This window comes from Manis javanica, chromosome 10, assembly GCF_040802235.1.
Source record: "Manis javanica isolate MJ-LG chromosome 10, MJ_LKY, whole genome shotgun sequence".
In the NCBI taxonomy this organism is placed as follows: Eukaryota; Metazoa; Chordata; class Mammalia; order Pholidota; family Manidae; genus Manis; species Manis javanica.
This window is the reverse complement of record NC_133165.1, coordinates 81,947,685-82,019,773: the sequence shown is the minus strand read 5'-3', so window position 1 is coordinate 82,019,773 and position 72,089 is coordinate 81,947,685. Positions and strand designations below refer to the sequence as shown.

The 72,089-nt window shown below is 36.3% G+C and overlaps 3 protein-coding genes and 2 pseudogenes across 3 annotated transcripts; all 5 read right to left on the bottom strand.

Moving 5' to 3' along the window:
- Nucleotides 1-15,353: 15,353 nt before the first annotated feature.
- On the bottom strand, nucleotides 15,354-22,700 carry LOC140843872 (olfactory receptor 6C74-like). The gene is made up of 3 exons (XM_073214290.1): nucleotides 22,594-22,700; nucleotides 19,410-19,509; nucleotides 15,354-16,301 (listed from the first exon to the last, which is right to left on the bottom strand). Exons 1-3 carry the CDS (start codon nucleotides 22,698-22,700, stop codon nucleotides 15,354-15,356), a joined length of 1,155 nt encoding a protein of 384 aa, XP_073070391.1.
- Nucleotides 22,701-28,802: 6,102 nt separating this feature from the next.
- Nucleotides 28,803-30,819, bottom strand: LOC140843871 (olfactory receptor 6C74-like; annotated as a pseudogene).
- Nucleotides 30,820-33,717: 2,898 nt separating this feature from the next.
- Nucleotides 33,718-34,671, bottom strand: LOC140843870 (olfactory receptor 6C1). Its single transcript, XM_073214289.1, has one exon. It carries the CDS (start codon nucleotides 34,669-34,671, stop codon nucleotides 33,718-33,720), a length of 954 nt encoding a protein of 317 aa, XP_073070390.1.
- Nucleotides 34,672-49,894: 15,223 nt separating this feature from the next.
- LOC140842999 (olfactory receptor 6C6-like) lies at nucleotides 49,895-50,884 on the bottom strand. The gene has a single exon (XM_073214288.1). The coding sequence runs from the start codon at nucleotides 50,849-50,851 to the stop codon at nucleotides 49,895-49,897; it is 957 nt and encodes a 318-aa protein (XP_073070389.1). The 5' UTR covers nucleotides 50,852-50,884.
- Nucleotides 50,885-64,318: 13,434 nt separating this feature from the next.
- On the bottom strand, nucleotides 64,319-65,259 carry LOC118970043 (olfactory receptor 6C2-like; annotated as a pseudogene).
- Nucleotides 65,260-72,089: the final 6,830 nt, after the last annotated feature.

Here is a 72,089-nt window from a genome sequence, read left to right as displayed (position 1 = left end):
TTCCCTTTTAGGGGCTGGTCCAGTAATTAAATTAACATAAGACAGATTACCAGGAAAAAATTAATTTATTTCCTACAGATGGAGCCACATAAAAATGTGAGATTCAAAGAGCTAAACAAAAAACCCAGCTTTTATACCTTTAGACAAAGAAACAATGGATTTGTGAAGAATTGACATACATGAATGAAATTTAGAATGAGGAAAATCATAGCTAAACACATCTAAGTTAATAAAATCACAGCACAGCAGGCAAAGAATGACAAAATTTGCATTAAATATTAATATAGTTTTCTAATACACTTTTCCTTTCAATTTTTTACTGTATTGTTTCATGATATCTCAATAGTTTTCCCTTTTTAATTAGCTTTTTTATACTGTGTAGTTCAATGCCATGTAGTACATGGACCACATTTGCCACTAACACCTATATTTTTCCAAAACATATAATCACTTCAAAAAAAAAAAAAAAAACCCATGCCCATTAAACAGTAATTCCCTATCTCCCCTTAGCTTCTAGGAAACATGAGTCTGCTTTCTGTTTTCATGGAGTTACCAATTTTGGATTCCCTATGTAAGTGGAATCACACAGCATGTGAGATTTTGTGTCTGACTTATTCACACACAAATGATGTTATTGAAGTTTGTACATGATGCATGTATCAGTAATCCAATTTTTCTCTGGATAAATAATATCCCATTGTATGTAACTGTCACAATTTTTTCATCCATTAATTCACTGATGGACGTTTGGATTGTTTCCACATTTTGGCTATTATGAATAAGGTGACTAATAACAATAGTGTACAAATATTTGAGTATCTTTTTTCAGTTATTTGGATAAAAACTGAGGAATGGCGTTACTGGGCATATGGGAATTTTATGTTCATTTTCCTTAAAATCACTGTCAAACTGTTTTCCATAGTGACTCCACAATTTTTTATATTCCTACCAAGAATGTATGAGGGTTCCAATCACTCTAAATCCACATTTTAAAAATAAGTATAGCCATCTTAGTAGGTTTGAAGTGGTTTTGATTTGCATTTCCATAATGGCTAGTGAAGCATGTGTTTGTTGGCCATTTCAAGAAATGTTGCACATTTTTAATTGGATTATTTGTTTATGTTTTTGTTATTGCTGATGTGTAATAGTTTTGGATTTTCTCTTTCAAGTCAGTAGTAATTGGTGGGATTCTACAAATTTGGGCTTTTGACTGTGCCATCTGCTTTGTTGGTACAAAATTCTTCATAGCATACATTTATATTCCTTTCTATTTCTATAAGGTCATTTAGTAGTAAATTGAGTTTCATTTCTGATCTAAGTAATGTTGAGCCTTCTGTCTTCAGTTCTTGGTCATTGCAGCTAAAGTTAAATTTGCCGATCTTTTCAAAGCTACATCGTTTGGCCTTTTAATTAAACACATACAGGCTTCTGCGGTTTATTCTTACGTGAATATTGACAAAATATGTCTCTCAAGGATTGTCCATTTCATCTAGGTTATCAAATTTGTGGTTATAGACTCATTCATGGTGTTAGTTAAGTTTTTCTTTAATCCATATTCTTTAATCCATATTCTATGTTGGAAATTTAGATTATCAATTATTAAGCTTTCTTCTTTTCCAATGGATGCATTCAATACTATGAATTTCCCTGTAGGCACTACTTTCACTGCATCCCATAAATTTTAATAAGTCATTTAATCTTCATTCATTTCAAAAATGTTCAATTTCTCTTGAGATTTCTTTGATACATGTGTTTTTTAAATATCCACATAATTTAAGGTTTTTCAGTGTTTTCTTTTCATTTATTTCTAGTTTAATACCATTGTTGTCTGAGAGCAGATATTGCATGATTTATATGCTTCAAAAATTTTTTAATGTGTTTTATGGCCCAGAATGTGTTATATCTTGGTGAGTTTGAGAAGAATGTGTTTATAACTATTGCTGGTTGACATATTCTACAGATGTCTCAATTATATCCATTGATGTTGTTATTTAATTCAAAGAACTGTCCTCATTGATTTTGTTTTGGCCAGATCTGTTTTGGACAGAGTTGTTGAACTTTCAACTATGACAGTAGGTTCATCTATTTCTCTTTGAAATTGTAATATTTTTTTCCTCAAATTGTTTGTTACTCTATTGGTAGGTATGTGAATGTTACGAATTCAAACAATGTGCTTTCTAATGGTACCTGTGCAAGGAATTTTTTGAAATAAATCCCACTTGGTCATGGTATACTATCATTTTTACGTATTATTGGATTGAATGTTTTATCTATTCTTTATAATTTCTGTATCTGTTATTCATAAGGAATGTTTTATGAAGTTTGCTTTCTTCTAATGTCTTGCCCTTTTTAGTGTCATAATACTGATGACTTAAAACTGAATTGAGAGGTATTGCCTTCTCTTCTGTTTTTTTTTGGAAGGATGTGTAAAATTGGTAGACTTTTAACCATTCTTTTTTTAAAAAACTACAGAGTTAGTAGTTTTTTAAAAAGAATGGGCAAGTTCACAATTAAAGCTATCTAGACCCTGATATTTTTCTGTGGGAAAATTTCTAACTACAAATCATTTACTTTAACAGTTACAGGATATTCAGCTTATACATTTCTTCTGCATGTTTCAGAAGTTTATATTTTACAAGCATTTTGTCTGTTTTTATATAAATCACTTATTTTTGGCACAAACTTTTTCATAATATCTCATTATTCTTCTAATATCTCCAGGATCTATAGTGAGATCACTACTCAATCAGTAATGTGTGCCTTGTCATTTTCCACTGATGATTCTAACTAGAGATATCTCAATTGTATTTATCTTCTAAAAACTGCCTTTGGTCTTTCCTGGGTTTTGCTATTTTCCATTTTCTGTCTCATAGAGATCTTCTCTGGTGATCCAGTAGATCTAACATAATATTCAGCCACTACTGCTGAAACATTTTGATATCTAAATACCATTAAATGAACTTTTATCTGTTCCTCAACTGTATTAGAAGATTAGTCTAGCTACCCAATTCCCATGAGTTGAGTACAAGTCGGTACAAGATAGTAGCATATTTTACCATGCATCATAGAGGTGATTCAGTGGTTTCTATATCACAACACAGTAGTCATAGGACATAGGAACATAACACGCTCCCAAAAAGATGAAACAAAAGTTAAGTTGTACCAATGCTACAGGAAAATGTTTAGTTTTTAGTCATTGAGGTTATCATGAATTTAGGAATAGGAATATAGACCAGCGTTAATGGGATTTCTAAGAAGGAGAATTTTTAGAGGAAAAAAACCCATGAAAATTTTTAGAAAGGGACTCAGCAGGGTAAGGAGGATAAGTTCTCCATCATGTTCAACATTGCATTTGAGAAACAGACACCAGAAAATGACAATTTGCAGCAAAGATTCACTTTTCAGTCCAAGTCAAATGAACTCTATCTCCACTGATTTATTCTTATTTCCCTTTTATGAATCTTATCAAAACTACATTATAAAATGGTTAAACTATAATAACACATTGAGGTTTTTTTCAGTTTTTAAAAATGTTGAAAACCAAGGAAGGAAAGACACCTTTGTAGAATTCTATCCATGAACACATATTTTTTTTTGCATTAGTTGTTATGTGATAGTTAAAATCATGTAACAGATCAAATTAGAATTATCGTATCCTGACAAATATCTCCTCTTTATGGACTTGAATAGTTTCTATTTGGCAAAATGCAATTTACCTGATTGTTTTCAATCTGACTCCTTACTACATGAATGCTTTAAAGAATCAGGGCATTGTAAGTTATTTGAATTACGCTGTCTATTGAAAGCGAAGAAAAATTCTAAATATCGGTGTTAATTATAACCCACGTTCCAAAAGCTTCTCCTCAGTAGTGGCTTTTAAGTCCGCATTATGTCTACCAATACTATACTTTTCACATTTCATTTTCATTCGGTTTCTGAATTTTATTTATAACCTCTGAATATTATTGCATACTTTATTTGTCACAGAAAAACCTCATTTTTTATCATTATCCTAATTTTTGCTGTATTTATCAATTTACTTACTTATCCTTTGATATTATGTCTAAGAAATGGGTTGATGCTTTCGTGCATCTATGTGACATATGGAACAAAACATAAATACAGGAAAGTGAAATAAAAGCAATAAAAAATGCTTTCCTTAACTTCATTTTCCTTAATGATATATGAAGAGATATGTATCATTTCTAATTTAAAATTTCTTGAATCATTTGTTGTACAAACCGTAAGAAGTTGATCTATATAACTGAGTGGTTTTTCCAAACCAGGATTCAGTACTTGGTGCAGTCACCATGCTAGTCCATTCCTCAGGAGGCAATAGTCTTCCGCAGTTTCTTGTGATCCTCACCATATTATTTTTACAAACATCTTCATTACTTTGAACTCTTTCAGTTCTGCGTTTTCTTTACACTCAAATATTTATTTTACCATTTACAAATTGGCTGGGTTTACACAGACAAATGATTTTAGTACATCCTAACAAAATTGTATTGGAAGTTAAAATTGTTGAAAACTGTTTAACTTATCCATTTTATTCTCCATATTATTATGTAACTCTTCCTATTCTACTACAGGTACTTTATACCAAGCATTTCTATGATGTACTTATTCAATTGCTTTATCTAAATACACAATTTAAGCATCTGTTAGGAAGATCATTAATTTTATTAATTACTGCATTTTTCTTGATCGGTGTTCATGTATTATTTTCCTCCTCTTTTACAAATCATTACTACGAGTAATCTTTCACTAATCATTATATAATTCATTACTCCTTAGTTGGAGTAATGAAAGATAAATCTACCTGAGTTTAAATTTTTATGATCTATTTTTTTTACTCTTTGGTTTTCAAAATGATTTTGTACTGAGCAATCTTTTGCTCCTATGCATAACGCTAATAGTAATCATTATATGTTATCACATATCCAGAATTACATATAAAATACTCAACAGGCATGCAATCCAGTAGAAATTTTGTTTTTATATCATATTTGTTGTTCAGCTTTTCTCAAGGAAAGGAATGTTGAAAGAATTTTAAAGTGAATATTTCAGCCTTTCTGGTGGAGGTTCCCTTAAGAAACAAGTTGTACCTCTATTTTAAGAGTTGTGTTACTTTTTCAAGACCATATTTTAAAAATACAGCACTATTAAGCTAACTGGGAATTCAGAACTCAGAGGCCAGTGATAGTGGTTCCATTAGACTTAATGAGATGATAATGTCAGAGACTGACTGAAGTAAAGAGAAGCCAGGTGATGCATCTTTAACCGGCCTGCAAGTGGGAAGTGGTGAGAATGGGGAGTCTTAGCTTGGAAGAGCTTGACCCTTACAAGGAGTTGCAGAAATCCTCTATGGTAAATAACTAGTAGATGACAGACATTTGAAAGTATATAAACAAAGCATTTCAGAAAAGCTCAATGACAAAAAGGTGGTTTAACTTGGGCAGTTTAAGCAAACTAATTCTGGATGACACATTGCTACATTTATCAGTCTTCCTACTTATAATCTGATACACAGTCTATGAAATGGGTTGATGCTTTCCTACATCTATATGATGTATGGAATGAAACAAATATCGGAAAGTGAAGTAAAAGCAATAAAAAATGCTTTCCTTAACCTCATCTTCCTTAATGATACATAAAGGGATATGTATGATTTCTAATTTAAAACTTCTTAAATCATTTGTTGTACAAACCGTAAGAAGTTGATAATATAAATCTTGTCATTTTTTCTGAAATGCTTTATTTATATACTTTCAAATACCTGTTATTTACTAGTTATTTACCACAGATAGCAGAATACAAACTAAAGAGAATATTGAAAGACCCTTAACTTTTGGTTTTATTATATTGCCTCATTATATTATATGTATTTTTTTCATTTTCTATGCTCTTAAAATTTCTGAAAGTTAGATAATGCTATGGGATAACTAGATCAATTTTCTTAAAATGGAAAATGCATGCATATAAATGATTAAGGGACAATATAATCAATTGTTTAAATAACCACTATTCCTGAAATTGTATTTATGACTCACATGTCTTTTTAAGATCTAGTTTATTAACAAGTTATACAAAAACATAAAATACTTCCCAGTCCATATAGATTTTTTTTCCCTGGATGTGTTTTATTGTTTTATTATGCTTTTCTAGATGGTATTTTCAAAATACATTTTCTTCAAATCAAGGTCAAAAGTTAAAAAGGAAATGAAATTGCCTAATTCATAAACTTTTCTGGAAAAGAAATCATGTACCATGATGTGTTTCTGTGAAAATATTCTTTATTATATTTAATATCTTAAAATTCTGGTCATGACAAAGAAGTCGAGTCCCTGAAATTCCAGATTATTACTGGGAATTCAAAAATCCTAAAGAAAAAGTTTAGTTTATTCTGCTATTTTGCTGTCACTGGTAGAAAGTTGCTGGGAGCAAGCCTATGGACTTTTAAGCAGTACTAGTTATGTAAGTCTTAAGACAACAGCAATCATTTCTGCAGTAAGGCAGAGCTGCTCTCCTAGCCAAATCAATATAGATCTTGCAGTCAGATTGCTAAGCAATGTTTCCTCCTCTGTTCTTTCCACTGGCCTTCTAACCCTGCCAAACTCCTGCTTCTCAAGAACACCCGCTGCCCCAGGGGAAAGCCCCACCCTTAAACCTCCCTCCCAACGGCCCCCACCCACAAGGTGGCGAACTTCCTGCTTCTCTTCCGGGTCCTCGGTTCCCGCCGGCGCCACCTGAAGCCCAATCACCTCTCTACACGTTCCCGCTGGTGCCAACTGAAGACCACAATCACCTCTTTACATATATTTTCATCACAACCTATATAAATTGAGCCTGAGAAAAATAAAATTGGTCAGCTTGATCAGACATCCTGTCTTGCTGTCCGTTCTTTGTGTCTCTTGCCCCTTCATTCTCTCCTCCAGGTCTTCGACCCCCGTTGATAGTCCTGCGGGTCGGGACAGAAAGTATAGCTATAAATGTATGTATGTGTATCAGTGACAAACAGAAAGAATAAATACACTGAGATAGCATTGTCCTCCTTATTTATCAGTCATTTATAAGCAGTTTCCAGATAGCTTCAGAAGTATCCCGAGTTTTCAAAGGGAGTTTTTTGAGAATGGAAACACCTAATAAGCATGGTATTTCATTGTTATTTTTTTAAATACGGTAGTAAGAAAAACCATTTTTCATCTACAATTGAAATACTGCTAAATGTTAACAATGCAGTAATAGAAAACAACCAGATTCTTTGGATGTATTTTAACACAATGATCTTTTGTTTTTAATAGACAAACACTTTCTAAGTTGAGCATCAACACTAATGGTTAACTCGGCGACAATTTTCTTTTTATTCATTCAGTACAGTACACACAAAAATTGGTAGAATTTAAAAAATATAAATGAATATTATTTTATGTAGGTTGCGATTAAGTGTAAGTAAACAATGATAATAACCTTTACATGGCATGCTACACTCAATATATTTTAATTAAATATATTTATATTCTTGACTAACTAGAATTCAAATATAAAAGAGACAGGCTGAAGAACTTGGCTCAGTTTTTCCAGATATCAACAGGAAAAGAAGTAAAGTGAAAATAATCTATACTGAAGACTATAAAGAAAATAAAATTCTTTGAAACCAAGCTTTTTGAAAATACAACTTGAAATGAGGTAAAGATAAATAACAAAGCAAAGAAACCAAAATAAATGAGGAACTATGTGTTGGAAGCTACTATTGGATACACTGGTATTGCCAGGGTCCTTTTGTTTGTTTCTTTACATGTGATGCAATAGGATATTCATTTATTTGGGAGAGAAATAACCCTGTGTATCATATTAATGAAGGCTTGTTTCACCTGTTGGTTCCATAAGGTGTAGATGAAAGGGTTCAAAAATGGTGCAACAGAGGTATTGGGCACCACAATTCCGTTGGAAAAAGATACTTTTTGTTTCACTGGAGGTTTAACATATATGAAGATGCAGCTGCCATAAGAAAGGGAGATCACAATCATGTGAGAAGAACGTGTTGAAAAAGCTTTTTTCCTCTGGTTAGCGGAAGGGAGTTTTAGAATTGTTAATGCAATGTACGTATGTGATATTATCACCATTTTTTCATTGGAAGCTACTATTGGATGTGGGGGCCCGGCCTACGGCTGTGGCTGAGCCCCACTCTAGCTGGACAATGCCCTAAAGATGGCGCCTGCTTCCTAGACACCACCCTTCCTGGCCCTACAGCTCAGCGCATAAGGAAGTCTCCATGATTGGCTTGTCCCCATTTCCGTGCTCATGCTCATAGCATGCTTTTCACATGTTTCCAATAAGACTGAACCTGGCGCGTAATCAGTCAGCTGATTGGCTGGGATATGCTATATAAGCTGCTGCCCTGGAGGAGGTGGTTGTGGTTGTTGTTTTTTGCTTTTGCCTTTCACTAGATGGATGCTCGGACGCCCATAATAAAGATTCCTAACGAACCAGGCCTTCGGTGATCGTTCTCCTGCCGTCGCCCTAGGTGGCGGGACATGATAGCTGGTGCCAAAACCCGGGACCAAAACCTGGCGTCCGAGGACAGAGTGGAACTTCTCACCCTGCGGCGATTGGAGTGGACACCCTTTGGAAGAGTTACACGAGCGACTGACATTTTGGAGAGTGGTGAGTATGGTCAGGGACAAAGTGAAAGCAACATCAGGTCGTGCGAATGCAAGCAATTGTGGTGTGTGTGTTTAGCCTTTGTGTTCCTTGTCTTGTTCTGTCTTAGTCTGTATATGTTTCTGCGTTTCCTCACGAAAGAATAAGAGCGCTGTGGAAAGTTCGCAGGTAAAGCAACGTAGACTAAAGTTCGCGGGAAACGATGAAACCCAGTTAGCGAGGACTCTCAAGCTGTAAGGAGACTCAATTCAGGGGTACAAGTGCGAGCGCATGTAACCTCAACTTAGAATAGAGTCAACCTCCTTTCCTCCGCACTATGAGTTCAGAGGTGTCTAGGATGCGGGCGGAGAAACCACTCTGGGCACTCCTAAGAGCTAATGGAACTCCATTAAAGGCTAAAACCACAAGGGCTTTCTTACATACTGTTGAGAAGCATGTGCAGTGGTTTTTGGATGAGGGAAGGATCACTGCCCCCTTGTGGGAAAGACTAGGGAACGACCTGCGCGAAGCAGATCAAGTGGAACCGCTCCCGGTAGGGATGATTCCTATATGGAGTCTAGTCAGGGGGTGCCTCAAGGAGGATAAGCCAAGCTGCAGAGAGGCTATAAGAGAGGGGGAGGAAGTCTTGGAAGATGTCCGGGAGGAAAGATCCTCCGCTAGGACCTCAGAGAGGGGGTCCGAGTGAGGAGGATCTACAGATGAGGAATGGGAGCTATCGGAGGAGGAATTAGAAAAGCATATAAGGAGACTTAGAATCGCCCAGAGGAAGGAACACCCTATCCCCCACAGTTATCCCTCCCTAACGCAGCTGAGGCAACAGAAATAGGAAGAGGAATCAGAGGACACCCCCCTCTCAACAACCCTGAAACCGTCCTTGAAAATGGTTCCGTCAGTCCCCCCTCTTCCTCCGGGTTCATTTGTAGAACCGCCCCCGTATCACGTACAGCCCTGTCGTCGTACGTGTGATTGCAATCAAGGACTAGAAAGAGGGGGGTGGAGGGAGTGGCTGAGAGAACAAGGAAGTGCTGCTTTCCCTGTATTTGAAGACCCTAATACACAACAGAGGTATCATCAAGCCCTAGATTTCAAGGTCATTAAAAGTCTGAAGGAAGCATCCACAACGTATGGCCCCCAGGCAGCTTTCACTGTTTCTTTAGTGGAGTCAGTAGCTTCTCTTAACCTGATGCCAGATGATTGGGCCAATGTAGCAAGAGCAGCCCTCTCTGGAGGTCAGTACCTGACATTTAAGACAGCCTGGCAAGAATTTTCACAGGACACGGCTCGGCGTAATGCCTCAGCAGGTAATCATCAATGGAACTTAGACATGTTGATGGGCACGGGTCCATATTTGGGTCAACAGAATCAGGTAGGATTCCCCCCAGCAGTATATATGCAAATAGCCGTGGCAGCAGTGAGGGCCTGGAAGACGCTGCAAGGCACAGGTGACCTACAGGGTCAGCTGTCAAAGGTGTTGCAAGGATCTAATGAGCCATATGCAGACTTTCTAGCCAGACTGATGCAAACAGCTGGTCGCATATTTGGTGATGTTGATACTGCTATGCCCCTTGTGAAGCAGCTGGCCTATGAGCAGGCCAACAAATGGTGTAGGGAGGCCATAAGACCCTGGAAGAACAAAGATCTGAGTACTTATATTAAGGTTTGTAGGGACATTAATGACAGCGTGGTGCAAGGACAGGTTATGGCCGCAGCCATAACTCAGGGATTGAGAGATGCTTGTGGCAGGTCAACCCCTCCTGGGGCCTGTTTCTACTGCAAACAAATGGGTCATTTGAAAAGAGATTGTCACAAGTTGAAGGAAGCCAATGAACCTGCTAGCAGGCCCAAACCAAGATTAAGCTGGAGATGTAGAAAAGGAAATCACTGGGCCAGTGAGTGTAGGTCAGTGGTGGATGTGGAAGGCGGACCGCTGCTCCCTCAAGAACCAAAAAATGGGAGGAGGTGCCCTCCACCTCAGGTCCCGCAAATGTATGAGGTGGTTCAACATATACCCAGAACTCACCACCCTCTGGCAGATCAGGGAGTTCACCCAGCACAGAGGGATCACGGAGAACAACAGCAGGAAGCGCAGGAGTGGACATCTGTGCCGCCACCAGACTCGTATTGACCCCCGAGATGGGAGTTCAAGTTGTAGAGTCAGATTTTAAGGGACCTTTGGCAAAAGGAGTAGTGGGTCTCTTATTGGAATACTTAAAATTATGGTCTCCTCCCCACGAGGAATCATGGCTATTAGCCCAGGAGATCGCATTGCTCAAATTCTTATGCTTCCTAGCAAACATGATTTGTATGCTCATAAAAATGCTGTTCGAGGACAGCAAGGGTTTGGGTCTTCTGGGGCTCCGCTGGCTTGTCTTACATTGGATTTGGGAACCAGGCCCATGCACACCTTAGAGATCAGAGGTAGGCATTTCTCAGGATTGCTGGACACAGGAGCAGACTGTAGTATCATAAAGGAAGATGAATGGCCGAAGGAATGGCCTTTAAATCGAGCTACACAAACCTTAAGAGGACTCGGGATGGCCCAAGTGCCCCTATGAAGTGCTGCTTCACTGTCTTGGATGGACCAAGAAGGGCACGAGGGGATAATTCAACCCTTCGTGCTAAACATACCCATGTCCCTCTGGGGAAGAGATGTACTAGATGAAAAGACAGGGCTACCCCGGGACAGGTGGACTTGGGAAGAACTTGTCGGGTCAAGAAAAGCCCATTCCTTTGTCTAATATTACGCCCAGTCGATTTGGAGGGCCCGGGCTGGGTTTTTCCTCAGGGCCACTGAAGGAGAACAGCAAATAAAGATTCAGTGGCGATCTGAGAATCCTGTGTGGGTTCCTCAGTGGCCTCTTACTAAAGAGAAGAGGGAAGCAGCCCACACTTTAGTACAGGAGCAGCTTGCTGCCAAGCATATTCAGGCCTCTACCTCCCCCTGGAACACACCTATTTTTGTGATAAGAAAGAAAACAGGGAAGTGGAGGCTTTTACATGACCTTAGAGCTGTAAATAAGCAGATGGTGCTTATGGGCTCTATACAACTGGGTTTGCCACTGCCCATGGCCCTGCCTAAAGATTGGGAAATGATAGTTGTGGATATCAAAGACTGTTTCTTTTCTATCCCCCTTCACCCTGAAGATTGTGCCAAATTTGCCTTTACCATACCTGCCATGAACCATGACCACCCAGATGAGCGCTATGAATGGAGAGTATTACCGCAGGGAATGGCCAATAACCCCACTATGTGTCAACTATATGTGAGTAAGGCTTTGTCAGTTGTCAGAGGAAAGTTTCCTAACATGATCATCTATCATTATATGGATGACATCCTTTTGTCTCATGAGAGCAGCAGGGAGCTAGAGCAAGGTCTCTGTTTCTTGCAGTCGCACTTCCAAAAATGGGGCCTGGCTATAGCCCCAGAAAAAATCCAGAAGACTAGTGCCGAGAGTTATTTAGGAATGAGATTAGAAAGCACCCTGGCCAGACCCTTGAAAATAGTTATAAGGACAGATTACCTAAAAAATCTTAATGATTTCCAGAAACTGCTTGGTGATATAAATTGGGTGCGACCCTACCTAAAGCTTACTGATGAAGAGCTCCGACCTCTCTATGCTATACTGAGAGGTGACCCAGATCTAACATCACCCCGCTCACTCACTGATAAGGCAAGAAGGGCATTGGAACTCGTCCAATCCCATTTAGAACTTGCTCAAGTGGATAGAATAAATTATCAGAAACCTCTTTCCTTTATTACGCTTCCCAGCAATCATAGCTCCACAGGCATGCTCTGGCAAGAGGGACCCCTTCTGTGGGTGTATTTAGCTCATTCACCAGGAAAGACGTTGATTTGGTACCCATAGTCTATAGCGGACTTAATCCTCAAGGGAATCAAGGCGGCAGTCAAAACCTTTGGAATAGCCCCCTCTATTATCATAACTCCATACTCAGTGACACAGTTAGAGTGCCTTGCCTCTTGTTGTGACACATGGGCCATTGTACACACCGTCTCTCAAGCCTCCTTTGCTTGAGAAACACCAGACATAAACCCATACCTAAAGTAAGAGTCCTGTTCACTGATGGTTCTAAAACTGGCATTGGGGCCATAGTCACTGATGATAGCTCGTGGACCTTCAAGTTCGCAACTACCTTGGCCCAACAGGCAGAACTATTGGCAGTGATGCAAGCATTTGAGCTCTTTCCAAAGGAACCCTTTAACCTTCTATCAGACAGCCAGTATGTAGTGAATGCCATCTCTGCAATAGAGTGCGCAGGTCACATTAACCCCTCCTCATCCGTCTTAAATATTCTTAGATGCCTACAGCAGATAATTTGGGACCGTTCAGACCCCTTTTTCATTGGACATATAAGAGCTCATACCTCCCTTCCGGGGCCCCTCGCCGAGAGAAACCATCACGCAGATTCCCTGACTAGGGAATCTACTATGTTTGTGGTAACAGACCCTGCGGAACAGGCCAATCTATTTCACAAGAAATTTCATGCTAATGCCACCACCCTCTGCCTGAAGTTCCAGATCACTGGAGAACAGGCGAGAGCCATAGTGGTCAGCAGCAAAGTGGTGTGTATCGCTTCTTCCCCCTACCCCCATAGGGGTTAACCCAAAAGGATTGCTTCCCAACCACATTTGGCAAATGGATGTCACTCACATCCCCAAATTTGGCAGGATGAAATATGTTCATGTGTCTGTGGACACCTGCTCAGGTGTTATCTTTGCATCCTGCCACACGGGAGAGAAATCTTGGGATGTCATTTCCCATTGGTTGCTATCATTTTCGGCCTGGGGAAAGCCCAAGCATCTGAAAACGGACAATGGGCCAGCGTATTCATCCAAACCATTCCTTACCTTTGTCAAAACTCTAGACATCAAACATACTACTGGCATTCCCTACAACCCTCAGGGTCAGGGTATGGTGGAACGCACCACCTCACCCTCAAGAATGCCTTATATAAACAAAAAGGGGGAATAGGAGAAGACTTTAGATCCCCCAGAGACAAATTAAACATCATATTATTCATTTTAAACTTTTTAACACTGGACAAAAATGGCCGCAGTGCAGCAGAACGGCACGGCCAACAATCCAATCCAAAACACATGCCTAAAGTTTTGTGGAAGGATGTGTTGGAAGGAACATGGAAAGGCCCGGACCCAGTGATAATCTGGACCCGAGGCTTGGTTTGTGTTTTTCCACAGGACCAGCAGAACCCCGTATGGGTGCCTGAATGTCTGATACACAGAGTGGAAAACCCCGGAGCGGAGGTACAAGATGATCGCACTGCTTCTGCTCCTGCCGTGGATCCTACAGCAGGCAACGGTGGAGCCGAGAATGCTGTGGGGAGTGGTGAAGGCGTGGCCTCTGCCACTCCCGGTACAAGAGAGACTTCGGCATCTCTGCAGCCTTTGCCTTGGCCATTGCCACCTCGGTGGCCACTGCAGCTGTAGCCACTGCCGCGCTGACTATCACCATTCCTACGGCAGAGATGCTGAATGGTCTGTCCCAGGCCACTGCCTCTGCAATGACAACGCAGAACGTCATCAATGGCCATTTTAAGAATGGGATGGCCTTGGTCAACCAATGCATGAACCTTCTTCAAGAACAATTGGACCTCTTGGGGGAGGTTTTGTCTGTGGGCTGCGTCCATTCTTATACGGGGGTGTATTACTGGTATTCCTTTTCATAATTATTCTAAAGCTGCCAACTTGTCCAGACACTTAGGCAAGATGTTAACCACAAATTGGTCCAGTGGGCTTGATGAGCTCACCACTCAGCTACGGTTAGAAATTTTGAATGTTAGCACCAAGAAGGTAGAGATGCTCTCCGTAGCTCAAATAGGTGAAGCTGTGTTAAATGCCACCAAAGCCTGGTCAGGTGTAGGTGTCATAGGAATATTGCTAATTGTGGGCCTCCTCCTGCTTGGGAGGAAAGTGTGTTCCATACAAAAATAGCAACGGGGAGAACGGAAGGTCCTGTTGCAGGCCATGGCAGTGCTAGAGGAAGGCATCTTCCCTAGAGTATGGCTTAATATGCTGGATCAGTAGTCAAGGACGGGTAAGATCGGGAGCTGCGCATATCAACCTAAGACAGGGCGCAGACCTAAGTTGTCTGTTGCCTGAGGATGGGTAAGAATGCCGCAGACTCCGGACACTCCGGACAACCTAAGACAGGCATTATCCCGACAGCCCTTTGGTTATAAAACAATAAAGGGGGAGATGTGCGGGCCTGGCCTACGGCCGAGGCTCAGCCCCACTCTAGCAGGACAACGCCCTAAAGATGGCGCCTGCTTCTTAGACACCACCCTTCCTGGCCCTACAGCTCAGTGCATAAGGAAGTCTCCATGATTGGCTTGTCCCCATTTCCGAGCTCGTGCTCATAGCATGCTTTTCACATGTTTCCAATTAGACTGAACCTGGCGCGTGATCAGTCAGCTGATTGGCTGGGATATGCTATATAAGCTGCTGCCCTGGAGGAGGTGGTTGTGGTTGTTGTTTTTGCTTTTGCCTTTCACTAGATGGATGCTCGGACGCCCATACTAAAGGTTCCTAACAAACCAGGCCTTCGGTGATCGTTCTCCTGCCATCGCCCTAGGTGGCAGGACGCGATAATTGGATACACTGGTATTGCCAGGGTCCCTTTGTTTGTTTCTTTACATGTGATGCAATAGGATATTCATTTGTTTGGGAGAGAAACAACCCTGTGTATCATATTAATGAAGGCTTGTTTCACCTGTTGGTTCCATAAGGTGTAGATGAAAGGGTTCAAAAATGGGGCAACAGAGGTATTGGGCACCACAATTCCGTTGGAAAAAGATACTTTTTGTTTCACTGGAGGTTTAACATATATGAAGATGCAGCTGCCATAAGAAAGGGAGATCACAATCATGTGATAAGAACATGTTGAAAAAGCTTTTTTCCTCTGGTTAGCAGAAAGGAGTTTTAGAATTGTTAATACAATATACGTATATGATATTATCACCATTGCCAGGGTGACCAGGAGTGCCATCACAGCAGAAACGAAACCCATTGTCTCGGTGAGCTTTGTGTCTGAGCAGGAGATCTGCAGGAGAGGAGTTGTGTCACAGTAGAAATGATCAACAATGTTGGAGTCACAGAAATCAAGGTTTAGGCCCAAGAGGAGAGGTATAAAGATGGTAAAGAACCCAGCAACCCAACAACAGGAGACAAGCTGTGTGCAGAGTTTAGTGCTCATGATGGCTGTGTAACGCAGGGGCTTACAGATGGCAACATAGCGGTCATAGGACATGGCTGCCAGCAGGTAAAATTCACACGCTGCAAGAAGGAAGGCAAAAAACACTTGAGCTGCACAACTGTTATAGGAAATGGTTTTGTCCCCGGTTGCCATCAACACTAGCAATTTAGGGATGCATGTAGTTGTGAAGGAAATTTCTAGGAAGGAAAAATTCCGAAGGAAGAAGTACATGGGGGTCTTGAGGTGAGGATCCAGCAGGGTGAGTATGATGATGATCAGATTGCCGGTGATGCTGAGCAGGTAGGTGAGCAGCAGGAAGGTAAACAACACCACCTCCAGCTGTGGATCATCAGTCAGCCCTGCTAGGATGAGCACTGTCACTCTCGTGTGGTTCCCCGTTACTGTCCTCTACTTGTCCAGGTCTAAATGAAAACGAAAAAAAAGAATAAGAAAATGACGATCCCAAAGGGAAAGTTACATGATAATAGTGGTTACGGTGATGTTTCAGCTAGAGCAACACAAGTCTCATTCATGTTCTAGAGATGGTCACGGCAGGAAGAACAGTAGTTTGCCTTTCGAGGGTATCTGGACAGAGTTCAATCTTTAGTTTGCGACAGAGAATAACCAATATGATGGCAGTAAAATTTCTCCATTTTTATTTGAATAAATTATAGGGAAATTAAAGGGACTTCTAAAACATAGAATGAAATTTTCTTCTCTCTTGCATTTATGCAAGAGTTTGGGATGGAGCTATTTCTGTTTAATATAAGAAGTTTGCATATTAGGAGACAATCTATACCTGTTATTATAAGTATTTTAGCGCATATTTACATTTACCTCATCCACTTCACCTACCCACACACATACACACACATTTCACTTATCTCTGTTATGATCACTACCCTACCTACATTGTACCCTGAGAATATCAGTAACCACAGTGGTAATTTCAGTTTTCTAATGCATGTTGTGGAGATGAGAATATACCAGTTAAAATGAAGTGAAAAATGAGAGGAAGGATATAGAAGCAGATAGAAATATAAAACTATGTGTTCAGGACATTGTGTGAGGTGTGAGAGGTAAAAGAAGAATAAGATAAAAACAAAACTTGTGGAAACCTAGAGAAGTAAGAAGGGTGTTTTAGAGATAGGAGAGTGAGTCTGATGAAAAATTCAAAATAATATTAAAAATATGTTAATGAGTGAGTAAAATTTTGAAAAATTTAAAAAATGTAAATTAGTAAGTAAATCTGTAACTTAGTAAGTTAAAATTTTGTAAGTAAATATTTATAAGAAGAAAATATTTACCAATGATATTTCCCTTCACCTATTTCTTTTCTTTGTGTTTATTTTATTTTGTTCTTTGTATTAAGCATGGCCTAAAAGAGAGGAAGAATGAGTGTTTGGTAACTATTGAACACATAATATCAGAATAATGGTGACACAACTTTTTTGGGTGACACAAACTTTTCCCTATGATAGGATATTCAAATGTTTGGCTAACACATACTTAAAATGTTCATTATAGAATACTGTTCTCAATGCCAGGTACATATTGAGACAGTTGTATTGTTTGGTTTGCACAGCTAGTGAATTGAAGATCAGGATTAATTCGAAAGAGTGTGTTTTCCAAGTTGTCCTTTCAAGAGTACATTTTCTGTAAATAATTGTAGGACAGATTTTAGTGTGTTTCTTTAAAAAAAGGATTAATAATATCTCTAAAGAAAATTGTATTCCTTGGTATCTAAATCATCAAACACAGAAAAAGGTTAAAGTTTAGTGATGGACCCTAGATAACATAATGTTTTCTGTCTTGACAATATCAAGGTCATTGTTTCCAACCTATAAGCATGCATTAATTTAGAAAAGGCCATACATAAAATAAACATACAAGGTAAAATAAAAGTTTTTTCCTGTATCATCTAGAGGAGTTCATAGGAGGATACTAAGATACAAAAAATGAGAACTTCTCTCAAAGTTATGTTAATCGTGTACACAGTTTGGATGAGAAGGGATGAGGGTCATTTTTCCCTTTACATTCACACTCCTTGTACATTCACGTAACTGTGAAGCAATTACTACACATCTTCCCTCATTTACACAAATCACACCTATGGCAATATTGCAGGAATGCATATATCTAAAACACTTAATTAGAATTGTTCTATGTCAATTATAGAAACTACTACTAAAACACACTGTAAAAATTAACAAAGGTCACATAAGCAAAGCATTAGGAGGCAGGCCTGTGAATACGATACATTTAGTTGTGTTGCATATTGTGACTATCAGATAAATTAAAAGGAACAGTTTTTCAATACTAAATTATCACTGTATTCCATTTGTCTTCTTTCACCATTTTCCCTAAATCAAAATTTTAAAGGTTAGAAAAAATAACATTAATGAGGTAAAGATAAAATGAGACAAAAATTGGTTAAAATATATCTGACAGGAAATATGGATTTCAAATTTTAAACATACCGATTCTTTTCATCTTCTTGAGTCCTAAAGCGGTCTGCCAAAAACACTTAGAAGCTGAAACACCATTTTTAAGAAGATGTAATATGCACAGATGTCTTTTTTCAAACGAAATTTAACTTCTGCTTCCACATTTAGCTATTTCATCATCCTGCCCTACAGAGCACACCGGCATTCCACTCCTCTCTGGTGGATCTCACGCTAACCACCCTCTGTGTCTGTTTTTCTTGTTATAAGTGGCAGCTTTATACAGGTTTTGTTGTTGTTTTCTACAGATTTCAGACTAGTGTATTAAATTTCCCCATTACTACCATTTACTTAGTCATGTTTTAAGTACTTTTCTAAGTATTATTCACAGTGCCATATAAATTAACCAGCACTAATCCCATGGAGTAATTGTGCTGTCTGTACCCTGAAGGAAAACAACCAAAGATTATGAAGAATTCTCAGCGGGATATGAGATGCAAGTATACCAATCCCATAGGATCAAAAATTTATATGTGTACCAGGGCTTTCCCCACGCATTAAATATTTTTTAAAATAACCACTGACAAAGAAAACACTTATTTAAACTGTTGCCAGAGAATTCAATAGAGATTTCCTTAATATATGCTTACCTTCCCACACACTGATGTTTTGTGATTCTATGTTTAGAAATAAGGATTTGGAAGCAAAATGAAAATATTTTAATCCATAATAAAGAGTAACAATATAAATTGGAAAATTTATCCTGTCACTGAAAAAATTGTACCTCAGGCTAAATGCACCATGATTAATTCTCCAGATACACCTTGCATCTCCGGTCCTGTATGCCATTCCATTCCTATTCTGAAAGCTGTCTTTCCTCCAAATAGTGGTTTGTGATATTATGTAGTGGATCTTAAAGATTTCATAATTTCAAAGCATTCTCCACTTCTGTATTAATAGGCTATTTACATATGGCTATAGTTAGCCTTCCTTGCAACTTATTGTAGCCATGTTACTAAATTCTGTTAAAAAATGTAAACAGAGATAACATGCAGTTTCCTGGGATTATTACTTGATTGGTCGGGCTTGCTCTCCTTTCCTTCTTTACCCTCTCATTCTTGCAATGAAGACAGGTGAGAAGCCCCTGGGAGCCATGAGTATGAGCAATCACCCTACGGATGGGGAATCAATAAGAAAAAACACACCCAGGTTCTGGACACCATTGCAGGCCACACCAGATCAGAAACACAACGACTTCATGGAAGAGTTTCAACATACCAGACTGACCATTTAAATAAGATAAAAATATTTTTGTTGTTGTTAAACCTTTGGGGTATTTGTTTTACTCATATCCTACCAAATCTTTGTTATTATCAAAACCTGTTTCCTAGGACTTATATTTCATATTTGTTTAATTTCTTTACTGTGTCCCATAGTAAAGAACATATGTTCATATATTTTTTGTAAGAATAATTTTGAATATTTCTAATTAATTTTCCAGTACAAGAACTCCTGTTCTCTACTTCCAAATATTGGGTAGAGTTTCTTGAGAACATCAGTACTAATCATTTAAAATAATTTATCCTGACACACAGGTAGAAGCAGACAACCTCGACCAAACCATGTGAAATGATGTGAGATGATGAATTAATTGTGCATATTGTTAGGGTATAAGATGTCAGTGGCTCTACTAAAGGCCTAGGTACTTACCCAGGCTCTTTCACTTTGGCAAATCATAGCTTCAAGCTTTTGTCTACAGAGACTAGAAGATTGCAGGAGTTTCCTTTTAGATTCTAGGATTCTTCCTCAGTGTGGAGAAAATCGCAATTATTTCCAGAATCCCTTGCCTGGCTTTAGCACATCTCCATATCAGCAGGCATTTCCAAGGGGTGGAGAGCAGTTCATCTCCCTATCAATGGGTAATTACCTGGGCAAGGAAGGGCTTGTCTGGACTTGAGAGATTGAGGGGAGTATTCGCTCACTTTTGCCACAGGAGGAGAGAGAGAGAGACACCGGATGGCTGTTTGTAAGCAATAAATGGGTTTTAAACTTTAGTTCTCCCGTTGACTGATTTCGGTTTCAGCTAGGTATTTTGCCACGGGATTTCCCCTCCCCAGACAGAGGCTAGGAGACTGCAGGAGTTTCCTCTTAGATTCTCAGCTTCTCCATCAGTCAGATGTTACTCTGTACTGATGGCCTCAGTCTTCCATTGCTTGCCACTAAGGATTCATCAAATGAGTTTAGGGAAGTAACATTGCAAAATGCCAAGCTCTTGAGTCATTAATTCCCTTTTATAGGGTTTTTATTGTCTCTAAGAAAGGTCTTGTTTGCACTGACAGATGCATTCACAGAATTCCGTTGGTTTCTCCCCAGCCCCATGTGAGAGGGGAAAGCAGGGGCCCACCATTTCCTGCTGGGACATGTTCTACATACTGCATACAAAAGAGCAAGAGGCTCTAAGAGAAAGTTACAGAATAGGGGGCATCCACTTAGTCAGTGCCCTGCACTCCTAGGCCCTGGCCTCTCAAGTCCTCACTGATTTTTTTGCACTAATGACACAGCAGTTTGGGTTGATGTTTTAGAGGGCAGCTTGTTTTTCAACTGTTTTATTTGGGAAAAATCTACCCAGTTCCTGTGAATGTACATATATTGTATTATCAGTATACTATTGTCAAAATAAAAGACATACTGAAAAAGAAGCATTGGTACATTACTATTAACTAGAGACCTAAATTTATTTCTATTTCAATAGTGTTCTCACTAATTTCCTTTTTTTATTACAGCATCTAGTCCAGGATACTACACAGCACTTACTCATGTAGTGTCCTTATTGTCATCTGGACTTTGATTGCTTTTCAGTCTTTTCTTGTTCATTTACTTGTCAGTTTGGAGGAAACTTGTTGTAACTCTGGTGGGAAAATATTTTACAAGCCTGGGGCACATTACCTTTGAAACTGAAAGCAGTCAGGGAGAAATAAGATGGGATACACCCATTTATTGCTTACAGTCAGTCATCCACTTCTGCTCACCCGTGTCTCTCATGACCCGGCTACAAAAAAGGGATGCTGATGTTACCATCCAGCTACATCAGAGGCAGGCTTTCCTTCAAGCCAATGTTCCTGGGCCAGTGTGTCTGCTTCATCAGTCCCTGGGGATGCCAAAGGCAAATGGCCAGTCACATGATATACAGTAACAGTTTTAGTCTGACCAGAGGCCCATAGGTCTTGGCACAACTCGTGCCCCCAAGGGGGCCAGTGACCAACCATCCAGTTGACATGGTACCATGTTGGTAACCACAGGGTCAAGCCCTGATAGACGGCCCAGCCGTCGGTGCAGACAACTATAGGGGAGGGCTCCTGTGTGATCATGAGCCATACTGACCACAGCTCAGCCCCTTGACTGCTCTTCCTTCTTCATCTTTCGTCCATATTGTCTCAGTCTTAGGATGGAAAGACACAGCTCTCCACTTTGGGGGCTGCCCATGACTGGAGGCATCTGTGTACCAAGCATCTTCAGTTATGTGGCTTTACCTCCTAATAAGGACTCTTGGCTACCAATGACTCAAAAGCAAGTTCCTCCTGTTTTCCACTAGTATACATCACTGGCCCAATAAGTGTTGGAGTTGTCCACTTAAGGTGCCATTGGAGAGGGCACCACACTACTTTAAGTATGCACCCCATTTGGCCAGTGCAGGTATCTGTGCCATGCCACTCCATGCCTTTGGGTCCAGTCTCACACCCACCCCACAGTGGAACAGGTGGTTACTACCTTGGTCAGAGCCTTTTGTGTGGAGAGGCTGGTGATCCTGGAGGTGGCCTTGACAGCAGTTCTGCCCTCAGCTCCGCCCCCTCATCTTCCTCTGACATCTCCTCAACCACATGGAGGGCTCAGGGCCCTGCTCCTACCACCCCCCCCCCACCCACAGCCTCCTGTAACACAAATCATCTTGCCCCCTCCTTCCTCACTCTAACACATCTTCCAGGAGCAGGACCTGTTCTCAGTAACTGTCTTTCTTTCTTAAGGGCATCCCATAGGTAATCACCCAGCATCCCCAGGTGAAGCCAAAGTGTGTCTCTCTCCTCAGTAAGCCTTTCTGCTATCTCAAGAAACAAATATCCCACAATCCCAGCTTCTACATGGCCACTCAGCGGCTCTAAGCAGTCTTCTACGTCACAGAGGGTTAATTCCATAGCTTCCAGTGTTTCCACCCTTTGCCAATTCTGGGGAAGAGACCACCCACCTAGGATGTGCTTTACCATAGACCAATTTCCCACTGGGGTTTCCCCAGGAGGAAGCCCCATGAATAGAGTGTTCCCGGGTTAAGCTGTACCCTCCAACGCTGCCAGAGGTAAGGGTGAGTCATCACCCCTACTGCAGAAGCCACTGAGGCCTCACCACCATCCACTTGGGCATTTCTGCTATCTCCTTACCTTTTCTAGGGGCAGTCCACCTAAGCATCTCACATATGAAGACAAATTTTGGGTTCAGAGGTCTTGCTGACTATCACCAGGTGTAACTCTTGGGGGGAAATATTTTCCCAGCTGGGAGCAAATTACCTCTGAAACCAAAATCAGTCAAATGGAGAAATAAAGTGGGAGAACCCCATTTACTGCTTACAAGCAATTGTCCACTTCTGCTTGCCCATATCTGTCACAACCCAGCTACAAAAAGGGACCCCACCCAACCTCTTGGGTCCAGATATGTCCTCACTTCCCATTGCAATCACCTGTCTATGTCTGGATGGACTACCTCTCTCCACCCCTTGGAAACACCTCTTGATATGTAGATGCACTAAGGCCAAAAGAGATTCTGGAAATATCACAATTTTACCCACAATTATCAAGCAATTTTAAAAGTGCTCCTCAATTTGGATTTCTCTCTTTTTTTACTAAGTAATAGATTAGTGTTCTGTATTTAGGTAAAGAATATAAGAATGACCAAAAATGCTTATCATCCCATCATATCAGAGGGCAAATGACATCACCATGACTTATCACTGTTAATATTTTCCTTGACAACTTGTTTAAGGTATAGTTTTCCAGTTAAAAAAAATGCTATTTTTCTCCTGTCTATAATATTTTCTTGGCAACTAATTACTAAATAGCCCACATCAAAGGAGGGGAGAAGGATTAATAAGCTTCACTTCCTGGAAGGGGTAACTGTCTGTCTGTCTATTTACCTGCCTACCTGTATTTGGATTCTTCCATAAGGAAGATCAGTTCCTTCTCCCACACTTATTTGTGTTACTGCTCACTCATGTCAAATTTCTGCAATTTTCCTTTAGACTTTCTCCTTAATAGATTATTTAAAAGTATATTTTCTAACTTAAAAATACTTGAGTACTTTTAAAACCTTTTGTCATTTTCCCACTGGTTTAGAACATACATTTCAAAATGGTCTACCTCAATTTATACCACTTCCCTTGAAGTGTAAGCAAGTTATGATCACATGTTCTTAAAACATCCCTCTCATCTCTGTTGTATTTTTGCCATTAACTTCATTTCACTAAGTAGCCAAAGCATTATTACCATCAGTGTTTTGGCCACTTAAATTGTAGAGCAATCAAAATGAGAAAATGCATTATATTGTATCCTCCTTTGCTCCATTTTTGAAACTCGCTATTCTTTGAAGAAATTCAGTTTTTTGACATATCATTTTGATTTTCCTGGAAGGAAATCCTTTAACATCTCTTGTAAGGTAGGTTTGCTAGCAGTATATTCCTGCTGTTTTGGTTTATCTAAGAAAATTTTCATTTCACTTTCATTTATTTATGTACAATTGTAGGTCATCACTCGTCTTTCTGCTCTCAGTGCTTCTGAACAGAAGTCAGGGCTAATTGTTATTCCTGTTATTATGTAGGGAATGTGTATTTTCCCTTGTTAGCCTTCAAGAGTTTCTTTTTGTCTTGGGTTTTCATCAGTTTGTAGATTCATATTCCTAATTATATATTTTTTATTTTCTGTTTGTATTCTCTGAGCTTCCTCAATCTACTCTTTCAAATTTGTCAACAATTGTGAAATGTTTTTAGCCACTTTACATAAACACACATACACACACAGACACGAACACACACACACATAATTTGGAATCAGAAGAGCTCTATCATTAAGGTGAGTGACTTGACAATAAGGACTATAAAGAAGGGCTTCAGATGTAGTCTTAGAATTTTAGGGATTATAATATCAAGGAATGAGTCACAAGAGAAGCCAGCAAAACAAATGAGAAATTATAGCCAAAATAGTCAGAAAAACCGACATAATAAGGTGTCATCTAACCAGGGCAAATAAACTATATGAATAAAAGGTAGTGGTCAACTACACTAAATATTACTTAAATTCCTGCCAATGACAATAAGAGAACTAATGAATTTGGAAAGGTGGAGTTTGAAAGAGCAGAGTAAATGAATTGGTAGATTATAGACCAAACAAAAGAGGGTTCAGGAGAAAATGTGAGATGAAAAAGTAGAGAGGTAATAATAGCTAAATGTAGACAAGCTGATGCTTTTTAAATTCAAATTACAAATAAAGCAAGGAGACATTTATTAGAAATAGAATATTTCAAGTATTTTGGTCGCAGTAGGAAATCTAATTCAGCTTTCAGTAAATAATATCATAATGAGATATCAAAATAAAGTAAAAAAATTTTTTAAATTTATTTGTAGGATAAGGAATTTTATATTATTGTTTAATTGACCCAAATTGGAGCTATGTTTCTTGAGACAAAGGAAGGATGATTGCCTAGATTTCTTTTGAATAATAAATTAGGGTTTTCCAGTCATAAGTTTTTATTTAGGAAGACTTTATCTTTATTTTATCATAGGAAGAGATTCATTTGATGAAAGAGCAAAAGAAAGTCTCTGTCCATATTCAGACACAGAAGTACATATCTGTCAGAATTTATTTTGGAAAAATTAATTCAAAACAGTTAATCTTATGAGCAAATCAATTGGCAGGCTAGAATTACTTATGTGGGACAGTTGCCAATGGTTTACTTGCAAAAGTTGTATTAAGGGTGAAGTTACTCAGAATCGAGTGACTAACTCTTCCTTGAAAAGATAGACAATGTTCTTAAACATGGTGATACTGGAATTGGGGACTTAGGGGACTCAGGACAGCTTATCGATTTTGAGACAGGAAGGTATTTGAAAGCACAGAGTGTGGCAGTTCAAGGTAAGGATGACTGCAAGCAAGGCAAAGTGATACTATTAATGCACTTGTCTTCATTCAGAGCTCTGGACATGTAAAGAAGATCAATGTCCCCTACTAGACAACTCAGGAATGTGTGAAGAGATCTAATGTAAATGTTTAAAAAACTTTAAGATCTTCAATTGAAAAGATGAAAACTAAGTCTTCCTGACTAAGTTTTCACTAATCATTAGAGCTTTGTTTCTCACAAAATGACCTTATCTTTACTGAGCTATCTTTTGTTCTTATATATAATGCTAATAATGATTATGATATACAATGTTATTTTCAGAATTATATGATTTATATAAAATGCATAGCAGTGCCTCTATTTAGTAGGTGGTCAACAAAGTATCTCCTATCTTAGTATCCCATTTGTTGTGTCGTCTGCCTCACTAGAGCAGAAAAGCTGAAAGCATTTCAGGGAAGCATTTCAGTATTTCTGTGGAAGTTCTCTTAAGTAATATGTTGTTCCTGTATCTAAAAATTTATTAAAGGTCCAATACTTGTTTAAATATCTTTTAAATAAGATTCAACTTAAAAAGAAAAAACAAAAACAAAGAACAGCAGTAGTAAATTATCTGTGGATTCAGGATTCAGACCAACAGTAGCTGTTCTAATAGAAACAGTATCAGGTGATTCGTCACAGACAAACTGAAATAAAGATAAGACAGATTATGTAACTTTAATCTGCCAGCCAGCGGGAAGCAGCAGGAATAGGGATGCCTTAATTTAGAAATACTAGACACTTATTAAGAGTTACAGAACATCCTCTATGATAAATAACTAATAGGTAATAAACATTTAATAGTATATAGATAAGTGTTTTTGGAAGAGCTAATGGTAAATTAATGGCTTAACTGAAGCAGTATGTTTTAACCAATCTTACCCTAATTGGAACATGAACAAAATCAAAGTAGTAGGAATACTGAGAGAGGCTTATACAATTTAATAATATACTATAATAATAAATATATATATTATATATACATATAATTTGTTCATTTTCATTCTGTGTTCTTAACATTTCTAAAAGTTAGACAATACTCAGCATCACTAGATCTACTTTCTGAAAACAAATTAGACGAGAATTATCAAGGATAAAAAGTAATAATCAATTGTTTAGATACCCATATTCCTGAAATCATGTTTGTGACCCAAATATCCTTTTTTTTTGTAGACAATTATTTTTTATTGAAGGGTAGTTGACACACAGTATTACATTAGTTTCAGGTGAGGTGTACAACACAGTGATTCAACATTTATGTACATGATAATTCTAGCTACCAGCTATCACCATACAAAATTGTTACAATATTTTGACTATATTCCTTATGCTATACATTATATCCCGGTTACTTATTTATTTTACAATTGGAAGTCTGTACTTTTTTTTTTTTGAGAGGGCATCTCTCATATTTGTTGATCAAATGGTTGTTAACAACAATAAAATTCTGTATAGGGGACTCAATGCACAATCATTAATCTACCCCAAGCCTAATTTTCATCAGTCTCCAATCTTCTGAAGCATAACGAACAAGTTCTTACATGGAGAACAAATTCTTACATAGTGAATAAGTTACATGGTGAACAGTACAAGGGCAGTCATCACAGAAACTTTCGGTTTTGCTCATGCATTATGAACTATAAATAATCAGTTCAAATATGAATATTTGTTTGATTTTTATACTTGATTTATATGTGGATACCACATTTCTCTCTTTATTATTATTATTTTTAATAAAATGCTGCAGTGGTAGGTAGATGCAAGATAAAGGTAGAAAACATAGTTTAGTGTTGTAAGAGAGCAAATGTAGATGATCAGGTGTGTGCCTGTAGACTGTGTTAATCCAAGCTAGACAAGGGCAACAAAACATCCACGGATGCAGCAGATTTCTCTCAGAACAGGGAGGGTGAGGTTCTAAGGCTCACCTCTGTCGATCCCCAATTTCTCACCTGATGGCCCCCCTGTGACTGTGCCTGTCTTAGGTTGTTCCTCCCATGAGGAATCTTACCCGTCTCTGGCTAACCAGTCATCTTCCGGGGCCATACAGGGAATGTAAAGTTGGTAAGTGAGAGAGAAGCCATATTGTTTGAAAAGGTTAGCTTTTTACTTCTTTGCAGATTTATGCCCTGTGGCTTCTATGCCCAACATTTTTCTTGAGGTATCTTTACCACTTGGAAGAATTATGATACTCGGTAAATTCGATATAAGGCATGAATTCTATTTAAGGGTTGTAATTAGGAAGGAAGAAGAAAAGCTATAGAAGTAGCAAGCGGAAGAAAACATGGGAAGATTGATTATTTCTTTGACATATCTTCTTGTAGAGTAACCCCAAATATCTTTTAAGATCCAGGTCATCCTACAAATTGTATAGAAACATGTAAAATTATTCAGCCAATTATATTTTATGTGTGGTTTTCTTCCTTTTCATGTTTTATGCTGTTCTTTGAGACAGTATTTTTCAAACATATTTTCTTCTAAAGAGTTTCTATGGAATATACTAGACAGAACAATCAAATTTTTAACAGACAAATATCTTCAAACATTAGCAATTACATAGATGGATAATCTTTGTTTACATTTTCTTTCAATTACTTAATAATTAATTATTAATTATATTATTAATTATATATATTATATAATTATATATAAAAATATAATTATATATAATATATATATAATTATACATATATTATATAAAAATATATATACTGAATATTAATTATTAGTCATAATTAATTATTAATTATTAAGTAATTTAAAATTAATTTAAAATGAAATTAAATTGTAATTAATTGATTAAAAGTAATTAAAATAAAAATTACTTAATAATTTGATGACCTTTGAATTGTGTGCTACATAAAATATAGTTAAAATTAATGTTTTATAGTTTTGAATAAGTAGAAATCAAAGACAAAAGAGATTGAAAACTTTAACTCAATTTCTTTCAGATATACACAGGAAAAGGAACTACTATGACAAGAAAAATCTAAAGAAATATACAGAGAAATTTCATTTTTGTGGAACAAAGATTTTTCTGAGTAAAGAAATTATGATGAATATTATAGAAATCAAAGGGAAAAAGGGAGGAAACTATGTATTGGAAGGTACTATCGGATACACTGGTATTACTAGAGATTATTTATAGTACTTGCATTATTGTATATACTTTTACTATTTGGGATCCTTTGTTCGTTTCCTTTACATATAATGCAATACTACACTCATTTTTTTGAGAGAGAAACAACCCAGTGTGTCATATTCACGGAGGCTTGTTTCACCTTTGTTTCACCAGTTGGTTCCGTAAGGGGTAGATGAAAGGGTTCAGAAGTGGTTCAACGGAGCTACTGAGCACCGCAATCCACTTAGAAAAAGATACTCTTTGTTTCACTGATGGCTTAACATACATGAAGATGCAGCTGCCATAAGAAAGGGGGATCACAATCATGTGAGAAGAACATGTTGAAAAAGCTTTTTCCTGTGATTAGCTGAAGGGATTTTTACAATTATTAATACAATATACATATATGATATTATCACCAATACTAATGTGACCACAAGGGTCACCAAAGCTGAAATGAATCCCATTGTCTTGAACAGCTGTGTGTCTGAGCAGGAGATCTGCAGGAGGGGAGTTGTGTCACAGTAGAAATGATCAACAGTGTGGGAGTCACAGAAATCAAGGTTTGGCCTAAGAGGAGAGGTGGAAAGATGACAAAAAAACCTGCAAGCCAACAATAGGAGACAAGCTGGGTGCAAATTTTGGTGCTCATAATGGCTGTGTAACACAGGAGCTTACAGATGGCAACATAGCGGTCATAGGACATGGCTGCCAGCAGGTAAAATTCAGATGCTCCGGGAAGGAAGACAAAAAACACTTGAGCTTCACAAGTGTTATAGGAAATGGTTTTGTCCCCGGTTGCCATCATCACCAACAATTTAGGGATGCATGTAGTTGTGAAGGAAATTTCTAAAAAGGAAAAATTCCGAAGGAAGAAGTACATGGGGGTCTTGAGGTGAGGATCCAGCAGGGTGAGTGTGATGATGATCAGATTGCCGGTGATGCTGAGCAGGTAGGTGAGCAGCAGGAAGGTAAACAACACCGCCTCCAGCTGTGGATCATCAGTCAGCCCTGCTAGGATGAGCACTGTCACTCTCGTGTGGTTCCCTGTTACTGTCCTCTACTTGTCCAGGTCTAAATGGAAAAAAAAGAAGTAAAAGAAAGTGACGATCCAAATGGGAAAGTAACAGTGATAACTAGTGGTGAAGATCATGTTTCAGCTGGAGCAACACAAGGCTCATTCACGTTCCAAAGATGGTCACTGCAGGAAGAACAGTAGTTTGCTTTCCAGAGTATCTGGACAGAGAGTTCAATCTTTAGTTTGCGGTTCTACCAGAGGATAACCTATATGATGAGAATAATTGTTCAGTGTTTTAATATGAATAAATTGGTGGGACTTTTAAAACATAGAATAAAACACTTTTCGTCTCTTGGTTTTATGCAAGAGTTTGGGATAGATGCCATTTTCTGTTCAAAATAAGAAGTTTGCATACCTGATGCAAAATGGTATGTGTAATTGCAAGTGCATCAGCATATGTTTTGTATTTAACATACACACACGTGCACACACACACACACACACACACACACACTGTACCCATCATCATTAATTGAATTAATACACCTGTATGGGTTTACTTATCTAATCAAACTCAAATGCCTGAATCTTGCTGTTATTTATTTTTATGACTAAGGAGATACAATTTCAAATAAGTTAAGGCACTGGGATGTATTTATTTACTGTGTTTACTAGTATTTACATCACATGAATCTGTATTATCATCCCCACCCTATCTGTATTGTACTCCAAAACAAACTCGGTAGGAGCATTATTTTAATTTCAGTTTTATTATGCCTTTTATGATTCTCAGAACAAACCAAGAAAAATAAAGTGAAAAATGAGAAAAAAGGATATAGAAGCAGATAGAAATATAAAAATATGTGTCTAGGAGATTGATGTGTGAGAGGGAAAACAAAAAGAATGATTACAATAAAGCTTATGGAAACATGGAGTATTAAGAAGGCATTTTAGAGATAAAGTGAGTTTGATGGAAGAATGAAAAGATGTTTAAAAATATGTTAATATAAGTAAAATTGAAAAATTGATTATGTACATTAATAAGTAAAATATGTATCTTAGTAGTTAAAATGTATTAAAAAATGAGAAAATATTTAACAATGAAATTTCTTCTCCATCTGCTTCTATTCTTTCACTTACCTTTTTATTCTCCATCTAAAACACACACTGAAATGAACAATTTTAGGATCAGGATGGCCTAAAATAGGTGAGGAATGAATATTTGGTAATTATTAAACACATAATGAATCTCAGAACATTAGTGACATGAATTCTAGGGGGCATACTTTCCCTATGATAAGATTTTCAAATGTTTGGCTAACACATAATGAAGAAAAATGGTTGTTATAGGCTACTGTTCTCACCACCATGTACATATATATTGCTTAGATTTGTGCAACTAGTAAATTGAAATTCAGGACTATCTTGAAAGAATGTTTTTTCTAAGTTGTCCTTTCGAAAGTATATTTTGTGTAAGTAATTACAGGACAGATTTTAGTGTATTTCTTCAAAGAAATTAATATCTCTAAAGAAAATTGCCTTCATTGGTATATTTTCATCATCAAACAGAAAAAGGTTAAAGTATATTGATGGACACAAGATAACACAATGTTTTGTCTTGACAATATCAAGATAATTGTTTCCAACCTCTAAAACGTCCATTATTTTTGAAAAGGCATATATAAATTAAAATAAACATATAAGGTAAAATGAAAGTTATTTCTAGTAATATCTAGAGGAGTTTATTGGTGGATACAAGATAAGAAAATGAGATCTGCTGTCAAAATCATGGTAATAATGTATACCCTTTGGGTTAAAAAAATGACTTTTATTTCCTGTACATTCCTTTACATTCACATATTTGTGAAGCAATTCATTGTAGATTTTCCTTCATTTATACAAATCACTTCCATGGCAAAGTTGTAGGAATGCATATATCTAAAACCCTTAAATCAGAATTCTACTATGTCAGATTATTTCTTTTCCCAGTTTCAACAATTGCATACACCAACTATCCCCAAACATCTGTGGTTGATGATAAAGATACCAAGGAAGGCAATTTAGTAAAAAATTAACACAGGTCACATTAGCAAACCATCAGAAGGCAGGCCTCAGAAAGCAATGAGGTTTATTTGTGTTACACATTGTGACTATCGATAAAAGTTAAGAAAGAACAGCTTTTTCAATACTAAATTGTCATTGTATTCCATTTGCCTTTTTTCACCATTTTCCCTAAATCAAAACTTGAAAGGTTAGAAACAGTAACATAAATACAGTAATGATAAAATTACAAAAAATAGGTTAAAATATATCTGACAGAAAATGTGGTAAATTCATACAAATGGATATTTTTAGGTTTAACAGAAAGGAAATCCTGGCATGTGTGACAACATGGATGAACCTTGAGGACATTATGCTACACAAAATAAGCAGTTGTAGAGAGCTGCTACATAATGTTGTGCCCACAGTTAACTACTCTATTGTGCCTTTAAAAATATAAGTGGGTAGATCACACACTGTGTTCTAACCACCAATAAAAACATAATCTGTACATATTCACAAGTATAGCAGTTAGACATAGAGAACAAGATTAATAATAATTTATTGATAGCTAATTATGCTATATGCTGTACAGAATTATTTTCATCCCTATACTAAGTTATATATACTTGACTAACCTGACATTTCTACTGACTTACTGATGGGGAAATACATACTTAGAGGTTATAAAACCTCAAGTTTATTAACTTTTTGCTGTATTTAACATGCAAATTGTACTTTAGATAGGATGGAATAAATTTGAGAAGCCATTAATAACTTTCCTCTAACCTTTTGAATCCCTTCAATTTTCTATCACTTTTTTTTCTTTTTCCACAAACTTTTTAATTTTTTTCTGTATCTTCCAACTGACTCTATCACATAATGATCATTAGGAATATTACACCACAATTAGGATTATAGTATTTTTCTATTACTAAAAAGTGTTTATTTAATTTACAATACTTTTTAGTATTCATACTTATTTCAGCTTTACACACACACACACACACACACACACCTTTCTAAAATACTTCAGAAACTTAATGCTTTAAATAGAATAGAAGTGTATTTTAGCAGATTAAATTCTAGTTTTTACATAAAATGGAAAATTTTACTTTGTTATAAAGCTTTTGTTTTCTACACATGATTTTGCTTAGGTATAAAATAATTTGGATACATGCTCTGTTTCAATGTAATACAAAACTTGAGAAATGCTATGTGTGTGTGAGTGTATATATATATATTTCAGCAGAGCTAGAAAGTGGAACTTGCCTTCTATGGAATTAGAGAAAGTGATTTTATTCTACATTTCTAAAATAGCATTTCTTCACTATTTTCTACAGTGTGTGTGTGTGTGTGTGTGTGTGTGTGTGTGTGTGTGTATACATCTACTTATTTATTTGTACCTATGAATTATTATGGGATTTGGAAATGTGAACATCTATTTAACACCATACCTATAAAAGTACAGATTGTTAAAGATCTATGGTTTTTTCATTAATAGATAAATTATATGGTCATACACTATTAAATTGAGCAACAAATAATGTTTCTTGGTTTTTAAGTAGAAGCATTCACATGGTCAATAAGTGATAGATGTTTAAATAATTCTTTTCCTAAAGAAATTACAAGATCATAAAGGCAATTCCTGTCAAATACAAATGAAAATCACAAAATTGTATTTTCTGCATAAAGTAGGTACAATATATCAATATTTACAGTGTCTCCTCCATTCTTGGTGATGATTTTCCTAAACAATACTCAAAATACAATTTTACTTCTTAAAATAATTTTTAAGAATTTGCAACTAACAAAGTGTTCGCAAGAACAGGAACTGGATGACACACAAAAGTTATTTAAACTGAATGAGAAAGCTATAAAATAATGTGCTTGGAAACTGCTGGAAGAAAAGAAAGAGAATGAAAAGGATAACAGGGAGGCCATTGTGATTTGAAGAAACTATGGAAATTTCATGATTGTATTTTTTAAATTGCCCTGCAATGTGTCCCTAATTCATACACCACAGCTTTTCAGTTGTGTGTGAAAAACAGTCTTCCTTGCCATGTCCACAAAGGCTCGCTTGACTTGCTGATTCCTCAGGCTATAAATGAAGGGGTTCAGCATGGGGGCTACCGAGGTGTTTAGCACAGCAACTCCCTTGCTCAGAGACATTCTGTCTTTTGCTGAGAATTTAATATACATAAATATGCAGCTGCCATAAGAGATGGAAATGACAATCATATGGGATGAACATGTGGAAAAGGCCTTTGTCCTCTGACTACTAGAAGGAATCCTCAAAATTGTTCGGATGATATACATGTAGGACACAACTATTAATGCCAAAGTGAACATGAGAGTAAACACAGCACAGGAAAACCCCATTATCTCTAGGAATTTTGTGTCTGAACAAGAAAGTTGCAGCAGGGGAAAATAATCACAGGTAAAATGGTCAATAATATTAGATCTACAGTAATCAAGGTTCAAGAGCAACAAGAGGGCAGGGAATATGATTAAGAATGAAAGTAGCCATGAAGAAAAGACAAGGAGAGTGCAGACTCTGCGATTCATGATGGTCCTGTAATGCAGGGGTTTGCAGATGGCAATATAACGGTCATAGGACATGGCAGCTAGAAGGTAAAATTCAGTGACTCCCAAGAGAATAAAAAAAAATAATTGAGCAATGCAATCATTAAAGGGAATGGTTTTATCTCCTGTAATGATGGTGCCAAGGAACTTGGGTATACTGACTGTTGTGAATGAAACCTCTAACAAGGAGAAATTTCTGAGGAAAAAGTACATGGGGGTGTGGAGGTGGGAGTCCAGAAGGGTGAGGGTGATAATGGTCAGGTTCCCCGTGATGCTGAGCATGTAGGTGATTAACAAGAAGACAAAGATCACCACTTGAAGGTTGGGGTCATCTGAAAGTCCCAGGAGGATAAACTCTCTTATTTCTGTGGAGTTTCTCATTCTTCAGATGTTTTTTCAGTTTTCTCCTGCCAGACATGTAGAACAAATCACGAAGAACTATTCTGAAGAGTGGATTAACAAATATGCAAGTTTAGAGCTGGAATTTGGCTGAAATAGCATGTCATCTCACCTTCAGGGGAAATTTAAAGCAAACTAACATTTGATACTAACAACCTTAGTCGATACTAATGAATGATCATTGATACTAACAACAGTCCTTTAATTTCCTCTTTGTTACAGGTGAAATCTCTAGTTAAAAGAAATTAAAACTCAGTACCACAAAGCTTGAAGTAGTACGGCAGCGATTTTTTCTCAGACTTTCGTGACTCTTAATCCTACCTGCTATCTTTCAGAGACATGCCCGTGAGTTTTCCTCCCAATGAGAATCACTTTTGGGCTATTTATTATTTCTCCAGTCCCTCTCCATGTTATCCATTCTGTGTAATTAAAACATTGAGAATTCTCAAAACCTGTAAAGATACTTTTTAAAAAAATAAAAAGTGACTGTTTTGTCCTCAGCCATCTATCAATTTTTTGCTAACACTCAGCTTTTTCCAACTCCTGTTATTTCCTCACTGGGAGCCTTAAATAGTAAAGTCGTTGCCACCAGCAACCTTTGATGGTAGGGACAGAGAGAAGAAAGGGAAAATAATTTAAGCTGGAAGTGCTTAAAACTAAGGTTGATTACATTTGGATCCCTGAGAACATTTTATGATGTGTCCTTTCTATGACCTTTATTCCTGTACAACCGATTTCCCTTTCTATTTCTATTAACTATTAATATCATTATTATATTGAAGAATGTCCCTCAGAAGTAATAGTAAAGACACCCAAAATCATATCCTTCCTTATTCTCACAACACTAGGTTCCATGCCTGTTGTATGAGTTCCATCGGGATCCTATGCACATTCTTCCCACCCACCCAATATACTGTGCTAAACTCTCCCATGATCTCCTCTACTACTTGTGCATATCGGCAAGTTAGGACAGTCTTACTTTAAAATCTATTGCAACATAATCCAGTGCTAGTATCACCACAATAGGTTTAAAACATTTGCCTCAATAATTAATATATTGATGTTGAGTTTTTTGTGAAATCGCTTGTTACCATCAGGCATGGTTTTCTGTTTTACACCAAATTCTAGGCTGTCTGTTACATAGGTTATGTCTTTGTTTTACAAATTCCTACTTTACCTACTTGTCAAGATGTATTTACCCACTTGACCTAAATTCCTTGCTGAATAAATTTATAAAAGAAGACATGTAAAGGAACCCAATTTTTGGGTATGTAATTTGAAATAAACTACATAAACCTTACTTCAAAACTGCTTTCCTTAAATTTCTTTACAATTCATCCTTTTAATTAACTTTCCTCCTGCTCAGTGACATCACTGTTCCTTCATTGGACTTTGTCACTGAAAACACTAGTTTTGCATAACAGCTTGAAATAAAAAAAACTGCATTCTATTGAAACAGTATTTCCTTTCAACTTCAAGATTGAAATTACTGTAATAACTTACTGGCATTGGAAACTAAGGTTTAAAAAACATTGTATCTTTCCTCTTCCATCGTGAATAGAATAATGTCTCATTGCACTCACTGTATTTTCAACCTTCAACTTTTTTGCATGTTTGTTTTCTCTCTTATGTTTCCTATTAATTTTAATACTTTTCTGAAGAATAATCACATGACTTACACTTTTTGGCTACTGATTAAACCTGTGAAGGAACGTATGAGGAACTGTGAAGAAAGGTACTAACAGGTATTGGAAGGGTTCGGGGCATCACTGAGTATGAAGTTTAAACAGCCAGTCTTTAGGGCCACAGGAAACAGGCTTATGGGGACTAGCAGGACATGATACAGTATTACAGAATAGTGGGTGATATGCTATACTTTTTACATAAAAATGTTGATGCAAGTTCAATTCAATGGACTATATTCACCTACCAACATTAAATAATCCTGATGAGAATGATCAGGATTCATTCATTTTTCAGCCTTTTGAGAGAAGTAATATTCAATGCTTAACAAGGTGCGTTTGATTCCTGGAGTCCTCAGTCATCTCGTGGGTCTTCATGCAGAGTGTGAAGGCTAGCTCTAAGCCTTTACCTCATCCTTTCAGCTTTTTATTTCTGAAAGCTGATCTATATGTCCCCCTGGAGAAACAGGGTTAAGATTATTAAGCTTTATACTTCCTTCCACCCATTTAATCAAGTTCACTTCCTGCCTGAGAACCCTGAGACAGAATCTTTGAGCTGTTCAAAATGAAAATTAGCGATAATGCTTCATATTTATTAAATAAGGTGACTACAACGCGTCTTTGAAACATCTTTCTGAAAACATTCCTCTATGCTGCGTTTCAGAATCCTCACCATCAAGTTAATATGAACGATTCTTTAGATATAGATATAGATATAGATATAGATGATTTATTTGATGTCCAAAGTGAGAAAAGGACTTTATATTAAAGAATACATTAAGTTTGTTCCTTTGAGAGACTGAGAGAATAGCCTTAGACTTTTTCCATTTTATTGATGGTGTGCTTTGCTAGTTTTGATTTTAATAATGTTTTATGTTGCACTGAGTGGAAATATTTCTTCATAATGCAATAACTTTGGAAGTTTGATTGTTTCCATTTTTTCTATGTTTACTAAATTCTCTCTTCTCCAGTTAAACCTCCTTAGAGGTCATTAGAAAAAAATCACAAAACACTTCTCCAAAGCAATGTGCATTATTGATCTTATCCCTCATTTTATTTTTCTATTTTATGCATTTAAAGAGTCATTAAGGGCCAAGGTAATACACTTAAGGGAAGGGAAGTTGTTTAATTTAGTGTTGTGGGTAACATCCAGTTCGGCTTCACAGTTACTCTAAGTTTACTTTGGGCACAGCTCAGTGGGCCTGGTATTGGGCTGTGACCCTGGGTTCCTCTAAGAGCTTCTCTTGGCCTGAAGGAAGCAAAGACTCCTCAGGAGAACCTAGTGAGTGGTTGGAAGGATTGTTTTATTAGATGCTTTTTATTTTGTTTTCATAATTACTTTAGATGACTATTTCTCTGGAGAACTCTAAATAATTTACATCCATTTTAACAATCATGGGCAGACTGACTTGTCAGCATTCATATCTGTGTTTATAGAAACACATCAATGGAAAAGAGAAATCATCAAATCACTTTTATAATAATTTAAGAAATAGCAAACTCAAGTCTGCAGGGGTTCATGCTAGTATCAATTCCTATCCTCATGCTTTCAGGTCATTAACTAGCTAGCTATAATTTAAATAAGGAGGGAAAAATAAATACATTAATTATAAGACTTTATCAAAACATTATTAAGTTCTTATTTATGGCATTCTAGGGTTAATTATTCTCATAGAAAATATGTGGACTTTGCAGTTAGAGAAATATGGATTAAAAATTGGGCCACTTAATGGATTTGTGACTTTGGATTAGTTATTTCTTTAAGCTTCAGTTTTGTCTGTTTAAAATGGAGTTGAATTTTCAAGAGTGTTTTTGAGAATTAATTGAAATATTATAAGTGAAACTACTCTGTGAATCATGTGACATTAAATATGCATTTAGAAGAGCTGTTTTATTTGCTTGGTTTTGTTGTAGACAAAATTCATTCCTAATTTTGGAAAGGATATTGACAGGTAAATGTGATTTAGCAAAGACATTTCAGTGAAGTGCTAAGGATTTTTATATTTTATCTTATTTAGCCCTTGTAACACACCTTGAAACTTTCATCTTGATTCCTAAATGAAGAACTAGGCTCAGTCAGGTTATATTCCTTAGATATATTCATACAGCCCGCAAATGTCATATATAATCACAGACTGCCTGAAACTAAAGTTTGTTTTCTTGAACAAAGTACTACATAGCTTACATCCAATTGGAAATACACAGACACAGATACAGTAATTTCCTGTCTTTGCTTAATAGAGAATGAATAAATTTATATAATAAAATAAAATGGGCTAACTCCTTTTTATGCTTTTCATTATATGCAGTTGCAAAATATAACTCCAGTATATCCTATTTAATGTGATCAAAAGTTGAGTTGGTCAGTAATGAATCTATGATAATGTTTGATAGATTTCCATTGTCTTCTATGTCTGACTTACCTCTGATGTTCATATGCACAGGCTCACTAACACTCAGAATGATTGGAATATTAAAATAATTATCAGATGCCATTGTTACAATCCAGGGAAACCAGCATTCCTGAAAACATTTCCTCTCATTGAAAAAATTTACTTTCTATTGTCTATGTTTTTGTCTTAAAATTTCCATTATATCCAAAGAGATACATTTCAACTACAGAGAGTGAGAAAGGAGCAACTAAATAAAAAAGAAGATATGTCAGAAGATAAGTCACAAATCATATTTAAAGCTTTCTGATATGGTTTCTACGTAGATTTTATGTAGCATGAGCTACTTAATGTTTTTTGTATTCTAGCCACCACTGGCTCAAGGGGACTCATTCAGTGAATCAAAATTGCCAAAACAGGAATGTACACAAAACACTAAGGAATAGGAAATATAATACACATTAGTATTAAAATTGGAAAAGTAAGCTTGGGAGACAGTGTCCAATGGGGCAGAAAAAAAAATAACAACAAACAAACAACAACACTAAGTGTGAAGTTTGTTTCTCTTGACATTCTTTTTCAGAGATAGGTAACCAAATATCTTCATTCCTAATGCAGATCTCTACCTTATATGCCATGCCATTTTTTAAAACTGGTAATCTATTGGATTTTTAAAAACCCTGTAGTAAGTATATTCTTTAGCTTTGTTAATTTTAGTCTGCCTTCCAATGAGAACTTATGGGACCACAATATTGCTAATATTTTATACTTTCTTCTCATTTTGTTGCTCACTAGTAATGGCAGTTGAAGAGTTACCAGTTTTGATTGAATAAAGTTGTAATTTACAAGGAAGTATAATATTAGGAGTTAGGACTTTCCTTAATTAGGCTATAAAAATATAATCATGCCCAAAGTAGATCATGTGAGCAATAAAAAAAGCCAATAAAACTGTGCAATTATGGTAAAAGCTATGGAAAATGTGAAGGTCCTTACAGAATTTCAAATATGTATAAGTAGCATTTATTTTGTTTTGTTTTGTCTTTTCAAATCAGGCTCTTCAAATATGATTTTTCAAATCATATTGGCTCTTATAGCTCAAGACCTCAGGCAAGTTACCAACTTTTTTGAGCTTCAATTTACACATTTGCGAAAGAGAGATAATCAGGTCTAAGTTGCCATATTTCTGTGAAGATTAAATGTGATGTATACATACCTAGTTCAGCATATGACATAGAATGAATGCTCCTTATAAAAGAGATAATATTATTTATGAAATTCCTACCAAACTTCCAGGTGATAGAAGTATAACAGTGATTGCTTAAATATTTACTTGTTATGTATTTTAAAAAATGATAGATAAAAAGGACAGTATCAATTAAGGTACAACATATGCATGCCTTCAGCATAACTAGAAAACAGAATATGTGATTTTCAAATAATTTGTTAAGTAGTAAAATTAACACCCAGATCTACTGATGAGTGGGAAGAATTGGACAGATACTGCAGATAGCATGTAAGAAATATGGTTGTTAAAGATATTTCATTTACTTAATGTATTTTATAACTTTAAATAATGGTTATATTAGTAACAGAAGATAAAGTTTAAGAGTCAGTTGATTAGAATTGCATTTACTCCGTTACCATTATGACATATTTTTATTCAGAATAATCAGTGAAATGATTTATCTCTCATATGATTCAGAATCATGAAAAATGATTACATGGAACCTACAGAGAATTTGAAAGGAAGATACAATATAGTTACTTTCAGGTTAAAAACATAGCTTAAGCAAATGAGCTCAGCATGGCAAGTATCTGTGAAATGGGTATAGGAAGATACTGTAGAATGTAAAATTTCATTTTTCCTTTATTGAATCTTCACAGTGATATTCATTCATGAATATATACTTTCATTTGTTTCTAGAAAACACTACTTTACAAGCCAAGTGTTTGAAAGTTTATTTTACTTGCTGATTCCTTGGGGTTTAAGTAAAAGGGTCCAACATGGGGAAATTGAAGTGCTGAGAATAGCTACTCCAATGTTCAATGATGCTCTTTCTTTTGCTGAAGACTTGACATCCATGAATACACAGCTTCCATAAGAGATGGAAATGATAACCTGTGAGAGAAGCATGTGGAGAACGCATTTTTCACTGACTAGCAGATGGGAGTCTCAGAATGGCCCTAGTGATGCACATGTAGGACACACTTACCAATGCCAACCTGAGGGGCAGAGTAACAAAAGCAAAGTAAAAGCCAATCCTTTCTAACAGCCATGCATTTGAGCCTGAAAATTGTAAAATGGAGAAATAGTCACAAGAGAAGTGATCAGTTCCATTGGAAGCACAGAAATCTAACTGGAGGGTAAGCACGAGTGTTGGGAAATGGTAAGAAATCCTCCTAGCCACGAGCCTAAGACAAGCAGGGTGCAGGTTTTCTTGCTCATGATGGTGTTATAAGGACAAGGCTGGCAGATGGCAACATAATGATCAAGAGACACAGCAGTTAGAAGAAAAAATTCAGACACACCTGTGAGGATGAAGAAAAATAATTGATCTGAACACTTTTTGTAGGAAATAGTGTTGACCATGTAATGATTGCCCCAAAAAATCTGGGGATAGAAACAGTGGTGAATGTAAATTCCAAGGAAAAATTCCAGAGAGAGTAATACAGAGTAGTCTGTAGAGGAAGCCTGTGAAGATGAGGAGGATGACGGTTAGGTTTGCAGTGACATTGAATTGAAAATGTAAGTCATAAATAAAACAATAAAAGTTACAACCGGGAGGTCTGGGATGTCTGATACGTCCAAGGGTACAAACTCAATAATTGTGTGGTTTCTCCTACTGATGTTTATTTTCTTTAAGCAAGATCTATTGGTGTAAAGCAAAACAAAAACAAAGAATAACTGAATAGTAAAGGAATTGGCTATTTAAACATTGATATTGACAATGCTAATAAAATGAAGCAATGGACCTTTTTCCTGTAAGCCTTTTTGCAATATCCATTCCCTCTTATTGAAACAGAAGTTTTACTTGACTCATATTGAAAAGGAAGCATGTATTCACAGATCTCTGGTAAAAATCCCTTCATCAGTGACTTTATGTGAAACCTCTACATGTAACCAAGAGTTTCTATATGTGTAATACATGCTTTAATTGTATGTTTCTACAACAATATTTATTAAATTATATTTGTAGTTTAGATATTGAGACACTTTTCCAGTTTCTAAGACTGTGCACTTTTAGGACTGAAATATCTAGTTTTGAGTTTTAATTCTGATACCACTGTAGCTCCAAGAGGAGGGGTTCCTTGTCTGGGGCAAGTTCTCTGTGAATTCAATAAGAGCAAAGAAAAGGCAAGGACAAAACCCTGGGGATAAGGGGAGTTACTACACTTATTCTCAGGGCTGTTGCAGGCCACTAGGTACACGCAGCTGGCTCCAGTGCACCCCCCAGGCCCCTACAGGTCCTACTCCCCAGCATGAGCTTCAGCAGGTCCCAGTGTCTTCTGGATCCCTGCTCTCCAAGCTCTCTGCTCCCACACTGGGGCTTAATTCCCCAGGAGCACCAGGGCTCCCTGACTCTCCATCCTTCCAGCAGTGCCCCTCTTGGCTCCCTCCCTGTTCTCACAGCTCCAAACCCTGGCTGCCAGGCCCTCTGTCCCTCACCACTAGGAACTTCCTCTCACATGGCACTGTCTCCTCCCCTTGCCCTTTGCCCCATGAGGACCTCAGTGAGTGGGTCCTTGGTGATTTGCGGGTGCCTGACCACTTTTATACCAGGAATGGAAGAGAGGAGAGAATGGGTGTTTCCTCTCTACCCTACCCTGGGTTGGCAGTCCTGTGACTGATCAGCCACTCTACCCCCAGTAAATGTCCCATAGATGTGGAAAAGGTCGCATATGTATGGAAAATAGGTGCTGTTAAGTCCAGGTAGGAATCCTGGTCAGAAATATCCATTTTTCTCACAACCACTTACAAACTATTATTTTATAAGGCTTTGGTGGAAACTGACCACAATTCCTAACCTTGGTAATAAGTATGATTATTTTGGTTCTTAATATATATATTTTAAATATGACTAACAGATATAAATGCATTTGCCATCAGAAATATAGCACTAGTACTGCTTTGGTTGTGAGCAAGTATAAAGCTATTAATTTATGGGAAAGAAAATTAATACTCATATAAATAAAGCTATGTTAATAATATAGCTCTAAAACATGCTGATCTGTTTATATGATATTTTTGTTCCTTAAGTAACAACTTTATATTTCTGTATTTTACTATAGTCAGTCTTTTTAGTCTTAAACTTGTCCAAGGACAAGAAGAAACTCATACTATGCAGAATTCTACTAGTTCCTTCATAGAAACTACAAATTGCTAAAATGCAATCTATATGACTTTTATCTATCTTGGTCTCTTTATTCTTAGCATCCAGCATTTTATCTGGGACAAAAGTTCTCAGTAGTATTTATTGCATATTTTCTTTCTATGGCCTGAACTGGTTGAGGTAGTGGGTGATAAATTTCAAAGCTTATATTGTGCCCTTTCTTCTTTTATTTTTTTCCTTATAGGCAGCATTTTCTTCCTTTAGAAATAAATGTTTTTGTCATTACACATCAAGAAAATTGGAAGATCAAAAGCAAGAGACTGTTATTGACTGAAACATTAAAGTACTAAAATTAGTAAATAGTAAATATGTTACAACAATAATTTGGGGATCCTTGTAACTTATTCCAATAAATAAACTTTGGATGCAAAAAGATAAAACCACATTATTGACAAACAGTGAACATACTTTCTGATGCATCTAACAATTCCTGTCAGAAATATAACCCAAGATTTTTCTTAATTCATTTTATGTATGAATTGAAATGGATTCATAATATACTTCAGGAGACATTTTATCATTATTTCAACCTTGACTCTGTCTCTTACACAGAGCCTCTCACACAGAGAAAATACAGGCTTGGTTGCACTCAGATTTTCTATAGCCTGGGCTGTAAGTAAAAAAATTTCTCTTTGCCTCTTTTATCTTTTTATATAAACAAAAACAGTGTTCTGATATGAACTTCAAGAAATTACTATTGTAATCGTAAGAGTTTTTTAAATAAATTTCCAGAGAACACTGTTTAATGACTGGAAGGTAAAACATTTCCAAGCTCCCTGGATGGGATGAAGATGGAATAGCATCCAAAGACAATTTCACCTTCTCTGGTCACCGTGTTGTCTTGAGTCCTGGAGGGACAAAGTGAGGAAGGAAGGGTTAAAGGAGAGCCACGCTCCAGAGAGGTAGTGATGTCAGGACCTTCCCTTTCCGGAGAACTAAGCATATAGTGAGATAAAAGCTAACGTGTACCAACCAGCTTTTTCAATCAACCCGGTTCCCCTTCAGCTGTACTTAACTTTCCTAATATGCACATGGCACTTGGGCTACACTCAGAAGGTAAATTGCTTCAGGGCTGGTTAAACACAGGGCTCAGCTGCACCGCAGCGGGCAATTCACTGAGGGTAGTACCCATGCTTTATTCATTCATACATCTCCACCAGCACAAAGCAGCATGAATGAAAAAGTATTTTAACATCTTTAAAAATCAGAAGACTACTTGATACTTTCATTTTTCATTTTTGAATTTTAAGAGTAATATACGCTTAATGTTATGAGAAGCAAGTGCTAAAGAATCAAGTGTCAAATCAATAACAAAGAGTGACATATGGCATGACTTGGTCCTCCATTTGCCCTCAAACCTTCAATTAACTAGTATTTAACAAATACAGTATATTTTTGTTATATAGTCACTTAAAAACAGTCACATTCACATACTTAGTGAGATAGTTTTGCTTCATATAGCAAAGATTTTTCCTATTAAAAAGTATTTGAAATTCTCTTTTTTTTTCAGTTAACAAATGTAATGGATATTATTCCTTGTCGAATTATCTAGATGGAACTCATCCTTTTATAAAAACTGCATAGACTATCAGAGGAGACTTGTATATAATGCAATACTCTCATTGTTCAAGATTTAGGGAATTAGGTTGCTATTTATTTCACATCCTAATTAAATGCTAAGTCCATTTTTGTGCATTTATTTGCATATGTGTAGGTACTGCATGTAAGTACTAAATTTTGACAGTTACCTGAAAATTTCCCTTCTATGGACAAGATTGAGCCTTTTAATCACATCTTAACTGAAGATGGATAATATACATTATTTACATATTTTACAGAAAGACAACAATGAAGCTACAGTACACTTAATGATCAGAGAGGACCATAAAGACCAGATAACAGTGCTAAGGTTTTGAGAAATCCAATATTTCTGTAAACTTGCAAAATTGATTTAACCTTTCTGAGCATTAGTTTTTCTGTTCATAAAGTGAGAAGCCTAATAGTCTTAACTCATACAGTATTGTAAAGGTTCAATTGGATAATATATAAAAGTGCTTAGTGGAGTAGTTAAGATACAGTAAGGGCTTAGTATGTAAATGGTATATATCCTTTTAATAGATATATTGAACATTTTTAATATTTGTATTTCTTATCCATGAATTTCCTACTTATAACTTAGGTTAACTTTTCATTGGGTTTATGTCTTCTTATTTATTGGTAGGGGAATATTAATGTGTTATGGATATAAACCTCAATGTGTCTTATTTGTTGCAACATGTTTTCAGAGTTTACTCTCATTTTTTACCATTTTATGGTGTCTTTTCATTCAAAAAGATTGTACAGTCTATCATAAATTCTCAATGACCTATTCTTCTGATGACTTTCTTCCACACATACTTTAAAATCACATAAATATTCATCTTTTTAATACTACTATGGTTTTGTTTTTCACATGTATTTCTTGAATGCATACAGCATTTATTCTTTTGTGAGATATGAATCTATTTTTTATTTTCTTAATGGATAATCAACTGCCCTAATGTCATTAGGCTAGAGGCAATATGAGAGTTTGGTGGTGAGTTACTAGGAGCCTCATGTCAGGTTATTCCCTGTTAGTAATGTTTCCAGCACAGAGTTCTCATGAACAAGATTTGCATATAATTTCTCAGCTGGGGATGGAACTGAAACTGTTAAAATATAACCTTGGTCTGAGAAACTCATACTTCTCATTTTTCAGAAAAAAAAGGTTTCTTAGTACCCTCAACATAAAGCATCTTATTTTAACTGGGCCAAGGCTCTGTAAGATTTGTTCCTCAACTACAGTTTCAGACTCACTTCATATCCTCCACCCTCATTTTTTCCATTCCAGGATACCTGTGGTTTTGTTTGTTTACTGTAATAATCTGACACTTTCTCTTTTTTATGACATTCATACTCATGTATATTCTTTTGATTTCTGGAAGTTGTTTCTTCAGCACCTTAGTTCACTTCTGCTCATTCATCAGTGCCACTTTAAGTTTATCTCTTTATGGCAGTCTTCATCATTCTTTGATTTTCTCAAACCCTCTTATCTTTCCATAATGCCTTTGTTACATCTTTGCAGTAGTAATTATACTGTATGATTATTATAATCATTAACCAGGGATCATCTTTCTAGATTGTAAGTTTCACAGTATAAGTTACACATGTGGTTATTTAAATTTAAGTAGAAATTAATGAAATAAAATACAAATTCAATTTCTCAGTTACAGTAATTACATTCAAGTACTCAATACTCATTTGTGACCTCTGGCTAATGTATTGGACAGAGTATTTATGTCCAATAGTGTTACAGAGTATTTCCATTATTGCAGATAGTTGTTTTGGACAGTTATTTCTCCTTTTCATTACTCTGAAAGAATTAACTAAGTGCAAGGTATCTTTTCTAGAACATAGGCTTTTTGCAACCTTTGCTCTGACCTCATGAAATTGTTCACCATTTCTTCTAATTGCTAGGCATTTTCATACACACACACACACACACACACACACACATACACACACACAATTTTCTTAAAGGTTCTATCTAAATGTCATGCAAGCTTTGAAATCTTCCATTTTCAAAGGCAGCATTAGTTGCTCTTTCTCTGCTTTCCTAAACGTTGTCCTTCTTACCTTAGTATTAATTATTTGTACATTTGCCTGTTTCTACTGAAAAGCTATCTTATATTAAAGCACTGGGCTTTAGTTAATTCTTATTTATGTATTTAGTGCTGAGAAGAGATACACAACACGAAACTTGATTATAATGTATTATCCTTTTTGTATATTACTGTATTTGAATTACTAATCAAATTTGTTAAGTATTTTTGCATATATGTTCAAGGGACATGTTGGGGTGTAGTTTTCCTTTCTTATAATTTATCATTGTGGTGTCAAAGTAAGGGTAATTCTAATCCCATAAAAAATGTTGGTAATTTACTACTCTTCTGATTTCTGGAATTCCTGTGTAGATTTGGTATAATTTATTCCTTGAAAGTTTGATAAAATTCACCAGGGAAGTCATCTGAATCTAGAGTTTTATTTTGGGGAAGTTTTTATCTGCACATTCAGATTCTTTAACAGATATCAGTATATTCATGCTTTCTTCAGTAAATTTTGGCAGTGTGTCTTTTAAGAATTGGTCTGTTTCACTTAAGTTATTGAATTTATGAGCATAGTGTTGTTTCTACTTTTCCCTTATTTTCATTTTTATGTGTTTGGGGTCATAGTTATGTCTTTTCTTTCATTACTGATACTAGTAGTGTGTATCATTTCTCTTTTTATCCTGTGTTAGCCTTGCTGGATGTTTATCAATTTAATCTTTTTTCAGAAAGTTTTCGGATTCATTGATTTTTCTCTATAGTTCCCCTTTTTACAATTCCATTGAATTCTAAATATTTATTATTTAAATATCTTTCTGCTAGTTTCATGTTTACTTTGTAGTACTTTCTTAAGTTTTCTAAGGTGGAAATAGTGCTTTTAATTCAATCATATGCATTTATTTGTGTGTATACACACAGACATCCAAACACACATACATAGGTATATATGGTATAATTTTAATTGTCCCCCAAATTTGTACTTAATTCTGCAAATTTTTCTTCAACGACCGATTTAGCTATATCTCTCCAATTTTTACATGCAGTATTTGTATTTTCATTTAGTTTGATATATTTTTAATATCCTCTTAAGAATTTAGTTTTCCCATGGGTAGTTTAGAATTGGATTGTTTAATTTCCAAATATTTGGGTTTAATTTTAGTTTAATTTTAGTTTAATTCCATTATGGCCTGAGAATACATATTAAATGATTTCTAGTCTTTAAATCATTTCACTTTGTTCTATGGTTGATAATTTGTTCTATTTTAATGAATGTTTCATGTGCCCTTGAGAAATATTGAGTGATGACAGGAAACTAAATATGAAGATAGAGGGAGAAAAACAACAATAAAGTGTTTTTACCTTCAGAAACCTCAAAATCTTGGAGAGCCTTTAATGATTAAATAAAACAATCAATAATATATGCAAAAAGAGAACAAGGTAGGTAAATCTTCTTACTCTATATATGGATACTGAATATTATTGATAGTGACTTTTCATCATCCCTAGATTCAGGAAGAATTGATTAATATTCTGAAGTTCTTTTTATTATAATCAAACACTTTGCTGGGACTATAGGATATATGCTGCTCACAAAACGCAGATCAAAGCAGAGTTATATTCATGATGAAATTATGTACAATGATATTCCTAAATTCATGACTATTAAATTCTGAAATTCATTATAATACAAAGAGACAGCAACGTGTTCTTTCTATGATTTCAATTTTACTATCAGTGTTTTAATCATTGATAATGACCTTAGTTATTATCAGCCACTAGTAAGAACTCAGATTGATTAGCTTGTCTTTACAAAAAATGGCAAATACTCTCCTATCCTGCCCCCAATAGTGGCATTAGTCTGTGCAGAGCCAATGATAGAAACAGTGATTTGCAATTTCTGAGACCACATCTTTGGTTATTTTCAATGTTATTTTCAACAAACTGCATTGAGTTTTCTGTTGCCAACTCAATACCACATTAAACTTTCTTAGTTATTCTCTAGGTGCAGTGGATCTGTTGGGATGCCATTTCCTAGGATCCCCTTCCTTCTATGGTCCAAATTCACAGTTTGTCAATGAGAAGAACTGGTGCAAACTTTGGAAGCTGAAGGAGATGCAGAGGCAAATATTGTCCCAGCTGCTTGTAGTCACTGGTGAGCAGAGACGAGATCCACAGCGGCTTATCAGTAGTGTGTGAGCGCTCCCTGCTTTGCCGCCAAGACTGCTGGTGGTCACATCTCAGAAATCCCTGAAGCTCATTCCGATTTCCCACAAAACTTTTTTGAACCATTCTCTGCAGAACATCAGCATGAGATCTTGGGTGTTAGTTTCCTCAGTGTTCATTCTATCTGATGTTTAAACTTTTGCTCCCCCGTCTCTTCCATTATTTTTAAAAGCTATAATTGCTCCATTATCCCTTTTATTTCCAGACTACTTATAGAAATTCTACTTTGAACTGAATCCTGACTGATGTAGGACCCATCCTGTAATAATTTACAAATTTGTAGTTTCCCATGATTACCATATTTTGTGGCCCCATATACAGTTGACAGTATAACTTTAAACCAAATATGCTCATTCCTGAGAGGTTAGCAATGTGAGAATGTAAGACTATACTATTCTACAGCGACTCTTATGGGTGAAAACTTCAAAAAATCAAGTGAGCTGCTAGCACAAAGGAGACAAGCAGGTTTACCCTTGCAACCTGTTAAATCAAGAGAGTAGAAGGAGTTTAGGGTTGAGATGAGACCCTCAAAAGAGCAACAAAGTGGTGAATGGTGATCCTCCACATGTACCCTTATTTTCCCCTAATGACAATCCTGTGCTTGTTGTCATACTGAGTTCTATAAAATTTTCTTGTAAGTACTATACAACTAAAATAGTTATTTTATTTGAGTAACACAGTACCACTTCTTGCCGAGTAAATGAAATTAAGCATTGTGTTGATAACTCTTTGAATAGCCCGGAAAGGAATGCTAATTATACAGAAAAGAACAGAAGTGGTTCATTGTGCTGAAAGGTCGGACTAGAATATTATAAAATTAACATTGTAAAATAGATTAAGTGAACTTAAAAAATGAGTGAAAAATTTGATTTATCTTTTTTTCCAAGATTTTGAAATTAAATTTTCTCTTCATTTCTTGAAAAAAAAAAACAGAAAATCTTTTGGAGTGCATCCTTGAAGGCTTGTTTCACTTGCTGGTTCCTTATAGTGTAAATAAAAGGGTTTAATAAAGGGGCAACGGAGGTATAGATAACAGCTACACTTTTATATACAGTCACCCTTTCCTTTGCTGATGGCTTCATGTAAATAAAGACACAGCTACCGTAAGTAAGGGAGACTACAATCATATGAGAAGAACATGTAGAAAAAGCCTTTGCTCTCTTTTGAGCTGAGGGGATGTCTAGAATCGTCCTGATAATACATGTGTAGGAAAGAATCACTAACAGAAATGTGACCACGAGAGTTGCAGCTGCTGAAACAAATGAAATCAATTCTAGAAAATGAGTGTCTGTGCAAGAAATCTGCAGCACAGGGGAAGTGTCACATATGAAATGATCAATGACTTTGGAAGCGCAGAAGTCCAGTTTCAGTCCCAAGACTAATGGTGGGAAGGTAATCAGAAAGCCAGCTGTCCATGAGCTGAGTACAAGTTGGTAGCACACTTTGCTGCTGATAATAATCGGGTAATGCAGGGGTCTGCAGATTGCTACATAACGGTCAAAAGACATGGCAGCCAGGAGGTAAAATTCTGTAACTCCTAATAAGAGGTAAAAGAATAACTGAGATGCACAACCATTGTAGGAAATGATTTTGTTTTTAGTCACGATGGTTATCAGGAATCTGGGAATACACACTGTTGTCAATGAAACTTCCAGGAAGGAGAAATTTCGGAGGAAAAAATACATAGGAGTTTTGAGGTGGGGATCCAGCAAGGTAAGAAGGATGATGGATAAGTTCCCCATCACACTCAATGCATAGTTTAGAAAGAGAAATATAAAAATTACGATTTGCAGTTGTGCGTTATCAGTCAGTCCCAAGAGAATGAATTCTATCTCTCTTGACTGATTCTTCATTTCAGATTTGAATCTTAATAAGCAGACATAGGAAAACAACTCCAAAAAAAGAAATAACAAGACTTTTAATAATCTGCACACTTAGAACAAAACACTGAGAAATGTAAACATGTTTAAAAGGTTGATTTGACAAGACAGAGACCAAAAATTATAACAGCAGCTTCTAAATGTTTCATTTAGCACCATTATCTTTCCAACACTACTAAATTATTCCTTTTCTCACTAGTTGAACTTGAAAGATAATTAAAATATTAGCTGATAATTTCCAAATGAGCTCAATTCTGATTAAATGCTCTATAGAGAGAGAACATAAATTATGGATTAAAATGTATTTTCTATGTATATTTCATAAATTATTGAAAATGTTTTTATAACATTAGACAGTTATACCAGTGTCAATTTGTAAAGTTTATGCACAAATCCTTAGCTCATTAAAACACAGAAATGATGACAGTTTCATATTTTCTCTATGATGAAATATTCTAATATATACAATTAATTATTTTGTCCCAGTGTGGTACTTCTCCCTTGTTCGTTTATCTCACCTCATTTTATTATAAATTTTCTTTGGTTTCAAATACATCAGTCATCTGCATTTAATCAGGAAGTCTTGACTATTGCATCTACATAAAAATACAAAAACATGCCAATTCCAAAGTCAATGGATATGACCTGACTTGTATTGCAGAATTGCTTTCATTTATGTCTAGATATTTATTCCAAATTACAAGGTGACTTACCATATCCAGGACATATTGGTATAATTTTCGCTTTGTGGGAATATGGTAGAACAAGAGTTAAAAACCAATAATAAATATTCTCCCTCTTATAATATTACAAAATGCTAAATTATTTCAAGAGGAAATTTAATACGAATGCTTTTTCTGATAAAGGATTCCAAAACAGATACGCAATCTAGAAACTATATATATCTGCTAACATCTTCCTCTTTCCTTTATGCTCCTTAAATCAGAAGATCACAGACAACTTAGAATCCTGCTTCATATTTTTTCTTTTATATATATCTAAATAAGTAAAAAAAAAATCACCTTAAAAATTTGATGGTCTAAGAGAAAAGACATTTTGGGAAATTGTCATATGAAAGGAATCCAAATTTTGCAACAAAGAATTATTGCTTCACAGTGTATACTAACAAAAGCCACAGTTTTATCATTTTGTTCTTAAGAGACACAAGGGAATTAACTGAAATAAAAAGTAAAAAAATGCCCACTGGAGACTGGTGTCAAGATATACCATTTATACCAAAAAAAAAAAAAAAGAGAAAAGAAAACAAAGAAAGAATGAAATAAAAACCTCTGTGAATTGCTTGACAAAACTGAGGGTATAGTCTCCCCAAAGAGAACTAGAAGTGATTTAAATTCTATACTTATTGCCAACAAGAATTTTAGAAATTCCACCTCCCTAGAACAATATGAAAAATTCTCCAAGTAAGAGAGTTTACTCCAAATTAGCATCTCTCTCATTTCCATTAATCAGTAAGTTAGAACCCCATTAATTTTATTTTGCCACCCCAAAATGGGGGGGGGATAATTAAATACTTCCCTATTTAATTTTGAAACAATAAAAATATAAATAAAAGTGAATAAGTACACAGTGAGGATTTTCTCCTGAATTTGTGCTCCATCTACTACTCAATGTAGTAATGCATATTTATGGCAAAAAATTTAAATTCTAGTCCAAAAGCCCAATACAAACAACATTGCCAGGACAGTTATACTGATACAATATTAACAGAAAATTCTCCAATTCTATTCAATTTTCACCAATTGTCTAAAAATTTTCCTTTACAGTGAAATAACACAGTTTAGAGTTACGTTTCATATCATTGTCCTAATATTTTAGTCTCCTTTAAATTGAAATAGTCCTTAGTCTTTTCTTAATTTTCAAGAATGTTGGTTAGAAACTATTTTCTGGTAATTATTATACCTTTCCATTTTTGTCTGAATTTGCTGCATGATTCTGCTCGATTTATTAACCTTTGGCAGGAATATCACAGAAGTGTTGTGCTGCCTGTACGTTAACTCTTAGCAGGCTTCACACTATTTCATTTTCATCTCATGACTGATGATTCTCTCTCTTGTTTCTTGATTAATATGCCCATTTAGAGAATTGTCCACCATAAAGCTACTCTTTTCTCTTTGAAATTAATAAACATTACGTGTAGATATTTTAAGTAGTATTCAAATATGTCAATCTTCAGAAAACTTCCAGTTTATGGATAAATTTATTTATATATAATCATGGATTTATGGTTTCCAATTTTATTCATTAGTGTCATTATTTATGTAAGGCCCTTCAAGATCATTCCCTCATCCTTCTGACATGCCCCCATGAATTTTTGAGGACTTCCTTATAGTCTGGCACCAGAAAGTGCTCCAGGCTCTGTACCTTTCCTACACCAACCCCTGGTCTAAACCATTTCTTCAAGGGGTCCTTGTTTTGTACAGTGAAGAACATTATTTTCAAACCAAGATCCTGGCACTATGGGAGCTACAGCCAATAACTGTTATAAGGAATCAACATTCTCAGGCCTCCATATTGGACAGATTTATACTCTCTTTCACACAGGCATACACCCAAATATACACACACAAACATAAATGCACACATATACATAGATATTTACATAGATATTTATACCTATACTGTTTTTATAAACTCTCTCTATAGAGACGGAATAGTCTGAGTTTACACCAATACACCACCACTGAATTTATGCCATTATATTCATTTGATGTGCAATTGAAAAAAAAATGTGGCTTAAGGTGATAATATATTTCCTCCAGAGATATTCAAGTTTGATGTTGCCAGTCCCCTGAATCCTTTAGTAATCCAGGAACATCTCAGTCCAAATGCATATACTCAGATGACTTGAAGCTAAACTAAGTAGGGGCAATGAGGGGCTACCTACAATAGTTTCTCAGCTCAAAACTAGAGGTGTTCACCAAATTTCTGATGTGTCCTACCTCTGTTTCCCTGGACCCAGGAATCAGTCAGAAACACAGTTTCCCTCAGTTTCTCAGTTGTCACTTCTGAATCAGCAATTCCCTCAGGGAAAATGAAGCCCAAAGACCAAGTTTATTTCCCTGGGTTCCTATTCCCTGTATACTGGCTGATAATTCTTCCCCATCTTGTTCTCTTCTAACTAATGTCAAGTACATGGTTTTCATATTTCCCATTTCTTCCAGTTGTTTTCTCTGTGAAGGGTGATATATATTCAAAGTTCTCTGAAATTACTTCCTTTAGAGTGTGGTTAACGATGCTTTCCTAAAGTAAAGAGGTTGGAATTCATCAGATATTTCAGGCACTGTGACATTAAGCCAGTGTTATGTAGGCACTTTATTCCTGTGGTTTCACAAGAGTACTTTTTATATATTGCAAGTGCTAATCATTTCTGGCTGCACATATTGCCTTTCAATTTACAGTTTTTATTTTCATCATTTTCTGATGTTTTTGAAAAAGTAACTCTATAGCTAACTCTCTGCCTAAAATGCCTTTAAACTCCAATTTTTAAATAATTGTGCTGCATATATAAGTCTAATTTCACAGCTGTCATTCTCTCCATACTTTTAGGATACTGTTAAACTGTCTTTGAACCACAAAATTGATGTTGGGTTGAATTATTATTTGCCATATGCATCTAATCTATCTTTACTTTCTGACTGCCCTTAAATTCTTCATTTTACCCTTAAAATTTCAGGACTTTTATTATGATTTGCTTACTCAAGAATTTCCTTTTATTTATACTACTTAATTTGGTTTCCTAAAATTGCAAATGAATGTCTTTCATCAGTTGTGGAAAAGAGCAGTGGTTATCTCTTATTCCTTGTTCTAGGTATGTTTTCCTTATGGATATCCAATCAAACATATGTTAGAACATCTCAGTATACATACAATTTCTGTGTACTCTCTCATATTTATATTATCTTGCCTTTCTATCCTACATACAAAATAATTTGTTGAGAAGAATTTTCCTGTAGACATATTAACTCCCCCAAACACATTTTTCTCAATCTGAAAAATAGAAAGAAAATGAGAAATAAATGAGGAGAATTTAAGAGAACTTTAGGACAATAACAGCTAATATCCCATAATCAGATTCCCAAGAGAGGGGAAGGAGTGTGGATATGAAAGACTATTTGATGAAATAATGGCTGATAATTTCCCAAACTGGCAAAAGGCATAGTACTGTAAGTACACTTTGAATTACTCTGAAGATTGTGTTGCCAACAAATCTACCCTTAAAGAATGTTCACAGGTTAAAAAAAAAAGAAAAAACTAGAAAATGTGTAGCTAATGGAACTGCCCTGCAAGAAACACTAAGGAGAAACCTTCAGGTTGAAGTGAAAGGACACTAATGATAACTTCAATCCACACAAATTCAGAGCACCAATAATAGTAGATACATAGGAAGCTATAAAGGACAATAGAGTATTTTTTATAAAATTTTTGTAACTTTTTTGCTTTCTGATATAAGGCAATTGCAGAAAGCAATAGTAAAATTGTGTTGCTGAATTTAGGATGCATAAAGATATAATTTTTATGACAATAATAGTACCAAGACAGGAAAATGGAACACTGTAGCATTTGAACAGTTTTGCCTACTATCGAAATTAATTCGGCTATTCAGAACTAGGTTGTTAAAAGTTAAGATGTTTATTGTAATTCCCAGCACACCTTAAGAAAGTGATTAAAACTAATAGTTAAAGAAACAAGAGAATTAAAATGAAATCATAGAAAAATATTGATTTAATGTACAGAGGGAGTAAAATAGGAACAAAAGAACCAAAAGGCACATGCAAACATAATAGCAAAATGATGGACATAAATACTATCTTATCAGTAATATATTTAATATAAATGGAATAAATTTTTCAATGAAAAGGTGTAGAATCACAGAATGCATTGTCAAAATTATCTAACTCTATACTGTCTACAAGACACATAACTTTAGATTCAAATCCAAAGTAGGTTTTAAGTAAAAGATTCACAATTAATTCAATTATTCTCAGAAATGCTATTTTTTAAATGTAAGCAGTGTGGAAAAATACTCAGTAGGTTTATAACAGCCACAGTCTTTTGTGAAGAATATTTCATATTTTTTTGTGTTGAATAACAGAAAGATCTATGCATCTACAAACTGCATATTAGAGTGAAATTTTGAGCTACAGAGCACAAAAAGATGCAAATAAAGTTTAGCTTTGAGAACTGATTTTGATAAAAAGCCACCTGAAGTTATGTTTCACTGACAAAAAGAAAGTACAATAAATGTCCTATTATCAGTGTCTTTTCTAAGAAATACTCATAATATCTATGTGAAACAAATGTATTATATCTGTCTTAAACCAGAGCTGTTAGAGTGAATTTTTATATTTTGTTATGAAACCAAATTATTGATTATATGTCATATTAAAAATTCATTATCATTTAATACATAAAAATCACAGAAAAGTTAGTTTTTACTGCATTATTTAGTGTAATACAGCTTGAGAAATATCAAGACAATAAACTCCTACCTAATCCTCAATCATAACAACAACAAAAAAGATACACATACACATTCAGGCATGTAACTCCCATGGGGAAATATGTTCCCAGCCTGGTGTAAATAACTATTGAAGCCGAAATCAGTCAAAGGAAGAAAAAAGTGAGAGAAACTCATCTATTTCTTACAAGCAGTTGTCCACTTCTGCTCACATGTGTGTCTCATGACCTGGCTCCAAAAAGGGATCCCACCCTAACTCTCCAGTCCAGATTAGTTCTAGCTCCCCCATGTAATCACCTATTGATATGGAGATGTATTAGTTCTATCCACCCCTTGGAAACACCTATTGGTATGGAGATTCACCAAGGCCAGGTGAGAGATTCTGGAAATATTGCAAATTTACTCACAGATTACCCCTCCAGAAATCCTGCATCCCAGTCTGCATACTCTCCATCTTCCACAATGGTCCCTGTGTGAGAAAACTGGAGCATTGTAACAAGACTAATAACATACAATAAAACCAGCAATAAAATCATTGCTGTCCTCAAGCCAGAGGATTCAGCTAGGTTCAAAGTCCTATGCAAATTAAGTCCATAGCTCGCCCATGCCCCAGGAATGCCAGTAACTGAAAGGGTAGGGAGTTGGGAGCAATCATCACAGGCAGCTGCAGCCAGGGGATGGGTCCAGGCCACAGGGACTATAGAAGAATATAACCTTAAGGGCAATAAGATACATATTTTAATGACACCAGCATAGGCAAATCTTGTCCATCAAGTAGGGTGCATGCAGAAATGACTGTTCCTGTGATAGGACAGTGGCAGGAATAGGATCTTGTCCTGGTATAGTGTACAAGATGTTCACACCCCTCCCTGTGGGAATTACAGATGGATCGATATATAGGGCTATGGGAGGTATATACACTGGCCATAAAGATAAATATGACTTCCCTTTAGATGCTCTTACATCCTAGACATTTTGGGTACACTACCATGACCTTTGGGGACCACTCTGATGTTACTCCAGGAACGCACAAGATGCCAGCTTCTGGGCATTTTTCCAAGGTGCCAGAGGAGCCAGCCATCACTGGTCCATGTGTCAAAATATGTCCAGGGACACATCCACTCAACAGAATCTCCAGGGTTTAACACAGCTGGGATTGGCAGCAGGATGTTGCTCTGTTGACCATATCCTGGTTTCAATAACTCTTTGGTTTGCACATACAATTGAAAAGAAATGACAGCAATTGTGTTAGCACATCCATAGGGCTCAAGGCTCATTTTTGGTGCTTCTCATTCAAAAGCCATAGCACTGTCCAGGACCAGTCCTGTACACTATTGGTATTTGAACTTGGGAGAGATTTTAACAAACCTTTGTATCTCTCTATTGTGTGTGCCCCCAAAGGGTTATATGGTACATGAAACTTCTACTTTATTTCTCATTACTACACCCATTCTTGTAACACAGGTCCATTGAAGTGGGTGCCTTGATCATTCTCAATCACCTGTGGCTGACCATAGGCTGCAAAGAAATGCTCTAGGCCTCTTTTGGTCATGTGCTGATGTGCACCACATCTAGGAAAAGCAATCAACAGTCCAGTAGCTGTGTCCACACAAGTCATGGGATACAGCTATCTTGATATGGGCAGAGGCCCAATGTAGTCTATTTACCACCTGAGAAGGGGTATCAGCCCCTTTACTATTGTCCCATGTTGCTGTGGGCCTCCGTGTAACTCCCTCTTAGAGCACACAAGGCACTCCTTCCAGGATCTGCTGCCTTCTTCAATGTCAAGAGCAAGCCCCACTGATGGTCTACAGCACATTTTGTATTTTGTCGCACCTGCTGCTCTTTCATAGCATCTGATATAAGGGCTTCAGAATTTTTGCCAAGTGTGGGATAAACAATCTCCAGTAGCCCAAAATACCCAAAAACTCTTGTAATAGTGCCACAGTGGTAGGTGTGGGGAAAGCCTGAACCTTTTCTATGACTGCTTTGTGCGTAACTTTAGTTTTACCCAACCAGACAACCCCCAAGAACTTTACTGACAAACAAGGTCCCTGAACCTTGGTGCTGTTCACAGCCCATCCTTTCTCCTGTAGATGTGGCAGCATTCTAGGAACTGTCCCTTCTAAATTTTCAAGAGAATCACACGTGAACATAATACCATCAGTGTAGTGATACACCCACACTATTTGCGGTTTCTTCCATGTGGTCAAGTCCTAGGCTAGAAGTCCATGACACATAGACTTTGGTTGGGACTGTGGAGGTATCCCTGTGGAAAGCCAGTGAATGTCCACTGCTGACTTTCCCACGTGAAGGCAAACTGTTCCTGACTTTCCTGTGCCATGTCAATAGAGAAGAAAGTATTAGTAGGACCAGAACATAATAATAAGTCCATAGTTCATGACTGAGTGTGTCCATAATGGCTGCTATAGAGGGGACAGCAGCATGCAAAGAAGGTTTGTCTTTACTCATTTCCCTGTAATCCACGGTCATACACCAGGAGCTGTCTGGCTCTTTCACTGGCCACACTGGAGAATTAAAAGGACTATGATTGGGTTTATGAGGCCCACCTTCTCCAACTCCTGTAGAGTTTCTCCAATTTCATTGTGTCCCTCAGGCAATTGTATTGCTTGGTATTTGTCACCCACCAAGGTACCAGCAGAGGTACAGGTAGGTGCTTAGCACATCCCCTCAGACCTGCCTAAACTCCACATACCTCAGCCTGAACTCACCTGCAGTGGTCTGTTACCACAAGCCATGTATGATATTGACCCCCGAAATATTTTCATAGATGGGAGAAATGTACACAGTTACTCCTTTGGAGGTAAATGCCATGTCTTTAATGGGATTTGGATTTTCTTCACTCTAATTGCTATATCCCCATATCCATCTATCATAGCAGGGGTCCCAGGAAAGTGCTCAGGGTTGCTATAAATCAGAGAACATTCAGCTCCTGTGTCCATGAGAGCCAGGACACATTGTACATTCACGGGGGACCAGTGAATCGCTAATTCTACGTATGGCTTCTGGTCCCCACCACATCCCCCAACGTGGGGGCCTTGACCTCCGCTCAGTCAAACGGCAATGTCCAGTTGTCCTCCTGTGAGGGTGAGGGCCCAGGCATAGCCTGAGTACTGTCCCCCAGGAAGTCTTGCAGGGACACAAGCTTGACATGAGGTTTTGCATCAGGCTTCCAGGTCCTGGACCTCAGCTGCTGGAACTGCTTCTCTCGCTTTAATTGGTGCCACCATTCTAACAAGATCTATTGGGGTTCCCATCAAGTTATTCTTTCACTACCCCCACCTTTATGAAATCATCCCACATCTGGGTCCTTGAGACCTTCATGAGGCCCTTTGCACCTCTCCTTTCAGTCGTAGTCTGTACTTCCTACTGTGCTCTTACTGTTTCAACCTCCCCAGATCTGCTAACATATGAGTAGCCTCACTTTTGGTTGCCCTATGTTGGGGGAAAGAATAGTCACTAGGGACCCAGAAAGAGATGGTGAAAATGAATGGAGCACCAAAAGTCTCATTCTTATGATGAACAACTCACTGGGGCACTGGGGGTTCATATTATAGATGATGTTTTTCATGCCTAAGTCTCATAATACCTGCTGGAGCTCTGCATACATTTTCCAGCTAGTGGGTAAGTATGATAAATCACCCTGATTAGGCCAAATTGCCCTGATGGCTGCTGTCATCCAATCCAGAAACACCCAATTCCCTGGGGTGTGACAGGCACTTTTGAACTGCTGCTGGTGGGAAGGATGGAAGGGTGAGTCATCAGGGAAGCCAGTCTACTCATTTCAGAACCAGACATAACAATGTTTTTGATCCCTATATCCCAAAAAGCAAAAGCCATGTAGGCAGAGGTTCTAACATCTTCTGCTGAATCCAGATGCTCATATCCACCAGCACACTCTGGGTATAGTGGCATAGAATGGAGGGCTCCACAACCTTTGGTTGGGGGAGCTGCTCCTCCCCCTGAGGAGCACTTAGTTGTTGCATTTTTATTTTCTTAATTACAACTGGGTGGGACTTTAATGAGGGTGGGGCTGGTGCCTTGGGCGGTGGCCTCAGCGACAGTTAGGCCCTCGACCCCACCCCATCATCCTCCACAACATCTCCTCTGCCATCTCTGAGGCGGAAGGCACCTCTCCTGGCAGAGAACCCCACCACACCTCTCCCGTCTGGGTGTGCCCTCACTCCCCACCCCCTCAGTAACCACCTAATGAGAGGGAGATGGACTATTTCTCTCCACCAGCTGGAAACACGTATTAACATGAGCATTCACTAAGGCCCAGCAAGAAATTCTGTAAATATCTCCACAGATAGCAATTTTATCCACAGAAGCCAAGAAATAAAACATCACAGGGTGATAGAGAAAAGTAGTTTTAATATGCTGATAGTTATGGAAACCAGACAAATAGTACATGTTTGGTAATTATTGTATCTTGTCTCCTTTTATGAATGGTTGAAAACTCACTAATAGTTTAAAAACCTAGGTTACTGAATGATTTTCTGCAAAATTTATCTTCTTGAGATTGGAATAAAATCACTAGTAATGACTGGCAAGGTGTAAGGCAAGCACACTGCCTTCTAACCTCTATTTGCCAATGAGTCAGATCCCTGGGGCAGAGTGTCCACACCTAGTGTTTCAGAAATGTGCAGCTTCTAACCTGGCAGGAAATTAAACCAGTTTAAGGAACTTCTCTGACCAGAGCCATATTCTTCAATCTATGTTAATCGTGAATGAAACAACTATTCATTCTCATCTGACTCCTGTGTCTATTTCTGAATTTTTTTCAGAACTGACATTGAGAAAGTGTGTGATCAAATAATAACAATTAGCAGCCAGGTTATGGGTTATAGAACTAATATCATGAATACACATACATATGTGACCAAGTTGTGAGCCCAGAGGATAAACCAGGCCTGAACAGAAAATGATTTTTCACCTTCGGTTAAAGAAGTCAGAAATCAGTGATGTGATAGCAGTTATATCCATTTGTATTACTGAGGACTTGATAGTTGAACTCTATGCCCTTCATTTAGTGGTGTAAGTAGGCTAAGGGACTCCCACATGGATAAAAAAGCAAAGGTAAAATCTTAACTGAAGTATATATATTTCCTGGATTGAATATGATGGGTTAATAGCATAGGTTATGGCAGAAGCAAAGAATCAGACAACCTAAACATCTCAGAAATCTACGTGAACCATAGCCACAGGGTGAGGATACCTGCCCAGATGCCCAGATGCTTTCTCCTGGCTGAAATGTAGAAGGCCATTAAACATTTTTGGTGCTAGATGGGGGCTGAAACTTGGAGAACCTTTCTCTCCAGTACTCTTAAATTTTGAGAAATCTGTACAGGGCCTTCTAGGTTCTTAGTGGGCTCAAAAGGGGAGGCTCCGCATGGAACAGATGATAAGCAATTAGAAAAATGCCTGGAGGCAGGCTTTTCTCAATGAGGTTGAATATCCAGGTTATAGTACTGTTTTTTATTTTCACCTCTTCTCTGGCTTATACTTCTTTTTCCATTTCCACATGCTCTTTATTTCTATATATTAGTAACCTGATTTTTAAACATTTAATGTTAGTTTTTATGGTATATTATCCAATTATAATAATTAATGTCATTTATTATCATTATATTATTAGTATTCATAATGTGTATTATGCAAATGCATTACATTTTTCTTTTTTCTTTGTACTTTGTTAATGAAATAAATCTTGCTCAAATTTAATACTGGTTGGCATTTCTGGGAAGTTCCTTGAAACCATCTCTGGAGAATCAGATACATTTACTTGAATAAATAATTCCTTTCAAAAATCAATAAACTAGTTTTGAATCCTAATTCCACTATTTGGTAGCAATAATTTGCTTTTCCAAACTTTTATTTCTCCACATTGCTTTAGTGTAAATTATGACTATACATATAAGTTATAGGGTTACTTTCAGGGTTAACAATATTATAAATTTTCAACAAATTTTGACTTCCACTTTATTTCCTTCAGATATTTAAAAATAAATATTTTAACAGGATTGTTAATTATAGCCATGCCTTTTTTAAATTTTTGTTCACAGATAAATGTCAAATGTTACTTCTGTGTTTTTCTCCTCACTATTATTTCTTATTTTGCATGATCAGAAGTTTCAAATGATCATATTGGAAAATTATCAACTATGCAATTAATATTTGTCTGTGTGCCAGGCATAAAGCATTCTAGTATTTGGCATTTGGGGCAGACATTCTCCTGGGCATTTGCCATTGAGAGTACAATAAGGACAAGTAAACTTTAAATTTTAGTTTGGTAAGGTATGAAAGCAGGGGGTAAGTGATGACACTAGTGTGAATGAGTTGCACTAACTGCGGCCTGGTGGTACTATTGGTGAAATCATAAGACACGGTCAGCAAAAAATTCCTTTTGGGAAAATCATTTGAACTGGAGGACCCTGGGAATGTGGAAGGTGAAAAATGGGGGTGAAATTCCTTCCTACCTGGGCCGTGATATGAGAAGTGGCCTGAAGTAAGACAACAAGAATCAAAGGAAGTTTTAATATGTTGCACTATAGAAGTGAAAGTTAGTACCAAATGTAACGAGTGATGAAATGCTGATTTTTCTTTAGGGAAATACCGTTAGGTACTGTAGTTCTGGGGGTAAGGAGGCTTCCCCTCTCCTCGACAAGTTCCCTCTGAATCTGGTGAAACAAAAGGAGAACAGGAGGAAGGAAGTGTAGATGGGGAGAAAGGGTTTTTATTGCTCACAGCTTGCTCGAGGTTGCTAGCCAGTCCTTGCTCCTTCCGTCCCTTCTGGCTGTGGCTCACGCCCTATCCCGCAGACCGCCCCTTCCATCAGGATCTCCAGGGATGGGTCCTTGGAGACGGGTGTCGTGTCTCCACACCAATTAGGTACCAGGAATGGAGGTGAGGAGAGAATGGCCACTGTCTCTCCACACCTTGACCCAGATTGACCAGAGACTCTGCTGTGCTGTACAGGCACTGGTATGAAAATGGCCTAAGGCCAGGTGGGAAATTCTGGAAACTCTTGGTGAAAACTTCTATTTACCCCATGGGTATATAATTTGGACTCTTGAAATGACATTTTTTTCATTTAAAAAAAGCAAATTCTCACATTGACATTGGTATTTACATTATATTCTGTTTCCCTTGTTTTTCATTCCCCGGATATTTGGCTTATTCATTATGAATTTATCACTCTTTTAGCCCTATACTGATTGCCTTGGATTCACTGGCATCTGTTTGCTTAAATTGTTTACATTCAAGCTTTAACATTTTAATTGGTACAGCAATGTGAATCTGTTTTATGTAACTTCAGGGAAAGATTAATCTTTAACAAGAATTACCAGTGCTTTTCTCTCTTCATTTACACTGAATTCATGTCCCTTTTGCAATTTTTAAATAACTTTTATATAGGATTGGATCTAGTCAATAAAATATGTGAATCTTGTGATTTTTAAAGATTCTTCATTAGTAAATGTTTCTTTCAAGTCCTAAATTGTATACTTATTCCTGTTTTAAAATATATCTAGGGTTTATGAAATATTTCCTTGGTACACTTAGAAAATTATTGATTCTTTTCAATATTATGTCTTTTCTTATTTGAGTAAGGTGGGCTTTTGTTTTGTTTTGTTTTGTTTTGTGTGTTTTATTTGGAAGAATGGTGCGCACCATTGTACTAACATTTTATGACATATTTCCCAATCCTTTCAGCATTGGCAAGGAAATACTAAGAGTGAAGTCATGCTTAGATTTCCGGTAACACCTCTCACTTTCCTTCATTAAGATTATCATCTCAAAGAGGTGTCTTTATAAGGTGATGAAAGGGGTGACTTGACCAGCATCAGTACTGAATGGAAGGCCACGCCCAGACCAGGAAAGGGGAAAATTAGACAGAAACTGAAGAAAATATATTTAGGGATCCTGACATCAATGTTCCCCTAATTCTTTGAGAGCAATATAAACCTTTTGATTAAGTCATTAAAGGCTCGTTTCACTTTGTTTGTTCCTCAGAGTGTAAATGAATGGGTTCAGCATGGGGGAAATGGAAGTAGTGAGTAGTGTTACTCACTTATTAATGGCCATTTCATCTTTTTGCTGAAGGTTTGATATAAACAAAGATGCAGCTGCCATAGGTGATGGAAACCATGATAATGTGGGATGAGCAGGTGGAAAAGGCTCTTGTCCTCTGCTGGGCAGAGGGGAGTCTTAGAATTGTTCTGATGATGTACATGTAGGACAGAACCACACACACCAGAGTCATAAGGAAAATCATCACAGCACAGACAATAACCATCTGCTCTATGAGCCATGTATCTGAGCATGAGATCTTCAGCATAGGGTTAGCATCACATGCAAAGTGGTCAATGGCATTAGAGGCACAGAATTCCAGGTCCAGTCCCAAGCTGAGTGGTGGCAATACGATCAACAAAGAAGTCATCCAACAGCAGAAGACGAGCCTTTTGCAGACCCTGTAGTTCATAATAGTCATGTAACGCAGGGGTTTGCAGATGGCTACATATCGATCAAAGGACATGGTGGCCAGGAGAAAAAATTCTGTTACTGCAAAAACGTCTATAAAAAATAGTTGGCAAGCACAAGCATTATAAGTAATAGTCCTGTTACCTGTTGATAAGCTGTACAAGAATCTAGGAATGCATGCAGAAGTGAAAGAGATTTCTAAGAGGGAAAAATTTTGGAGAAAAAAGTACATTGCAGTTTTAAGGTGAGAATCCACAAATGTGAGGATGATGATGCTCAGGTTTCCAGTTACACTCAACATGTAGGTGATCCATATAAATATAAAAATCAGAATCTGTAGCTGAAGGTCATCTGTCAATCCCAGGAGGATGAAACTGGTGAGAGATGTGTGGTTTCTCATTCCTGTGTCCTGACCTTTGCCCAATCTGCATGTAAAGAGAGAGAATTAAGATCTGAGAAGATGTTGGGAAAAGTGTGTTACAATGGAGTTTGTTCAGAAAAGCCAAGCAATGTATTTTACATGTATTTTATTTTACTTAATAATGAATTTAAAAATAAGTCATACTGTTAGCTCTGTTTATAGCATATCATTAGATTGGTTAGAAACCTGACCGTGAAATGTTTTTACTACAATATATGGTAAGATAGACATTTCATATTGCAGCCCACTGTATATGCTCACACCCACACAAATACATATTCATAGACATGTATCTGAAACAAAAATGTAAATAAATTACTAATAACCCTTAGGTGCCCTGCTCTCTGATGTTTTATGTTCTAATGTATCTCATTAAAAATAAATACAAATATCATCTAATTTATTTTATAGTCTACTAAATGGTGATGACCTGTATTTTTTTTTAATTAACTTTTCATGAATCCTGTGAATAATATTGTGCTAGGAAAACATATTCTTATAGAATAGTTTTTAAATGTGCATTCTCAATTTAATTTGCACTTTGAAATAGATTGGTTCATAGCACATTTGTTCCCCTAAGACTACTTCCCATATCATTAAACAAAATTTTACTCAGTTTCAAGATCTGCTTCTAACCATTTTTTTACTGTAATAAATTAAGGAATCATGATGTGTGTCTGATACACAAGATGTTTCTAGATCCTCTACCAATGAAGCTGAAGACTCTGCTCGACTACATGAGTCATCCTGCATGGACTACCTGTCTGGAAAAAAATTTCGTCTAATCATTTATGTTTTTTTCCCTCCCCCTTACTCCATCTATTTGCTGATTCTGAATGGCACTTTCTTATTCATTCCTGATTTCTATACTTGAACTATTAAAAGAAGTCCTTCCAAAACTCCCAAGGCACATAAAGAACATTTTTGTGTTTTTCTGTAACACACTATACCTAAAGAGGATCTAAAAACATTGTTGAAAACAGGATTTTAAAGATCTTGTTTAATGTGATAACCACAGACTGTAGGAGACTGAGATATAGAGTTAATTCAAGGTAATATTTACCCTCAGACCTAGATCAAATTATGTTATTCATTATGTGGACTCACTTTTAAAACTATTCTGACACTTCTTACTTTTGCCATGTCCCTGACTCTAATTTAGAGGATTCTCATTGGCTTTTACTTTTGGTGGTGGAAATGTTCAGAGTGGCTCCTAAGTCACATCATGACCTGACTATATACTCATTACATATGTAATACCTGCATGAAGACAAAAAAAGTTTTAATTGACTTATTCCTGTGTTTGGCAGAGAAATAGTTTTCCTTTTATGGATTCCATTCTTGCTTCCTTAACACACCTCCCAGAAATATATTGAAACCAGAGATTCAAACTCTTAAATTATGAATTTGGACCATCAGGTTCTCAGTGGTTGTTCTTCAGCTAACACCAACTAACTACATTAATACCTGCTAAATGATTTTGTTCACCAATGCTTGTTTAAGGCCTTAAGTAAATTGAAAAAACTCCACATCATTTGCTATATAAATTTGAATTAATTGCCTATGTGAGGGTTTCACTTAATTGTTTTAAAGTAGTCCTTTTCTTCAGAAATGGGAGATACTCTGTACTCACCATCTGCCCATTTCCCATAGTAAATCTCCGAGAGTTTACAGGTTTTGGCAAAGAGATGTGGGGATGACCCTGATTTGTTCTTTTAGGATGAGCCAGGCATTCCCAAGAATGTGAGCATCACACAGCTAACAATAAATTAAGTGAATAGTTACAATAGATTAAGCAATTAAAATAATTAAATAGACTAATAGACTTGAGATATAGAAAATAAAACATATAAAGACCACCTACCTCTCTTTCCTTCAGTCTTAACACAACTGTGCCTTACACAACCCTGGAAATTTTAAGCCTTATCCTCACTTCCAAATATCTTGAAAATAAATTGACCCTACTGTTTGACACTGTATGTTTAGTTCTTTTGTCTTTTAGAAAACTGAACATTTTAGAGAGTGCAGGAATGTAAATTATGTCAGTAGATGATTTCCGATTCAAGGTTGTTTCTAGAAGCCCTTCATTTCACCTATTTTTAGGTGACCTACTATTTGTTGATATACAAATCCAGCCCTATCAAAATCTCCAATCAATTCAAAATTGTAAACTCTTGTTTCTTTAATAATTTAATTAACTATTCATATTTCTCTACTTTTGTAAAATGTATCAAACTTGTTTCTTAAAGAAGATAATTTTCTAAGTCTCGCAAAGACCACAGACATTTATTGAAGTCAGGTATTTGTCCATGAACATCCTGAGGGTTAGAAGGATGAGTAAAGGTTTGCATAGGCTTGTATGTGGACAGAAGTCCCAGGTGAATTATGATCCATTGTTACTTATCAATGTTTTGTGTAACTTTTTGGCAAAGATCCTGGAACAGGCACCAGTGGGGATGGTGTCTTCAGAGAATTGAAGATTGCACAATGATATTCAACGAAGGACTTTACACAAAATAAAAATCTAATGAAAAAGAGCAAGACTACCTTTTCCTCCTTTTCAATAACATCTGTAGGTGCTAATAGCTGTAACAGAATAGTTACCCCTTTTCTCCTTTGATAACATATTTTTAATTAAAGTAATTCTTATTCAAACAAATTAACATAACAAAAATAGAAAAATTAATCTTCAAGGTAAAAACCACCATTAATGTCTCTATTATGCCCTTCCTTAAATTTCCTATGTAAATATATTCATATTAATGGGTCTATTCACAAATATGAAATATCCTTTATGGGTTGTTTCAAAAACTAAAAATTCTTTTCATCTTAATACTTGTAAATTTGTATAATCACTTGGGGAATATGTGACATTTATTTTGGTGTGCTCCATTATAATTTTAAATCAATCCTAACATTAAAACTTTGTGCTTTCTTAAAATACATTCACTATTATAAAAAAATTACTACCTCAGGCTTATTATGATACTATAATTTTTATTATAAATTTATGTTACTTTTTTAATTGACCTTCTGCTATGATGCAGAATATGTTTTGTACAAATATCTTTTTCCTCTTACAATATTTCCTAGAACTGAGCATTAATTTTTATTACTTTTATATATTAACAACTTTATTGTTATGTATGTTGCAAATATTTTACCACTTATTTGTTAGTTTTTATTTATGTTTATGCTGTTTTCTTTACATAGAATCTCATGTTACATGTCACAAAGAAATTTATATTTTTTTGAACAGGCGTCATATTTTTCATATACTTCATACATTGTATTTTTTAAATTAGGTCCTTTTTTCAAATTATTTCTGCTTGATATTTTTCAATTTTTTAAATATTTAATAAAACTTTTACTATTAAACATTTACTATTTAATAATATTTGTTAGTATTTACTAATATTTAATAAAAATGAAATATTTCAATATTAAATCATAATGATTTTCTATGAAGCAGCAAAAGCAATCATCAGAAAAAAGAACAAAGTTGAAGATATCATATTTCCAAATTTCAAACTATTCTACAAAGCTACAGTTAAAACACTGTGGTCCTGGCATAAAAACAGATTCACCGATCAATGGAATAGAATATACAGCCCAGAAATAAGCCTCCATATACATCATTTGACAAGGGAGTCAAGAACACTCAGTGGGAAAGGCGTCTTTTCAGTAATGGTGTTGGGAAACTGAATGACCACATACAGAAAAGTAGAATGGATCCTGACTTGCACAGCTCATGTAAATTAACTGGCAGTGGATTAAAGATTTAATCAGAAGACTTGCAACTATAAAACACGTAGAAGACAATATAGGGAAGAAACTCCTTTACATTAGTCTTGGGAATAATATTTGTGACATGACACAAAAGCCAGTGACAAAAGCATAAATCATTAAGTGAGACTTATTGATTTGACATCAAACTATGAAAATTTTTCATGAAAGGAAACCATCAACAAACTGAAAAGGCAACCTACTGAACAGGAGAACGTTTTTGGAAACCATACCAGATAAACCATACCAGATAAACAGTATAACCTCAAAAATTCGAAAATATATAAGAAACACATACATCTCAAAAACAATGACAAAAAAATAAAACTGATTGAAAAATGGGGAGATGAACTACACAAACATTTTTAAAAGAAGACTTCCACATGGCTCACAGGTATGTGGAAAGATGATCAACATCATAAATGATCAGGGAAATGCAAATCAGAACCACAATGAAACAACTCACAGAATTGGAGAAAAATTTGCAAATCATATATCTGATAAGTGGTCAATATCCAAAGTATGTAAGGAGCTCATACAACTCAATAGAAAAAAACATTTGATTAAAAGAACAGTAGAGAGCCTGAATGGACATTTCTCCAAAGAAATGCCTAACACCATTGAAGTTTGTCCAACACCATTAAGTTTTCTCAACACCATTGAAGAGATTATCCTTTCTTGATTATATATTCTTGGTTCCTTTATTGTAAATTAATGGACCACATGTGCATGGGCTCTCTATGCAAGTTCATTTTCCTGTGTGTCCATTTTGTATGCCAATACTGTGCTGTTTGATGACTATAGATTTGTAGTTTGAAAACAGGACGTGTGATGCCTCCACTTTGTTCCTCTCTCAGGGTTGCTTTGTTTACTTGGAGTCTTTTGTGGTCCCATATGGGGTTTAGGATCTTAGAGGGAAGGCTTGCATTTTTATTCCTTCATTAGAATGTTCACTATGACATTGCTGTATATGGCCTTCATTATGTTATGACACAATTCTACATCCACTTTGTTGAGTTTTTTTAAATCATGAATGGGTGTTGAATTTTGTCAAATGACTTTATTCCTCTATTAGGTGATATGATTTTTTCTTTCATTCTTTCAATGTGGCCTATTATATTGATTGATTTATATATGTTGATCCATCTTTGGATTGAGTGCATAAATTCTGCTAGGTCATGGTATACTATTCCTTTCATGTGTTTTTTAATAAGGCTTGCTTGTATTTGTTGAGAATTTTTTCATTTATGCTTATCAGGGATATTGGACCATGATTTTATTTTCTTGTAGTGTCTCTGCCTGGTTATAGTATCAGGGTAATACTGTTCTCAAGAAATGTGATGGGAGTGTTTACTCTTCTTCTATTTATGGAATAGTTTGATAAGGGATGCCATTAATTCATTTTATAATGTTTGTAGAATTCACTACTGAAGCTGGGTAATACTCACATATTGTTTGTTGTGAGGTTTTTGATTACTGATTCAATCTCCTTACTAGCAATTGGTCTTTTTAGATATTGTAGTTCTTCATGATTCATTTTTGATAGGTTGTCCAATTTGTTGGCATATAATTTTTTTATTGAAGTATGGTTGGTATGCAATCGTATATTAATCAGTTAGTAAATATCATTTTTAGTTGTTATATCTTACCTATTTTGCTAGGGTAGAAAGACTTACTCAAAGAGTTTGAAGCACAGTTTTATTGGATTTTTTTATCTGTTTTTCTTGTAAGAAGTGCTCTTTGCTTACTTTTTCACCTTTCTAAATCTTTTCTGGGTCTGAGGAGAGTTCATCTCCTTACAGGGCCTGCTGAATAGGAAGCAGTATTGTGTTCTGGTCAGATGCATGGACTCTTGATCCAGATTACTTAAAACTTGGGTTCAAATTTAGGCTATTATCTGTTAATTGTGTTTCTTAGGTTCCATGCCTCAGTCTCCTTTGCAATACAAGACTGACAATGGCAGTATGTTATTAGTAAGTACTAATAACAATGTATGGGTAATAATAGCAATATATAGTTCTTAATAGATTCTATAATTTCCAGGCATATTATTTAAAACAATACATGGCATATAATAAGCTGCATGAACACTATTACTATTTCACTTGACCATAGAGCTTTCCTGTATGTATTGATGGCACACATGATCTGTGCCACTTATTGGCACATCAATACATATTCCCTTGTGAATTTACTATAGTAACTTTTCATGGTCGTGTATATTATATATTGTATCGTTTTTCTGGGGAAGATTTACTTTGTTGTATTTTCAATACTGCTTAGCAAAATGTTGGGCAGACATTCAGTATTTATAAAATTTTGAACAAAACATGCTTTGAAGACCCGAGAATTTCTTGGGCTCTTTCTAATCCTAGGAGAAGCTATTACCTGAGCAAGAGACACATTCGTTTTTTGGAGGTTTCTAATATTTAAAGTAACAAAGTTTTTCTCCCATCTTTAGAGCAGCCACTTTGGGATCAATTGTGCCGACAAACAATACATTCCCTGGGGGTCCTGGTTCTGAGGGACTAATAAAGGCTTTTGTTGCCATCTTCAAGAACAGAAGTTAAATAGATGTTTAAGAGACACTTCAGAGAGAAGGGTAAGAAAGTTGCAATGGGAGCGTCAAACTCGGGTCATCAGCAGGCTAAGGCAAAGAACCAGAGAGAAGGGACAGTGTGGTTGAATGGCATCCCTGCACTCAGCAGCCTGCAAAGGAGATTTTCTTTCTCATCCATTATTCAAGAAGCCATATACTTTTCTCAGTATGGAGAAAATAGCTGTCGTTTAACTTGAGGATTATGTTTATTTTTTCATAGACCTTATTTCTTTAAAGAACCATTTGAGATTTACAGAAAAATTAAATAGATAGAATAAATATATTGTCCCCATACATCACATGCCAAGTTTCCTCTCTTAACATCTTTTGTTAGCATGATGCATTTGTTACTATTAATGGGCCAATAGTGATACATTCCTATTAAATAAAGCCCATAGTTTATTCAGACTTCCTTAGTTTTCAC

Coding starts and splice junctions, on each gene's coding strand:
- LOC140843872 (XM_073214290.1), bottom strand. CDS start 22,700: ATGACTCACCCTTACCTCTGGCAGCGTTGGAGGGTACAGCTTAACCCG. Junction 19,510..22,593: donor CAGTGGGAAATTGGTCTATG/GTAAAGCACATC, acceptor CCCCATCCGTAG/GGTGATTGCTCATACTCATG. Junction 16,302..19,409: donor GAGCAAGCCCGACCAATCAA/GTAATAATCCCA, acceptor CTGGACAAGTAG/AGGACAGTAACGGGGAACCA.
- LOC140843870 (XM_073214289.1), bottom strand. CDS start 34,671: ATGAGAAACTCCACAGAAATAAGAGAGTTTATCCTCCTGGGACTTTCA.
- LOC140842999 (XM_073214288.1), bottom strand. CDS start 50,851: ATGAAGAATCAGTCAAGAGAGATAGAATTCATTCTCTTGGGACTGACT.